The sequence below is a fragment of the Quercus lobata genome, chromosome 5 (genome assembly GCF_001633185.2).
Source record: "Quercus lobata isolate SW786 chromosome 5, ValleyOak3.0 Primary Assembly, whole genome shotgun sequence".
Lineage (NCBI taxonomy): Eukaryota > Viridiplantae > Streptophyta > Magnoliopsida > Fagales > Fagaceae > Quercus > Quercus lobata.
The window spans coordinates 41,330,807-41,402,895 of record NC_044908.1 but is presented as its reverse complement, the minus strand read 5'-3'; the positions used below and the strand labels follow the sequence as shown (position 1 = coordinate 41,402,895).

General features: G+C 37.6%; 3 protein-coding genes, 1 long non-coding RNA gene and 2 other non-coding genes across 10 annotated transcripts; all 6 read left to right on the top strand.

Moving 5' to 3' along the window:
* Positions 1 to 4,918: 4,918 nt before the first annotated feature.
* TRNAT-AGU lies at positions 4,919 to 4,992 on the top strand. The gene has a single exon. It is a non-coding gene; the product is annotated as a tRNA-Thr (tRNA).
* A 244-nt stretch (positions 4,993 to 5,236) lies between these two features.
* On the top strand, positions 5,237 to 5,310 carry TRNAT-AGU. The gene has a single exon. It is a non-coding gene; the product is annotated as a tRNA-Thr (tRNA).
* An 11,213-nt stretch (positions 5,311 to 16,523) lies between these two features.
* LOC115990484 lies at positions 16,524 to 17,075 on the top strand. Its single transcript, XM_031114311.1, has one exon. The coding sequence runs from the start codon at positions 16,524 to 16,526 to the stop codon at positions 17,073 to 17,075; it is 552 nt and encodes a 183-aa protein (XP_030970171.1).
* A 13,702-nt stretch (positions 17,076 to 30,777) lies between these two features.
* Positions 30,778 to 40,064, top strand: LOC115988437. Of its 5 annotated transcripts, none has more exons than XR_004091517.1 (6): positions 30,778 to 30,968; positions 31,351 to 31,459; positions 36,049 to 36,188; positions 36,863 to 37,233; positions 37,352 to 37,463; positions 39,475 to 40,064. It is a non-coding gene; the product is annotated as an uncharacterized LOC115988437 (long non-coding RNA). The 5 variants fall into 5 exon arrangements; XR_004091513.1 differs by having other exon boundaries at positions 31,346 to 31,459; XR_004091516.1 differs by lacking the exon at positions 31,351 to 31,459.
* A 7,194-nt stretch (positions 40,065 to 47,258) lies between these two features.
* LOC115993080 (B3 domain-containing transcription factor LEC2) lies at positions 47,259 to 51,724 on the top strand. The gene is made up of 6 exons (XM_031117360.1): positions 47,259 to 48,129; positions 48,272 to 48,346; positions 49,077 to 49,177; positions 49,708 to 49,754; positions 49,830 to 49,903; positions 51,389 to 51,724. The coding sequence occupies exons 1-6, from the start codon at positions 47,605 to 47,607 to the stop codon at positions 51,626 to 51,628; spliced, it is 1,062 nt and encodes a 353-aa protein (XP_030973220.1). The 5' UTR covers positions 47,259 to 47,604; the 3' UTR covers positions 51,629 to 51,724.
* A 15,565-nt stretch (positions 51,725 to 67,289) lies between these two features.
* On the top strand, positions 67,290 to 67,979 carry LOC115990483. The gene has a single exon (XM_031114310.1). The coding sequence runs from the start codon at positions 67,290 to 67,292 to the stop codon at positions 67,977 to 67,979; it is 690 nt and encodes a 229-aa protein (XP_030970170.1).
* Positions 67,980 to 72,089: the final 4,110 nt, after the last annotated feature.

The window sequence follows — 72,089 nt, the reverse complement described above, 5'->3', positions numbered from 1 at the left end:
GTCTCCCTCATTTATCTAACAGAGAAACTAATTGTACCTTTATTATTTACAGAAATGATTAATTGAATGGCTTAAATATGAATAACATGATAGATTTATTTATAGTGGAAAATTAAGTCCATGCTTCACATTGAGATCATATGTGCCAACTTTGTTCTTCCTCAAAAGTATTTTGAATCACTAGGTGGTAACCCTATAATCTTTGAGTTATAATGCTAGTGAATCAACTTTGATTGATGGCAATTTACTGGTGTCCATTGTTCTGTTTTCTACCATCTTTGGAATTGAATGGGGAAGATGAGAAAGTATGACATTTTTGGAAAATATTTAAAACATGCATTATGATCTTTGTTATCTTAATGAAGCATAGAGGGAAAACCTACCTCAGAAAATCAATCATTTTTTTTAATGAGTAATTTCATTTTATGTAATCACCATGCCTATAGGTGTGAATAAGTAGCCCCAAGTAAATGATGAGACATAGCAGTGGCTGCTAAGTAAATTCTGTAATTTATATGATAACATTCCACCAGAACAGAGTTTTCTAGTGGGGATAGTGTGTGGGTTCTGAATTTGAAATTTGTATGTGGGAATTGACAGCTTTACATGACCTTACAGCTATGCTCTCTAGCTTGTTGAAGACAATGATAAATTGGGTCATTTCTTGAAGCACAATGTGAAGTTATTTGTTCCAGTCTTGCACTTGATTAGTCTTCTTCTTTTTTTCTTCTTTTTTTCTTCTTTTTTTCTTTTTTTTTCTTCTTTTTTTTTTAAACATTGCCTATTTGGGACTTGGGAGTTAGAAGCTATTTCAAGGAGGAAAGACTCCTTTTTCAGATAACCGAGGAAGAAAGACTCCTAGTGGACTATCTCCATGTATAGAAACAATACGGTTATATCAAGGACCTAAACCAGCACATTCAACATGACATTATAGTATCTGAGCATCTAATTTACTTGGCTCTCTTGCTGAAATTCCCATTCAAGTTCCTCCCTAATTAGAGCACAGTGGGTTCTACATGTTTAAGTTTCTTCACAGTGAACATTTTGATTTCTAATCCTCTGTTTCCAATTAATGAGATTTCAATGTTAGATCTCCTGCAGGGGACATGTTATCTTGTAGGTTTGCAAAAATAAAATAGTCGCAGTTTATAATTAGCCATGACATTTAGTTTTAGCATCTTCTATAATGCATATAATTTGACTATTTTCATTATATATGACTGTTGTCCTTTGTTTCTGTGTATACCAAGTCATACTTCTTGACTTTGAAAGAGTTAAATGAAGAAACTTGTTTGATGCAGGATGGACGTGAGGGGGGCTTTGATCAACATGGTATTGCCAAAGAGGTGAGGTCCAAGCAAGAGATGGCATCACGGTGGCAATGTCCTAGAGTGAATGACCACCAGGTTCTAACCAGGATGAAAATCATTATTGGAGCACAAGATTCATCAATTTCGACAGCTCTTTTTAACTCAGATTCCAAACATTATTACAATCTTTTACTCAAATTCCAAACATTGCGTATACCTAATTTTAAAAGTAATAAACTATGAAATATATCATTTCACAACACACACAAAACCAAGGATGTCAATACCGTACCGGAGGCCGTACCGGTTTGGCCACCGGTACGATATATTTCGGATACCGGTCAATACCGGTGTACCGTTTCGGGTTTACCGCTATTTTTTATATTTATATATATATATGTATGTGTTTGTGTATATATATTATAATAAATATAAAATTTTACCATAAAACATTTCCTCAATTTAGAATTAGTTATTCATGTTTTTAGACTTTAGTATCAATTAAAAGGGAAAAAAAATAAAAAAAAAATAAAATAGAAAGCTTAAAAGTTATCATTGCATACTAAGAAAACAAATAATACTAATAAGTTAATACAAATAAGTTACCATTTTGTCTTAACAAAAATTCAAAAATTACAAAACTTAAAAAAAAAAAAAAAAACTTTTTTCTGTACCGCCCGGTACGCTCGGTACCGGCCGGTATTGCCCGAAATTGGCCGGTACGGCCGGTATTTTTTCCGGTACGAAACAGGAGGGTCAAGTGTACCGGATTGCTGGCCGGTACGGTATATTCCGGCCGGTACGGCCGGTACGGTACGGTATTAACATCCATGCACAATTGTCTTGAAATAAAACTAAACTAAAACAACAACAAAAGAGACTAGGTTCCAGTTTCAACCGAAAATCATCTGTGGAATTAGGTGCTCTAACCTTTTCTCTTACTTTTAAAATTAGAACCCAATCCTCCAACCATACATATAGTACCTGAGATGCTGGCTTGGAGACAGGAAGCACAAGTGAGTGAACAAGGTTTGAGGGCAAGAGAAAGGACACCGATAGGGGGCCTTGAATGCATCAATTAGCTGGGGCTGCTGCACATCTGCATGGTGTTCTTGCAACACCCGTTTGTTCACTCGAGCCCTTCTCTCCCTATGTCTCTCTTTCTTCACTCCTGCCGAACACCTCTGCACCTCTTGACATGTCTCTCACTTGTGCCACCCTTGTTCATTCTCCACTGGCAGCATCTCAATTACTTCCCCTAATGTTAGAAACAAACACACTCTATAAGCCACAGGCACACCTCTGATCACAACTACAACCCCAAACTCCAGCATCACAGCTCTTTGCATTCATTCTGATCATGAAGAACTTGAACACACACATTCCTTCCACCACCACCTCCAACATGATCAATATGAGGCAACCAAACATGGCTTATCCTCAGAATTCACAGTTCTGTTACGGATCATGGAGCCTCACTTCAAGTACATGCCACTTCATGCAGGCCTGCAATTATAATATGTATTCACTTTCTGTGTATTCAGCAACCACATATCATGGAACCAAGTGGAGGATTGTACTTCCAAAGGTGAGAGTTTCTATTTTTCTTATTAACTTTTGTACTCAGATTTGCACCCAATTATTTTCCTAGTGGCTCACGTTTTTCAACTTCAAATATTTTTAGGAGTTCACTAGTGACGTGCACTGACTCAAGTAACTAGGTTTATTAAGGAGCCATATAACATGTCGGCTGGAATATTTAACGTGTCTTGCTTCCAACAGTCCTCCATCTCACACGCATCAAGTAATTATAGGGAAAAATCTTTAAAAAAATAAATAAATAAAAAAAAGGAAATGACTTGTGCGCACAAAGTTGTGTAATAGTTTTTTAATTTACACACAACGTGGCAAGATATTGTCAAGCAACAACTCTTCATTGGTAAGATATTGTCCTCCTTCCTCAAGGTTTAAAAAGGTCTCTCGCCAATTAGAGTCTACGCTAAGAGGTCATTTGATCTTTTGGGTCCCCACACTTTGAATCTTTGTAGATTATGGGTTGGAATATGTAATATGGAACTTATGTGCCTGGGGATTTATGTATCTATGTAATTATTGAGCTAATAGTAACTGGAGGAAAAAAATTTCCTAACTGTTTTCTTAGTTAAGAAAACTGCACAGTTAAAGATTATTGATCAAAAAGATTATTAGGTATCAGGACTTTCTTACATTGTATCATGCTGCACGACTTTTTCTGGTTGAATCCACGTCTACTTTGTATTTTGAATTAATTTCTATTGCAGCAGGAGAGACCAGAGGAATTAGAAAGGATTAAAAAAGCTGGTGGCCAGATTGTTTATCGAGATGGCTTACGAGTTCATGGAATCCTCAATATGTCTCGCTCACTAGGTAATCTTTTAAATGCAAAATCTTAAATGCATGTGATGAACTTGTCATCTTCTTGTTGTAATATATGATAAGGGTCACAGTACTGTGTCAGTTTAAGGAGGATAAGAATCTCGTGAAATTTTTATTCCTTAATGATTTTGTTTTTAAAAATTTATGGACAATTGAAGTCTGACTTTAGAAATTGAATGGGAGAACACTTTAGTTTGAACTGCTTGAGGTTGAGGATGATACTCACGCCCTCCAGGTTTACTATGAACTTTTTATGGACAATTGAAGTCTGACTTTACTATGAACTTTTTCTTTAAATGCAGTATTTCTCCATAAAAAGGGTAATGGGACCGGCAACGGAGATGGAGTCCTCTCTCAAAGAACATACCACATACCACACCTATAATTACAACCATTACTATGAAGCTAGGGATGAGAATTAGGAAGCATCATCTTTAGCACTACTAATAGAACATCTTAAACACAAAGAAATAATGTCACAAACAAAGGAACCCTGACCCAACAAGCTATTGCAGCAATCGAGCCTTCATCATCATCAACTGGTGATGTGAAGGGGGTGGACAATCTTGTCCGGCTGCTATTGTTGATCCTGGATTGCTCCCCCAAGCTAACAAGAATTATTATTCTCTTATCGACATAAAGACAAGAGCTTAACCAATACCAATGAGATTTCAAGCATTGATTATGTTGTTTGAAAATTTTCCCCATATGCATAACTGATTTTAAAGTGTAAATATGGGAAAAGAACGATACATTCTTTGAATTTTTATTGTTTAGAACTTGAAAAGGTGGAGCAGAAAATTGGAAAAGAAAATCCATTTTATATACAAGCTGGTTTTGTGTTTCTGGTGATTAGATAAAATCGTTCCCTCCCTCGCAATACTAGAGAATAAAATTATGACTACAGTTTTTGCTTTTCCGAGAATGTATTTTCCTGGTTAGGGCATTATATTATCCTTTTTATTTATCAAAAAAGAAAAGGATTCTTTGTCAATTACCCTTCATTGGTTAAAAAATGAATCATTACTCTCACAATAACAACTTGACTCTTTTTTTTATTTGATAAGTAAAAAAAATAGAGGGGGCAACTAAAGTGTCTTCCCTACTTTAGTAGCATCCTACGAGAGCATTAGTTTTTGCTTCTTCGCGAATGTATTTTCTTGGTTAAGAAAAAGATTCATTGTTAAGAAGCTCTCATAGCTCAGTTGGTTAGAGCACCCGTTTAGTAAGCGGGAGGTCTTGAGTTCAACTCTCAATGAGAGCATTATATTATCCTTTTTATTTATCAAAAGAGAAAAGGATTCTTTGTTAATTACCCTTCATTGGTTAAAAAATGAATCATTACTCTCACAATAACAACTTGAATCTTTTTTTTTTTGATAAGTAAAAAGGATAGAAGGAGGCAACTAAAGTGTCTTCCCTACTTTAATAGCATCCTACGAGGGCATTAGTTTTTGCTTTTTCAAGAATGTATTTTCCTAGTTAAGAAAAAGATTCATTGTTAAGAAGCTCTCGTAGCTCAGTTGGTTAGAGCACCCGTTTAGTAAGCGGGAGGCCTTGAGTTCGACTCTCAATGAGAGCATTACATTATCTTTTTTATTTATCAAAAAAGAAAAGGATTCTTTGTCAATTACCCTTCATTGGTTAAAAAATGAATCATTACTCTCACAATAACAACTTGACTCTTTTTGTATTATTTGATAAGTAAAAAGGATAGAAGGGAGCAACTAAAGTGTCTTCCTTACTTTAGTAGCATCCTGCGAGGGCATTAGTGTGCATTGAGTTAGGGGTGTGGGGTTTTCCCCAAAGACTTCTCATTGCGAGATTCAAACTTGAGACCTTCACCCTCAAATCATTTGAAAGTAAGTCCATTGACCACTAAATCACCACCCTCAATGGTACACCGGTCTCTTTTAAAAAGAAAGTACTAAATGAATAATGAGAGTGGCATCTTGACCCATAAAGTATGACTTATTATAAGCAAACTGCAAAGCATAATTAAGTTGGTAAACAAATTTGAGTTTCCTTGTCAAATTTTGGAGGGGGGGGGGGGGGGGGGGAGTTGAGAAGTGCATCTATTATGAGATATGTATGTAATATTTTAATTAGATTTTCATTTTTCAAAAAAGAAAAGGATTCTTTGTCAATTACCCTTCATTGGTTAAAAAATGAATCATTACTCTCACAATAACAACTTGACTCTTTTTGTATTATTTGATAAGTAAAAAGGATAGAAGGGAGCAACTAAAGTGTCTTCCTTACTTTAGTAGCATCCTGCGAGGGCATTAGTGTGCATTGAGTTAGGGGTGTGGGGTTTTCCCCAAAGACTTCTCATTGCGAGATTCAAACTTGAGACCTTCACCCTCAAATCATTTGAAAGTAAGTCCATTGACCACTAAATCACCACCCTCAATGGTACACCGGTCTCTTTTAAAAAGAAAGTACTAAATGAATAATGAGAGTGGCATCTTGACCCATAAAGTATGACTTATTATAAGCAAACTGCAAAGCATAATTAAGTTGGTAAACAAGTATGAGTTTCCTTGTCCAATTTTGGAGGGGGGGGGGGGTGTGGAGTGGAGAAGTGCATCTATTATGAGATATGTATGTAATATTTTAATTAGATTTTTATTTTTCAAGAAGTGAATTGAAAGAAGGTTAGGTTAGGTATGTATTATATTAACTAGAATAACACTCATCATTTGAAAGGTCATTGGGTATTATACACTAAAGTGAGCATTTGGTCCAGTATAAGTGTGTGGCTACTTACAAGCTAGAACTTACAAAATGGTCTTTCCTTTGAACTCAACATCAAGTCTATTGAAACTAATTGAGAGTCCAAGTAAGATCCAAGAAAAAGATTTTTCTTTTATAAATGTCTTCATTCCTAGTATGATTTTCAATAAACACTATATTGGAGAGTTTTCTAATAGAATCAAGTCAAATGGAATTAGTAAATTATTATAAAAAAAAAAAAAAATGAATGTAATACTTTTCATTCACACTATATTGGAGAGTTTTTTTTTTTTTTTTTTTTTTTTTTTTTTTTTTTTTTTTTTTTTTTTTTTTTTTTTTTTTTTTTCAATAGAATCAAGTTGAATGGAATTAGTAAATCATAAAAGAATTGAATATAACACTTAGCATTCACATTAACCTTTGCAAAATTTAGCAAATAGCTAAAGACCACTTTTTTTTTTTTTGGGCACTGTATTTCTTTTAGGTAGCATACTTTACATGTACGTACATCCAACATTTTTTTTTTCCTACTCCCATTTAAATATATATATATATATATATTTTTCTCTCCTAAAAATTTCTCCATCTTCATTCTCCTCTCTCTTAGCTCTCCTCTCTTCCTCCTTCATCAAAACCTTAGAGTAAACCCATCATCAATTGTTGGTGTAAACTCACACATGGCTAGAAACCACTAAAGCAATTGACCCCATTTCCCGAACCTATCATTGCCACCAAAACCACCAAAGCCACCAAATTATCCAAATCAAAACCTATAATCAAAGCCTCCCAAATCATTTCCAAAATTGCCAAATAAACCCAAGCCAATCACCACAGATCAAGATGTTGACCCATTATGCAACCCGAGGACCTCAACTCCAAGCCATTGATAGCAATGCAAAGTGATTACAAGACTCAAGGGTTTAAGGTTTTGGAGAGCTTATAGGGAGATGGATTTCGGTATTAATGAAACTAGCTTAGAACTCATGCTTATGCACGGGCACAATACACATACACATTATATACTTATATAAGTTTTTATCTAATAAGTAACGAACTATTCATAGTATTATGTGAGAGGTTAATAAATTTAAATTATTTTCAGTTAGATAACAAATATCATCCTCCAATTTGTGGTTGGAGCCAAACCTTTTTCTATTTTTTCAAGAAAATATGTTTGATATTTATCAAAATGCGGTTGTCTTAAATATTTTTAAAAACAAAAGCATAACATACCCATCATTCAAAAGAGATCCAATATTACTATAATAAAGAAAGAATTTGGCAAATTTGGATATATGGGAGAATCACTAATTGGATAGAGAAAATCTATGACGCATTAGATACAAGTGTGGGGTCCACCTTCGCGTGAGAGGGTAGATACATTTATTCGATGCATGTAATACCACCTCATTTCGATGGGTAAACTAATAGGTTTGGCAAGCTTAGAGTGTGAGACTGTGACAAAAGAGCTCACATGTGGCGAAAGTAGGATTTGAGTACAATCAAACTGAGTTTTACTCAATTAGCTAGCTAAATTATGTCATCTCACATAAGCACAGAGGATATAGGCTTATATCATCTTGGGTTGTTGTACTCTAAATGGGCTTATACATGAAAAGGAACTAGAGCACTAAATGGGCTATCTTTAGAGTCCAAACATGAACTGAAAAAATAATAGTTGTTGTTATGCTTGGTTAAACTGAAAATATTTTTTGATCGTTAAATATTTGCAAATGTTTAGCTATATTCTTGAAAATGGTATGGAAAACCGGTAGTTGGCAAAGATCAATGGTGAATGACGGCCAATGGTGGGGGCGACAAGTGGCTAGTGGTGGTCGGTGAACCACTTTGGCAATGGCAATGGTGGTTGTAATTTGTAAACCGAGGATGTTATTGTGGTAGTTAGGTATAATGAGGGGTGGAGGGTCGGTTGATAAGTTTTGGGTGAGGTGGAAAATGATTTATGGAAAATGAAAGCGTAAACCAATTTCCGCCACAAGTGCCTTTGTTTTTTGGTCAATCGGAAGAAAATTTTGGTTGAGCAATATTTTCAATCATCACAAACACTCACATATGAGGAAAATATTTTTCATCAAACCATACACAGTTGTGTAAATGACAAATGTTTCCGGTTGACAGGCCAAAAAATGGAATATATATAGAGGAATAAATATATTGTTATATAATTACCACTTACCAAATTACCGTTAGATTAAGTGTCAGAACTTGGGCTTGCAGGGTGGTTGGATCACCACTTCTACATTTTTAATGGGAATGTATCTCTCAATTAGTAGTGATTTTTTTTTCATGCCATGATGACCTAAATCTACATCATATGATAAAATAAATAAATAATAATTTATAATATTTGAACTATTATGGAAACACCTAGAGTGTCAACAATTAAATTTATATGAGTTAAATGATACAAATAAAGAAGTGAGTCGCTTTGGGATGATTGCAAATTAAGTGCATTAATACAAGACTATTTTGGATATACACCACTGTAAGTTTCTTTAAAAAAATTTATCCTCTCTCCCCGTGTATGTATTAAAAATACTTAGTATTCTAAAAAAAAAAAGTGCATCAATACAGAAATTCCAATTATTAATCCCATTTGGCATGATACCATTTAGGTTAGCCACAATAAATTCGAAATTACTCGTCTCATAATTCATGTCAAGATAGTTTGACTTTGGCACAAACACTAAACATGGGAAAATTATTGTACACTCCGGAAGTACCATAAATGCATACTTCTCACTCTCATATGAATTGTGGGTCTTACTATGAATTTAATTAGTGGGACTCACAATTTCGTGAGAATGAGGAGTATGCATTTATAGTACTCCTAGAGTGTTATATAATTACCCTAAACATGGTATTGTGTCTTAATTGTATTGATGAGTTGTAATTCTAGCATTTTTCGAAAATTCAATTAGATTTCAAATTGGAATTTAATTAGAGTTTAATTTTGCGTCATGTGTCTCATCTGATCTAAGCTTTTAAATTTTTGTGCAAAGTGAATTAATTTAATGTAAAAATTAGATTTCAATTAGAGTTTAATTTTGTGTCACATGTCTTATCTAATTTAATTTTTTTTTTAATTTTTGTGCCAAATAAATTAATTTAGTGTAGAAAACGAGGACTCCAATATATACATACATACATACATACATATATATATATATATATATATATTAATAGCCAAAATTAAGAGAAAATTCTATTAGATTTCAAATTGGAATTCAATTAGAGTCTAATTTTATGTCATGTGTTTTATCTAATCCAAGCTTTTAAATTATTGTGCCAAGTAATTTAGTGTAAAAAATGAATTTCAATTAAAGTTTAATTTTACCCCACATGTCTTATTTAATTTATTTATTTTTAATTTTTGTACCAAGTGAGTTAAATTAATGTAGAAAATCAGGAGTCCAATATAAATAAACTTAGGTAATATATATATATATATATATATATATGTATGTATGTATGTATATTTTAAAACCAAAGCTTAGAGCAAATTTGAATAGAATCAAAATTAGATTTTGTTTTTATTAGCTTTCATATAAATTAAATTTTTTAGATTTTTTCTATTATTTTTTTTCCCCTAAACTAATGAGTATTTTTTTTTTTTTATTGTTTCTATTTAAATATTTTGTATGTGAAAATCTTGAACATAACAAACTGTAATTTAGCTAAATGATTCCATGCACCTATGTCCCTATTCAATTTAGGAGATACTATTGAACCAATTTATTCTTTTATTTTTTGTTGAATTTAGTAGAATTTCACGGACAATGATAGTGAGTTAATATTGTATATGTAGTGTCTAATAGTGATTTTCACAATTATATACATAATAGCAATATAATAAGAAACTTGGCGTAACCAATATTATTAAAATTGCAAGGAAAAAATCATTTTAGTAACTCCAAATGTTCTGATCAAACTAATGTCTTATATATTTAATAATTCAAACTAATATCAATAGTATCATTACAATTCATAATTCTTGTGCGTAAGCACGTTTACATACTAGTATATTATAAAAGTTGGATTCTAAAACTAATGGATACATAAAATAATGACACATGTACCTTTACTAAAGCACATAAACTTAACACGTAACGAAATCCTCAATAAATGTAGAGTGATATGAACTAATACTCCCTCTATCCCAGTTTGTTTGTCCTCTATTCTATTTTGGGATGTCCCAAAATATTATCCTATTTCTAAAAATAAAAGTTATTAATTTACTAATATTCCTAGTATACCCCTAATTTATTTTCAAAACTATTTGAAAAGAAAACTAACAAATATTTAAAAAATCAATCTAATTGGAGCACATTTTTAGTTGCCTCATTAAGAATAACTCTTTTTTTGAAAAGGCTGATAAATTTATTTAAGAGTAATTTTGTAAACTTATATATTTTTATAAGGCAGACAAGATAATAAATGATGTTCTCTTAAAAAATTTAATTTTTCAAACAGGGCAAACAAATTGGGATGGAAGGAGTAATACTTTGCGGCAAGTTTTCAACCTGTTTAAGTGATACACATCAACCAATTATGCCACATGTCATGTTATTCAATGGCACAATCATTTTAGAAACTTAATGACTAATAATTAAAAAGGAATAAAATACTCGTAAAGATATTTTATTACAAATGAATCCGAATGACCATTCATTTATTATTAAATCCTTTCATTTTCTTTTTTATATATATAAAATCAAAATTTACCACTTTACATATAATTCTCTGTTCACAAATAATACATATACAATTTAATCAAAATTTTACGAATGGTTCTTTTGTAATGAATTTAAAAAGTGTTACTATAAATCTTCTTGGCCTAGTAATATATTTTGTGGAAAGAGCAGGCGTGAATTTAAGCAAAGAGTCTAGACTCAAGAATCTAGTCGAAATGTTACATGCCTATTACATTTTCATTGTATATTGAGTTCTAGTTTGAATTACAATGGAAAAGCAAATACAGATCCCATGGGTCAAAATTTAATTCAGTTTTGCCCTCTCTCCTTCAACCAAGATTTGCCATTTCAATTTGGGAAGTAGGTCTAGCGAAAGAAGTCCTATCTTGTGCCATAAGGGCAATTAGTAAAGTTGGAAGTTCATGAGTAGCAAAAAAAGCACTTGAATGACCTTAGGTTATTATTCCCCTAAGTCTGTGTTATGTGCTGTTGAAATTAAATTAATGCTACCAAGCTAAGTTCAAGAAACAAACAACAAAAAATTCAATATATTTGTATTTCATGCATTCTAAAGAATCTAAACTACCATCTGAAATTGCAGTTTTAAGGGAATGGGATCATTTGTTCTCAGGATGACCAATTGACCATAAAAGCCGGTTTTTATTATTATTTTTTTATTATATAAAAAAGCTGCTAATTCATGAAAAGAAAAGAAAAGAAAATTTCAGAAAGTGTACTAATAGACCACCTTGTACCCCATCTATCTATGTTGCAGCCACTTGATTTAGGAAAATTAGAAGAGAATTATGATGAATCAAATAATTATGTTAGGACCATAAAAAATTGCATAATTTTGTGCCATAATTCACCTTGTGGCGAGTTGTGATTGATGAAGGTGTGCCTGTGGGCTATGTGGGGACATACCTTCATCAATCACAACTCGCCACGTAACGAATTATGATATAAAGTTGTGCCATTTTCGATTTTCCCAGCATTTTCCAGAATGAAAACATAGCTCTTTTTTTTTTTTTTTTTAATTTTATTTGAGAAACAATGAAAACAGAGCTTGACTGGACTTATAGCCTAGCCTATCTCAATCAGGAAAATATTCTCCGTAAGTGTAACGCTGATGCACATCACAAATATCCACTGCCTTTTTTGCCTTTCTCAAGTTTAACCACCAACAAGAAGAGTGAATGGGCCGACCAAAGTTAAACCCATTTAGAAAAATTTTCCAACTCCTTTTATGCACTTAAAATCCTCACTTCAAAATAAATAAATAATATATATCCCTTAAGGAAAAAAATACTTTTTTTTGGGTAAAGAATTATGAACTCCTTCCTCTCAAAATATTTTTTTTTGAAAAGTGTAAAAAATTTTAAATTCTAATACTCAAGAAGACCACACTTTAAGAAAGCCAAAAATTATCTAAGAAAATTAATATTTTTTTCCCAGAATTTTGGTCCCTAAAAATTATGAGCCCCTTGCCCCCCTTCCTCTCAAAGAAACAAAAAATGTGTCGAATTTTTCAAATTCTAATATTCAAGAGGTTCACACTTAAAAAAAAAAAAAAAAAAAAAAATCCCCAATAATCTCATTAATGAGAACAAAGGCATATAAGTATATTATAGAGAAAATATAAACGTCTTATTTTAATTCATTCTTGTAGTATTAAAATCAAGCCTTTGAATTTCTCAATTTTGTGTCACAATTTCCTATCAGTTGAGCTTAGCTTTATAGAATCGTAAATGAAAGAATGAAATCTAATCAAAACTCATAAAGTTAAGAAATTACTTATAAAAAAACAGGAATATAAAATTAAGAACTTCAATTGTTCAAACACATTGAATCAAGAATCTTCGCATGATTTTCGTTCATATAAGTATAATATTTTTCATTAACACTTTTTAAGCAAACACAAATATATTAAAATCTGGGCCCCCAAAACAAGAATTTCTGACTAATTGGTTTGATCCAACTCTTTTTTCTAAAGATGTTGGACAGCGGCTAAGAGGATCAAAGGTTTTTTTCTTTCTTTCTTTAGAAGAAGAATGAATGAGGCCCAGATATTGGTCAAGTACTGTAAAAATTGGAGGTAAGATATTGGAGGAAATTAAACTCATTGGGCAGAAGAATAAATTAAGCCGATGAATTTAATATCCTCCAATTCTCACTTACAACTTATACACTATATACATAAGCTCTGAATGTTTGTGTAATTTGACTGGAGGTAAGATATTGGAGGAAACTAAACCCAATATGATAAACTATGCCAATGGGATTAATTTCATCCAATTCTCACATACAGCTTGTGCACTGCCACTATTCTATTACTTCCAAATTCCAATCACTCTGAAAATTTATTCCAACTCTTCTGGGCTCTGCTGTTTATAACAAGAAGAAACACAAAATTCACATGATATCAAACAAATCTTCACCAATGGAAAAGTGGGGATGGAAAAAAATATTGTGACACTTTTGCTGTTGGTTATTTACTAGAACAATGCCCTCCTTGTTGGCCAGATAACAACAGTTTGTTGCGATTTGAGCAGCATTTGTTGCATGAGTTGAGTTTAAAGTTTAAAGGAGAGAGAATAAACAATTGATGATTAAAAATTAGTACATGAAAAAAAGTCTAATTGGCTAATTGTGCAAGATCGAAATTTTTGTTAAGACTAAAGATTATTATATGATTAAAATAGTTTAAAATAAACAATGAAATTTTTAAATTTTCCCAAACATTTAGTAATATTCAAAAACGTTAATGCAGTTATATTTTGGTGAGAAATTCTTTTCGTTAATATCTATTTACTATCTGGGAAACCCTAAACCCTAAATTGTGTGGATTTAATTGAATTATATTATTGTTTCAGAGTATGTTGTATGAGTCTGTGTTAAGTTTTACATAGTGTGCTTACTGGATGTGGAGGGCAAAGGATGATTCGACCAGGTCTGGAAATTTTGAGGAGGTGGATTGTTTAAAAAGGGAGTTGAATGTTCTATATGATAAGGAAGAGAAGATGCGGCAGCAACGGGCTAGGGTTTCATGGTTGCAACATGGCGATCGCAATACAAAATTTTTTCATGGTACAGCAACCCAAAGGAAGAGAAAGAATTTCATTAAGGGGGTGCATGATGGGAATGGGGTGTGGCAAGAAGGGGATGAGGTAGTTTTGGCCATGCTAGTGGACTTCTATTCTCACCTCTTCTCTTCTTCTAACCCTCATGATTTGGATCGAATTTTGAGTGGGGTTCAGCTTGTGGTATCTGATGAAATGAGAGCAGATCTTGATAAGCCTTTTTCTAGTGAGGAGGTCGGTCAGGCAATCAGGGAGATGGCCCCGCTAAAAGCTCCAGGATCGGATGGTATGCCACCTCTTTTCTTTCAAACCTACTGGACTGAAGTAAGTATGGATGTTACTCAGGCTGTGCTGTCTTGTTTAAATTCTGGGTCTATTCTCAAATCTATAAATCATACTTTTATTGCTTTGATCCCGAAAGTTAACAATCCTGAAAGAGTATTTGATTTTAGACCTATTAGCCTCTGTAATGTTATTTATAAGATTATTAGTAAGGTGATTGCTAACCGGAGCAAATCCTCCTCAAATTGGGTTTTCAAGAGTCATGGGTGGCTTTGATAATGGAATGTGTTACCACAATGTCTTATTCTATAATGGTGAATGGTGAACCGAAGGGTCTGATCAAACCTTCCAGAGGATTGCGTCAAGGGGATCCCTTTTCTCCTTATTTGTTCCTTTTTTGTGCGGAGGGGCTGAATGCTCTTCTGAGACAAGCAGCGGTAAATGGTGATATCCACGGGTTCTCTTTGTGTCGAAATGGGCCTAAACTTACCCATCTATTTTTTGCAGATGATTGCTTGATTTTTTGTAGGTCTACCTTAGAGGAATGTGCTAAAATCCAAGAGTTGCTTGCTGTGTATGAGGCTGTTTCGGGTCAGATGATTAACAGGGAGAAAACAACCTTATTTTTTAGCAAGAACACAGATGCACAAGCTCAAGAGGCTATTAAAGTGGCACTTAATGTTCCGGCCATCCAGCATTATGAGAAGTACTTAGGGCTGCCATCTTTTTTTGGTAGAAATAAAAGGGCCTGTTTTACACAGATTAAAGAAAGGGTCTGGGCTAAAATGCAAGGTTGGAAGGAAAAGCTTCTGTCTCAAGCTGGTAAGGAAGTGATGATCAAGGCGGTGGTTCAATCTATACCGGCCTACTCTATGGGTGTCTTCAAGCTTCCGGTTGGTCTATGTAAAGATATTGAAGCAATGATTCGTAAGTTTTGGTGGGGTAGTGGTGACTCGAAGAAAATCCATTGGGTAAAGTGGAGTTCTCTTTGCTCCTCAAAATCAATTAGAGGGATGGGGTTTCGGGATCTTCAGAAGTTTAATAATGCAATGTTAGCAAAAAAAGTGTGGCGACTTATTCACCAAAAGGAGACCCTTCTTTTTAAAGTATTTAGTGCAAAATATTTTCGAAATGGCTGTGTTCTTGATGCTCCTATTTCACCAAAATGTTCCTATGCATGGAGGAGTATTTTGCAAGCTCGTGATGTAATAAATAAAGAAGCAATTTGGCGAGTTGGGAATGGGGAATTGATTGATATTTGGAGACATAGGTGGCTACCTGACCTGCACCACAACAAAATTATTTCTCCTCGAGCCAATACCTCTGTAAATCAGGTTAGTGAGCTTTTTGTTCCCCACACAACAACCTGGGACCCGGGTAAATTGGCCCTTTGTTTTTTGCCTTGGGAAGCTGAGATAGTTAGCCAGATTCAGGTCTGTACGGTTAGGGAGGAGGATGTGCTCATTTGGCCGTTGACGGCAGATGGTGAATATAGTGTTCAGAGTGCCTATCACTTTCTTGTTGCTGTCAAGGACTGTCTTGTGCCTAGCTCATCCTCGTTGGCTAATGATCATGCTGTGTGGAAGAAGATTTGGAAGATGAAGGTGCCTAATAAAATCCGGCACTTTATCTGGCGTGCTGCAAAGGACTCGCTTCCTACAAAGGTGAATTTAAAGGCTCAACATGTACCTGTGGATGATGTCTGTGAGGGGTGTGGGGATTACACGGAGTCGACATTGCATTTCCTGTGGCTTTGTGATCAAGCTCAGGCTGTTTTGATGTCAAGTCCGGAGTTCCAGTTTCTGATTTGGAAAGGATGCAGGTCATTTGTTGAACTTTTAAAGCATTTGTTCAATGAAGGGACGGGCTTACAGGTGGCTATGTTTGCCACAATTTGCTGATGTTTGTGGGAGCGGAGAAATCGAATTAGAGTGCGACAAACCTCATGGCAAATTCACAAGATTGAAGACTATGCGTGAATGATGGTCCGTGAATTCTGGGATGCCAATGATCAGGAGCAGCAACAGTCTGTGCGTCGTCCTTCAGCTCGTTGGTCACCTCCACTTGCTGGCACCTACAAAGCTAATTTTGATGCTGCGTTATTTGAAGAGCTGCACTGTGCAGGACTTGGCGTCGTGTATCGAGATCATTCAGGCCAAGTTATTACTGCCTTAAGTCAGAGGATTAGTCTAACCAGTATAGTGGAGATGGCTGAAGCCTTGGCTGCCAGACGAGCTGTGGAGTTTGCCAGAGAACTAAGCCTTTTTGATGTCATATTGGAGGGTGATTGCCTGCAGGTTGTGAGAGCTTTAAATGCTTCTGGTGGGTGCAATACTTTGTATGGCCATGTAGTCAATGAAACTAAGAGGTTAGGGGCAACTTTGAGGCACTGTAGTTACCAGCATGTTGGTCGGCATGGGAATAAATTAGCTCATTGTTTAGCTAGGAGAGCAGTTTCAACTGCAGATATTGATGTTTGGGTAGAAGATCTACCTGGGGATTTGGACGATGTGTTCCAATCCGATTTGTCTTAATTTTTTTTCTATCTTTAATAAAACTACGCTTACATTCTTCTCAAAAAAAAAAAAAAAAAAAAAAAAAAAAAAAAAAAAAAAAAAAATAGTGTCCTTACTACAAAAATCTTGAATTTATAAGTGATTACGAGAAACTTCAATTATGACTTCTTCTTTTTTTTTTTAAGAAAAGCCCAAATTGCAACTTGGCTAGTTATTTAGGAGGTAAGCGGCTAAATTCAAATGTGGCTAATATAAACCATATCATCAAGAATTTTAAATTCATTACAGAAGAAAAATATTTAATTAATCCTTATATTCATTTAGATTTTGTTTTTGTTTATTAGTTATGATGACCGCTGGGATTCTCAAACAAATTCAACCGTTTCAACATTGCTAATTTATTTCTAGATCAAGCCTTTTCAATACCCAACTATTTATAAATTTCAAATTCAAGGGGTGCGCTTCAACATTGCTAATTTATTTGGGTTTGGCTTACCTCCAATACTTTTTTAATTGGATATGTCCTTTTGTTTTAAATATATAATGCCAAATGGTAGTGAGTTTTAATCGCCACATTTTATTTAGTTAGTAGGTGATATGACAGTCTCTCATTAAAACAAAAGGAGATTCCAGTTAAAAAAATACTAAAAATAAGCCAAACCCAATTTATTCTAGATCAAGCCTTTTCAATACCCAACTATTCATAAATTTCAAATTCCAATATCTAGGGGTGTTCGTAGTGTAATGCGGTGTGATTTTTGGTCATTTTTAGAATCACACTTTACGGTGTGGTTTTGCCAAAACCATAACTGTACCGCACCTCATTTTTATGGTCACATGTTCAGTGTGGTGCGATTTAAAATTTAGCCAAAACCATAACTGCAACACATCTCATTTTGCAGTTACATGTGCAGTGCGGGGCATAAGATGCAATTTGAAGCTTGTATATTTTTCAAATTTTGGGCTTTTCCTACCCAGCCTAAAGTTGATTTTTTCCTTTTGTTTTGGGCCAAGTTTTAAACTATTGAGCTAGTTTTTCTTTATTTTGGGCTGGCTTTTCTAATCAATACTTGTTAGGGTTATTAAACTTTTTTTTTTTTAAACTAGGGTTATTAAACTATTAATAATATATTTAATATTTAAAAAAATAAACATATTAATATATAACGAGGGTGTGGTATGGTGCGGTTTGTGTGGTTTTTTTTATTATAAAACCGCAAACTGCACTGCACTATGCGGTGCGATGCACTGTTAATTGCGGTGCAGTGCGGTTATGCCATTTTGTTGGTGGTTTTGATACAATTTTTGTGGTTTGTGCGGTTTTGCGGTTCAGTGAACACCCATCTATTGTTTGCTCTTTTCTTTTTCCCATTGTTTTTACCTTTTTTATGTACTTTTTAAAATTATGCAATAAGGAGAAGGAGGAAAATATGGAGACGATGATATAGATAAAATTAGTTTAGCTCATTCTTTTCAAATATTTGGAATTTTTTTTTATAGTTACTTATTAAGTTTTTATTGTTCTTGATCTGTTGCAATATAATATTTGTATGTTTTTTTTTTTTTTATTCTAAGGATTTATACTAACTTCTTATTGATGATTTTTTTTCAAGGATTTGTCTTTCATTTATAGATTTTAATATGATTTTTGTAATTTGATTTTGATCCAAGGAGATTTATACATTGGCATTTGTGGTCATGGCACAAATGAAATGGTGTTGAGCTTAAACTACTAATTAAGGTAAAACTCATCCATGTTCTTCATTTTTCTTCTTCATTTTATGTCTTTTTGTTCCTATGAGAGTCTTAGGTTGTTTCAAATGAGCAATGATCCTTCTTATGATTTTCTGTTTATTGGTTTTGCAATATGTGATTTGATCCTTGACCCAATAAAGCTTGGAATTGTCATGAAATGGACTTTTTTTCTTCAATAAAATGAATAAAACATCTCCCTATAGGCTCATGTATGTATTCACACTTGTATTTTGTGCAATACTCTATAGGTTGTTTGGTGAATGATTGTTAATCATTCATTTTCTGTATTTCTATTTAATTCATTTCTAAAAATGCTACTTTTTTTTTAAATTTTTTTAATACAAGATATAAATTCTACTCTAACTTAATTTAAGTATATATGTGTGTAAAACTCATTCTTGAAAACTTGAACCTAGGTCCTTACCCCCCACATCTCACAAGCATTTAATACTTGCAGAATGACTATCATGCCGAAGGTGCGCAGTGGTACATTTTTTTTTTTTTACATTGCCTGATTTATAAATTTAATAGATCATGTGAGTTAACTCTTACATAATAAAGAAATACAATTCATTTTTAGCTAAAAAACTAGCAAACACAATATCATTCAATTAATAATTGATATGAAAATTAAAACCCACATGAAATTTCATGAATAGAATTAAAGTAATTTACAAAATTTTTTTTTTCATATGATGTATAATAAAACAAATAACAATAAAGCAACACTCCTATATCAAGTGGTGCGCGTTGCGCCCACAGTAACATTTCAAGGTTTATGTCACTAGCAAGAGAAAGAAAAAAAGAAAAAAGAAAGAAGGTTGTTCATATATTTCAAGCAATGATATGAGATCTAATAAAACAAAAAATATATTATATTTAAGCCAGTTACAAGAATTATACCCTTATATGTATATCTCATATGTTCAATGCGTTCTATTTTTGACAATGATAAGGATAAAATTGTAATGTTAAAATGAAAAGGCATAAGGCAATGCCCCAAAACCCGTCAGTCTCACTTGTGCTCTTAGGCAAGCAATGGCAGTAGGAAGTCTACGGCTTTCCCTCGAGGCTGACGGGAGCACCCTGGGCAACTAAGATGGAAAGCTGACGACAATAAGCTGAAGGGGATACGCGAGGCTCTGACAGTTCTGATATGGCATTACTTGGTCTCCACACATGCGTGATTAAGGAAATATATTGTGCTCCATATTTAGTGCTAATCAAAATGACTCCTACAAGGAAAGAGCTCCGCAAAATATGCTCATGGAGACTCCTATAAGGAAAGATCTTTAAGCCAAGGAAGAGATGTCAATCCTCTACTACTATAAAAGCCCCAATACCCTCACTAACCAAGGTACGCCTAATTTATCCCAGCTCTGACGCTCTAGAGTTGTGAGAAATTCTAACTTAACCTTCGGAGGGTATTTTGCTGGCACCACACCGGTGCTCTCCGTTAGGTCTTCACTTTTTGTATTGTGCAGGTGTTGTTTCAAGCATGTGAGGACTATGTGACTTATTGTTGATTTTTCGACATCATCAGTTGGTGCCATCTGTGGGGAACCTTAGCTACTTATAAGCCATACTATCGCTTCCCGGACAAAGAGTTGCATGAACGCCCTCAGAGGACGAGTATCCAGGGACCTCGACGACTTGGTCCACCGAACCGATTCACCATTCACTATGTCTGTCAATTCATACCCCCTCCCACTGAAGTTTTGTATGCCCTAGGTAGAAAGCTATGACAGAGCTAAAGACCTTCTAGATCACGTAGAATCCTTCAAGACCCTAATGCAACTTTAAGGGGTCGTAGACGAAATTATGCATAGGGCCTTCCCTACTACGCTAAAGGGGTCGGCATGAATTTGATTTAGTAAGCTGACGCTTAACTCTATCAATACTTTTAAGGAGTTAAGCGCCCAGTTTGCCTCACACTTTATTGGGGGGCATAGGTATAAGAAATCCATTGCATGTTTAATGAGCATCAAGCAACAAGAGAATGAGACGTTGAGGTCTTACATAGCTCGCTTTAACAAAGAAGCACTTTTAATCGATAAGGCCGACGATAAGATACTTGTATCCGCATTCACCAATGGGTTGTGGAAGGGTAAGTTTCTATTTTCATTATATAGGAACGACCTAAAGACTATGTCAAATATGCTTTACAGGGTGACCAAATACATGAATGTTAAAGACGCGTTTCTGGCCCGAGAGTAGTGGCCTGAGAGGAGAAGCCCAAGAAGAGAGAAAGATAGGAGGACACATGGTAGGACAAAGGGTGGAAGATGGCGAGAATTAGAGAACGAAGGGATAACAAGCATTCCAAGCCCCTTGTGCAGAAGTTCACGAACTTCACCTCACTGACTACCCTGATCGACCAAGTCCTGATGCAAATCAAGGATGAGGGAGCCCTAACCTTCCCCGGCAAGCTGAAGGGAGATCCCAACAAGCAGTCTAGAGACAAATACTACCATTTCCACCATGACCATGGTTATGATACAGCCGACTGCTATGACTTGAAACAGCAAATCGAAGCCCTCATTAGGCAAGGGAAGTTACAAAAGTTCGTCAGTAGAGAGAGTGGATCCGCCCCAAGAGCAGGTTCCCCGACGGGACAATGAGGGCCCAAGGCCACCCTTGGGTGACATAAGGATGATTGTGGGAGGCACGGCGACTACTGGTTCGTCTAAAAAGGCTTAAAAGACTTACCTTAGAATAGTTCAAAACACTCAACTAACGAGCGCCGTCCCAAAGATGACGCAGATCAACAACCCCGTTGTTGGCTTCTCAGAAGAAAATGCTCGACGTCTTCACCACCGATATGATGATGCACTCGTCATTAGCATCCGGATAGGTGACTATAACACGCATCAGGTCTTGGTCGATAGCAGAAGCTCCGCAGACATTCTCTATTACCTAGCGTTCCAACAAATGCGGATTAATAGAGAAGATCTAGTCCCAACCAACGCTCTACTTGTTGGATTTGGAGGAACAAAAGTATACCCCCTCAGCGTAGTCACGTTACTTGTAACGGTTGGAGATTACCCTGAGCAAATCACTAAGGACATCACTTTCCTGGTAGTCAATTGCTCATCCGCTATAACGTCATCTTAGGATGACCTACCTTCAACTCGTGGAAGGCTATAACTTCAACCTACCACTTAATGATCAAATTCCCCATCGACTATAGGGTAGGGGAAGTGTGAGGAGATCAAATAGCTATGCGAGAATGTTATATCGCGATGTTAGAGATGGACGACCATCTATAGAACATGAACATAGAAGAGCAGCGGACGATGGTGGAACCAATAGAAAGACTAGAGGAGATACCCCTCGACGACTCTAGACTAAATCAGACCACAAGGATCGGCACCCTTGCCAGCCTGACGGTTCACCAAAAGCTCACAACTTTTCTCAAAGCGAACCAGGATGTATTCGCTTAGAGCCATGAATACATGCCAGGAATCAACCCCTCGGTCATGGTACACAGGCTGAATGTATCGCCTTCTTTTCCACCCATCCGTTAGAAGAAGCAGGTATTTGCACAGGAACGAGACTGAGCAATAGTAAAAGAAGTTGGCAAATTGCAAGAGGCAGGCTTCATCAGAGAAGTATACTACCCCAACTGGTTGGCAAAAGTAGTAATGGTCAAGAAAGCCAACGGGAAATGGAGGATGTGCGTAGACTTCATGGACCTGAACAAAGCATGCCTTAAGGATAGTTACCCTCTCCTTCGAGTCGACGTACTAGTAGACTCTACAGCTCAGCACCAGCTACTGAGGTTCATGGACGCCTTTTTGGGTTATAATCAGATCCGAATGGACGAGGCGGGCCAGGAGAAGACTTCGTTTGTTACCAGCCAAGGTCTCTTCTACTACAAAGTGATGCCATTCGGCCTCAAGAACGCAGGCGCGTCGTATCAAAGGCTCATGAACAAGTTGTTCGCAAACCAAATCGGGAGGAATGTCGAAGTCTACATTGACAACATGCTAATAAAAAGCCAAAGGGAGGATGACCATCTAGAGGATCTCAAGGAAACATTCAACACCCTTCGCTTTTGCAACATGAAACTCAACCCGAGTAAGTGTGCCTTCGGGGTAACAGTAGGAAAGTTCCTAGGATTCATGGTGTCTCAAAGGGGTATTGAAGCCAACCCTGACAAGATTCAGGCCATAGTAGAAATGGCACCCCTAAGGAACGTGAAAGAAGTGCAAAGCCTCAACGGCAAAGTAGCAGCATTGAATAGATTCGTATTGAGAGCAACGGATAAGTGTCTACCGTTCTTCCGCATGCTGAAAAAGTCTTTTGAGTGAATGGCCGAGTGTCAGCAAGCGTTCGAGGATCTAAAAGCCTACCTCTCTTCCCCACCGCTATTAAGTCTCTCACAACCTGGGGAAGAACTTTTCCTCTATTTGGTTGTCTCCCCGACAGTCGTCAGTGCAGCCCTAATTAGGGAAGAAGACAAGGTTTAAAAGCCTGTGTACTACGCCAACCGAGCACTTCATGGTGTAGAGGAAAGATGCCCACCCATGGAAAGCTCACCTTAACCTTAGTTACAGTAGCCTGAAAACTCAAACCATACTTTCAAACCCATATGGTGATCGTCCTAATCGATAAGCCTTTACGATGGGCAGTGAGCAACCTGAAAGTTGCTGGTCAATTAGCACTATGAGCAATAGAGCTGAGTGAGTTTAACATCCAGTACCGCCCACGCACTGCCATCAAGGGATAGATCGTCGCTGACTTCATAGAAAAGTTCACCAATGGGGAAGACAAGGAGGTAGATAAGTGTTTTCAATGGAGTATTCATACAGACGGGTCGTCCAACAGGCAGGCCGGCAAAGCAGGTATCGTGCTTCTTTCTCTTGGAGGAGATAAGATTAAATGTATGGTCTGCCTTGACTTCCCTACCACCAATAATGAAGCAAAGTATGAAACTCTAGTGGCGGGACTCAACCTCGCCAAAGTGATAAGGGCCGTAAGCGTGGTTCTTTATTGCGACTCTTAGGTCGTCACCAACCAAGTGAACGGGGATTACAAATGTAAGGGCGAAAGGATGAAGAAGTACCTGGAGCAAGTAAGGAGAAGGGTGGACGACCTACAGGCCAAGATCATCCAAATCCTCAGAGGAGAGAATGAGTAAGCCGACCGCCTTGCCAAGGCCGCTTCAGCGGAACATATGATCACCCTTAATAATGTACTTTCTTTTGTTCAGCTTGCTCCACTAATAGATTCCATTGATGTGCAGGAGATAGGTTCTGTAGACGACTAGACCACACCATTAGTCTCCTACTTGAAAAATGGCGTCTTACGAGACGGGAAGGAGATCGCAAGAAAGTTAAAGTTCCAAACAACGCGATTCATTTTAATAAAGGACGTCTTATACAAAAGAGGTTTCTCCCACCCATACCTAAGGTGTTTGTGTCCTGAAGAAGCAGATTATGTTATGAGAGAAGTCTACGAAAGGATCTGTGGGAACCACTCAGGGTCGCGGTCATTAGTACACAAACTTGTTTGAGGGGGGTACTACTAGCCCACCATGCAGAAGGATACTCAGACTTATGTCAAAGCCTGCGATAAGTGTCAAAGGTTTAGCAATGTCATCAGATAGCCGCCCGAAGAGTTGACCCCAATGATAGCCCCATGGCCGTTCACTCAGTGGGGATTAGACATCATGGGGCCATTCCCGATAGCAATATAGCAGTTAAAGTTCCTCATAGTGAGCATAGACTACTTCACAAAATGGGTGGAAGTTGAAGCCTTGTCCACCATTACGAAGAAGAACATGGAAAATTTCATCTAGAGATACATCGTATGTAGATTTGGGATCCCTAGAGTCTTAGTCTCAGACAACGAGAAACAATTCGACAACAACTCTTTCCGGGATTTTCGTTCGTAGTTGGGGATCAGAAATCACTACTCCTCCTCCGCCCACCCTCAAGCTAACGGACAGGTGGAAGTCATGAACCAATCCTTGCTCAAAATTATCAAGACTCGGCTCGAGGGGGCAAAGGGTATATGGCCCGAAGAGCTGCTAAGCATACTGTGGGCATACATGACAACAACAAAGACACCTACAATAGAGACACCATTTCGACTAACATACCGGAGCGAAGCAATCATCCCAGTCGAGGTCGAACTCACAAGCTATAGGGTGGACAATCATGATGAAAGCAAGAACGACAAGGCTATGCATCTACAGCTCGATCTAATTGACGAAGTCAGGGTGACAGCCAATCAAAGACTTGCATGGTACCAGGACCGCATGGCCAAGCACTACAATTCCCGAGTCCAACACAGAGACTTTCAGGTTGGAGATCTTATTCTAAGAAAAGTCATGGGCACTGCTAGAGACCCTACCCATGGGAAGCTCGGCCCCAACTGGGAAGGACCCTACCGAATCACGTCATGGCAGAGGAAAGGCACCTACCACTTGGAGGCATTGGACGGACGGAAACTGCACCATCCATGGAATGGCGAGCACCTGTAGAAGTACTACTAGTAGAGAGGATGGCATAGAAAGCAACACACTTTTACTTCTAGTTTACCTTAGTTAATTCTAGTTATGCTCCTCAGTTATTCCATTTACTTTACTTTTTGCTACAATGCTCTTTTAAAACCCAAAGGGCAGGTCTTTTTCCTTTAAAGAACTACTTTTCCTATGAATGCATGGCTTATCATAATAAGAGTAGTTTATTCAAGTATGTAAAAGGTGTCTACCTACAAAAAATCATTAAGTCCATAGAGTGGAAGAGTTTATCATCAAGTCCACAAAGTGGACGAGTTTATCATTAACGTCCATAAAGTGGACTACTTTATTAAGTCCATAAAGTGGACAACTTCATCCCAGAAGGATGAAAAATCATTGAGTCCATAGAATGGACGAGTTTATCATCAAGGCCACAAAGTGGACGAGTTTATTATTAACATCCACAAAGTGGATGACTTTATTAAGTCTATAAAGTGGACGACTTCATCCCAAGAGGATGAAAAATCATTAAGTCCATAGAGTGAACGAGTTTCTCATTAAGCCCACAAAGTGGACGAGTTTATTATTAATGTCCAGAAAGTGGACAACTTTGTTAAAGTCCATAAAGTGGACGACCTCATCCCAAAAGGATGAAAAATCATTAAGTCCATAGAATGAACGAGTTTATCATTAAAGTCCACAAAGTGGACGAGTTTATTATCAATGTCCACAAAGTGGACGACTTTGTTAAAGTCCATAAAGTGGACGACCTCATCCCAGGAGGATGAAAAATCATTATCCATAAAGTGGACGACTTCGTCCCAAGAGGATGAAAAATTATCGTCCATAAAATGGACGAGCTTATCATTGAGTCCACAAAGTGGACAAGCTTATTAGTAATACCCATAAAATAGACGACTGTGTTAAGTCCTCAAGGTGGACGAGTTCGTAAAATTGATGAGTTTATCCACCAAAGGACATGACTAGTATTATTAAAAGGTTTCCAAGGCGACAGTTTTAATATAAAGTTCCTGAATGAATAATTCTACTGAAAAGGGAGATTGAGATTGTTTAAATCCATTAAACAAAGGGACAAACAAATTCAAATATGTCCATGAAATATACGAATACAGGACATAAGGATGTCTCAAGGCTATAAAGTTCATAGGGTGACGAGTTTACTACAGGACAAGTTTGTCCTAGTTCACCAAAAACAAACATATCCTTGCATACAAGCATGAGAAATAAAGATACAAGTGCCAACTAGTAGAAAACTAGACAATGTTAAAGACAACGGGCATAAGATATCGTATATAAAATGAAGTCATTACAAATAGAGCCCAAAAAACACTAGGGCATTTAAACATTGTTTGAAAATTAAATGAAATATACAAGTTACAAAAAAAATAAGGCTAGGGCTAAACAACAGGAGCGTCATTCAGAGTCTCGTCATCTTTATCTTGAGTAGGAGGGTTCTCCACGTTTAAGAGCTTAATGGACGGGTTGGAAGTGGTGACGGGAGGATTCACAGCAAGTTGAGCAAGGACGACGCCATCATCCTTGGGAGGGAGATCTGACTCAGTAGAGTCGTCACTCTTACCAATGACAGCATCGCTAGCAGGTGTTGACGGCATGGGTCATCCATGGTAATCCCGGATAGATCCAAGTCTGGGAAGGAGGATGCGACTTGTTTAAGGCAGTCTTTAAACCCAGTACCATAATATTCAACACAGGAGTCGATGAATGATTGCGATGCCTTGAATTCTATAACGGCGTCAGCCCCAACCTTCTCCACCTACCGGCGCAAGGTCAACAGCTATCCCTACAGCGTCTCCTTCTAACGACCTGCCTCCTCCAACTTCTCCTTTGTCTCCTTCAGCTTACCATTTAGAGTACGGAGGGCATCCTTTTATTGCTCCTGCTTATTCAATAAGTTTGTATTATACTTCCTAACTTGGGTGACGACCCTTTCCTTGGCAACACATCGGTCCTGAAGTGCCTTAACACGCACCAAGGCCTAAAAAGGATATAGTTGTCAGTTAATGAACAAAAAGAAACGGGATAAAATTAACCAAGAAAGTAAGCTTACCCAAGTAAGGTCAAAAAGAGCTGACGCCCCCAGCTCCTTCGTCCTTAGCTCAGCACAGAGCTCCACATCCGTCGGCTTCATAAGGGATCCCACTTCCTTGATGGCGTAGTCCTTGTGGGTGAGAAGGCGACGGGGTCCCTCAACGACGGGACCAGTCGAAATCATCATTCCCTTACCCGCGCCGCAACTTGACTTGAGGGGTGATTTCTTCTTGGGGTGTGCATCCCCAGGAATGACGGCTGCCTTTTTAAGAGGATGATCGTCCTTCCCGTCAGCCTTACTTTTGGTCGAACCCTTAGAGACGGCCTTGGGGGCTGACGAGGACGCCCCCTCCTTTCCCTTGGCTCTCCTTTCCTCCTCTTTATTACGGGCAGCAGTTGCCTTCACCCTTTGCCTAGCTGCCTCCATTTCTGCAAAAGACAACAAACGTGCATTAGAAAAACAGACGACAAGAATAAAACTGACGGGGATGGTAGAAAATCTACTTACAACGACGAGAGTATTCATCCAATCTACGAGCTTTAGGCGTTGGTTTCGGGCCCCCGCAGTATGAATAAAGAGTGTCAAGGGTGACTAAGTCCCTACACTTTCGTTGCTTAAATGGGATATCGAGAACTCGATGGATGAATTCCTTCTGCTCGTCAATTATGTGAGGACAAGCACTGGCTAAAAAGAGAAACAAAATGATGACATTAAAGCACTTCGAAAATAAATGAAATAATAGAAGCAAAGGCTAATGGGCTAAAAACAAATAAAAGCCATTGAAGCTAAAACCTGAGTCTTTAACTATTCCCCAGGTATTGTTAAAACCATAGGGCATTGTAACCCATTCTTCTGGACAGCATACCCAATCTGTCTCCTAAATAAAAAAGGTATCTACTTTTCTATCTCCTATTAGAGTCTAGCATATCAGACACAAGTCTTAAGTCCTTCTTTCGGATAGCGAAATGATATATCCCCTAGGAAGAGACGATGTGCTAGGTTTTGTAGCAGTAGAAGAACTTGTCTAATGAAAGCTGATGGTTCCCACCACTTAGACGACTCCAAAGGATCTCAGCACTTATGAAGATCCTTCAAGCGTTTGGAGCGATTTGGCTGACCAACAATCCCATGAAATCAACCAGCTGACGGTGCAAGGTCGTCAGTGGTAGTCTTAGTCCCGTAGCAAACATAACGTCATACATGCCGACGTTTGCGGTCCTCCCTGAGTAGCATCTTTCGTTTTTTCCAAGGAGACAGATTGGGATATGGTTTGAGATCTGGTAACGAGTACGTAACTCCTTAAAGACCCTATTACTCATCTTTGGTAGAAATTTATTGTGGTCCAATTTTCGGGAAGGATGAAGGGACGGTTGCCTCCAAGACTTCCTGAGGTTCCCTCATAGGATTCCTCATCACCTTCATCTCCATCTCCGTCACTCTCTCTCTCCTCAACTTCACCTTCCCCATTTACCACTTCTTCCTCACTTACTATTTCTTCCTCACCTTCCTCTCCATAACTTCCAACTTCTTCGTCAGGAGATTGGGCTGATGTTTCCCTCTTTGACGACTAGGAGAAGCTTTCAGGCCCATGACTTGAACCAAAGACCTCGTCGTAGCCTGCTCCTTTGCAGACTGACGACTGCTTACTCGATGCTTCTTTAGACATTTGACTACCTGCAAGCGATGGATTCATTCTAAGAACCTAAGTTGATGGCCTCACTACTGAATCAATTAACCAGAATGAAAAATACAAGGCAAAAGAAAAGTAAAAAAGAGAAAAATTACAAGTAAAAGTCTCCTCGGAAAAAAGGGACAGCGTTATAGTAATGATCGTAGCAAGAGTGACGCGATCAGCAGGCTGACGGAGGTGAAAATCACAAGGTGACGAGCTCTTTCTCAAAGATTAGCAAGGTTGAAATGAGAGAAATGAGGGAAGGAAACGAAGTATATATAAGGGAAAATATGCACGGAAGATGAAGCGACGCCCTCATCTAGAAGCGAAGTCAATTAAGATACGCCACGTGTTCAGGCATTTAATAATGGCTGCTCAAGGAGTCCCCCATAAATGATTTTCTCTCTCTTGTCTAAACAAAAGAAAATTAACAATAAAACTCAACTCCGTAACCCGTCAGCTCAAGCTAACGAGGCTATGGAGTATGGGACAGCTGATAAGGATAAAATTGTAATGTTGAAATGAAAAGGCATAAGGCAACGCCCCAAAACCCGTCGGTCTCACTTATGCTCATAGGCAAGCAATGGTAGGAAGTCTACGACTTTCCCTCAAGGTTGACGGTAGCACCCTGGGCGACTAAGAGGGAAGGCTGACGACAATAAGCTGAAGGGGATACGCGTTTAGTGCTTGAATAAGGAAATATCTTAGTTGAAGGGGATGTGGCATTACTTGGTCCCCACACATGCTTGAATAAGGAAATATCTTGTACTCCACATTTAGTGCTAATTAAAAGGACTCCTACAAGGAAAGGGCTCCGCAAAATGCACTCATGGAGACTCTTATAAGGAAAAGATCTCTAAGCCAAGGAAGAGATGTCAATCCTCTACTACTATAAAAGCCATAATACCCTCACTAACCAAGGTACGCATAATTTACCCCGACTCTGACACTCAAGAGTTGTGAGAAATTCTAACTTGACCTTCGGAGGGTATTTGGCTGGCATCACACTGGTATTCTCCGTTAGGCCTTCACTTTTTGTGATGCGCAAGTGTTGTTTCGAGCACATGAGGACCATGTGACTTACTGTTAGTTTTTTGGAATCATCAGACAAAATATGTTACATACCTTGCATGGTAATCCATTAAAGATTGTAAAATTAATTTGCATTTAATTAATTTATTTTCTAAGTAATTTTTAAATCACAACATGTGTAATGAAAAAGATTTTTCCATTCTTCTCAAAAAAAAAAAAAAAAGATTTTTCCCTCCCTCCCTAGTGTGTATATATATCCCCACGAACAAAATTAAGGTATAATACCTTAAGTACTGTTCTTTAAGTTCTTCTCTTAAGTTTTAATTATGTGGTTACTTAATTAAAAAATACACTTCTATCTCAAAAAAGAGTTTCACGTACCAAAAAAAATCTAAAAATGAGAACATAAAGTGCCCGTTTGGGTAGAGCTGAAACTTGCGTTTCAGCTCTACGTTTTCCTACCTTTTTTTTTTTTTTTTTTTCCTCTGCACGTGAACAGTAAAAGCACTGTGCAGGGGACAAAAATTACTATTCATGCACTGTTTACGCACTGTTCACACACTATTCATGGGTCCCACGACACTTTTTACACATTTAAAAATTATTTTACTACAGTGTTTTCAGTTTTCAGTTTTCAGTTTTCAGTTTCAGCAACAATAAGCTCAATCCAAACGGACCCAAAGAACCGCACTAATTACTGTACTTTTTGAGTCTTCCCATATATCCACCACCCCTTTTATTCAGTGATATCATGGGTAGTGCGACGGTTTGGTTTGGTTTACGCAAAATGGGAAAGGTGAGGGGAAGGGGATGATGTTCCAGTTCCACAATGCTGTTGCTAGTTGCTAGTTGCTACTGACTGAGAAAGGGTTTAATCAAACGAATTGCTGCTGCTATTGGTGATCATTTCAGGTAACAAACGCTCAGCAGTCAAATAAATTTGCTTATCTATACGTTTGGGCTTAGGCATCGATTATAGGCAGTAGGCTGTTTAACCTTGGCTTGTTAGTTACTGATCCACATTTTTTCTTGAAAAAATTTCTGTCACATAGCCCTTTATTTCCATTATGATTATGTATACCCAACACATCGCTGTGATTGGAATGGTATTGGTATCTTCTCATTTAATGTGAGAAGAAAAAGTTGATAGGCACTAATAGAATAAGGGCTGTACTGTACACAAATAGGATTTGAGTTTGTATCTCATCAGATCAGATACCTGGAATTGGAATTGGATTTGGTGAGTAGAAATACTAATAATAAAATGACTCTTGAGGCTTGTTTGCCAGGTTAGGCTTAAGAGGACAAAAAGGAAGACCAAGAAGTGTGTGATGCCCCCAATCCTCACGAGGGTTCCCTCATTAGGGCAATAGTCATTTTTAGTTGGTATCAATCATGAAAAGGTATCAGGCTTTGCCTCTTCTAGTCTTCTAAGATATCTTGACAGTAATTGGGCTCGGTTGGGATGTATCGTCATATTTCTTTTTCTTAAAAGTGACAAGGAAATATATGCCAGTAAAGGATCTTGAAATTTAAGTGTAAAATCATCTTTAAACTAGTACATGATTTAATTTTTTCTGGATTAGAGCTTGGAAAAGGAGTAAGTAAGGGTGGTAGATTAGCCTTAAAGCTTGTAAAATAGTCTGTCATGACATAAGAAGTATATTCTTTGTATGGTCACTGTGTATCAGTGGGTTTCATTTGCTGTATTGTTTCTGGAGCCTTTGATGCCTAATCTCATAGCAGGTTGAAGAGTAAAAGCACAACACTAGTACATTGTTGATAATTTATAGTTGAATATGAGTTCTTCTTAAGTCATATCTGATTCCTTTCTTTCTTTTATCAATTAATATTGAAATCCAAAATCCTGTTCCTTCCTATTTGACCCCAAGTATTATCACTCACCTAAGTCATTGTGAAATTTAATATACATTTTCAGGCTTGAATTGATCTCTAATGGATTATTTGAGAAGTCTGTCATTTCCATTGATCCTGCTTTGTTAGTGATTATAAATGCATACATTAATTCTGGGAATTTGTAAGTGTTGCTTTCTCTTTCCCATATAAATTAATAACTAGAAGAAGAAATATAATGAGTTATATATATATATATATATATATATTCTAGCCTCATCAAACATGTTCTTTGAGCATGTGATGAGGCTCTTTATTTTTTAAGATTTAAATTCTGTTCTAGCTATGTATGTTGTAGACTATAATACTTATCTATAGTTAGGTCTTGTGCTTTTGTAGGACCAGGTCCCTATTATGAACAATAAACTAATACCCTTGCATTTATCTGTGATCTGTAATCATTCATTGGTTACTTTCATATGTTATGATAAATTTTTTTATTATAGACAGAAGTGGATTATACAGGGCAACCTTCCTCATCCTCTTTGGACAAGTTATAGTTTGATCAGGTTTTGTGTTCCAAATTTGGGTGTCACAAATTATGAATACAATTATGAGTTGAATGAATTTGTTCAGAAAAAATAGTATGCGTTTTTTCTCAAGTGAATATAACATTGAATGGATCAAAACTGCTAGTCTGTGAGCTTGAATATTTACTTGAGGAAGTATGTGCTTAGGTTTCTTTCTTCTTCTTCAACCATCTCATTACCAACACATTACTATCATCTTCTTGTTGTTCTCTTTAATATCAACACTGTTAATCTTCTTAATATTCTTAAGTTAAACAAGATTCAAGATTGATAGCCCTAGCAAACCCATAATAAAATCCTAAGTACTCATTAACTAGAATTTAATAACCCTTGGACCCTTCATCATTAATCCTTTAAAAGTATGCATGATTAATTGTACTTTTGGAACAAGTAACCAAAAAAATAAATAAATAAATAAATAAAGAAGTACTAAATAATCAATTCCTTATAAAAGGACTTAGGTGTCACTAGTCCTTTTTTTTTTTTTTTTTTTTTTTTTCCTTCTGAGGAGCAATTGATTATTTTTTTCTGTTCTTTTTGCCCTCCATACAAAAGCATTAGAATTTTTTGGTTTAACTATGAACCAGGAAGACTTGAAAAAGAACTACAAGTTCCTATATAGTTTTGAACCTAATTTAAAAATCCTGTTCTTTTGACTGACGTACAAACCGCTTCTAAATATTGATAAAAATTGCTCAAAGCACCCCTAAGTACTTTGGTTGTTGGACTTGGTCATAACTCAGACAAAGCACCAATGTTATAGACTTTAGATGCTTTAAGTTGTTGCAGAATCTGGTTTTTGGAGATTGATGAGATGCTAATTCACATACTACCATTCTTGATCATACATGTCTTCACTGATGCATTTTAATGCTCCATTATTGTTAGCATATCCAGAGCCATTGGTTAAGATATGATTCCTTACCTTTACCATTAAGATTATTACAAAAGTGGCAATCTCTCTGTCTCTCTATCTGGTTGAGGCATTAAGGTTTATCTTTCTTTAGCCAATGATGGCCAAGTGGATGGTTAGACATCATTTGGTTTCTAAGACTAGGATATACTTGTTAATATGCATTTTTGCAGGTGATTATAATGTAATTTCATCTTTACATGTTTTAATAAAAGAAACGAGCAAAATGGAGATTAGTGAAGAATCGATTCCACCTTACCTACTTTGTCGTTTTACAGAAAACGTTTTGGCCATGTTGCAAAACAGATTTAGCGTTACATACAGCATTACATTTTCGCTGATTGACAGCTATAGAAACCACCTATGGCAGGTGTTAGCACATAAGCCCTTCGGTTACATGCAGCTTTTTGGATCACCTCTATATAAAGTAAAGTTGCCCCAGAGTCTATTCAGAAATCCATCCATTACAACTCAATTTTGAAGTTTTTAATTCCCATTAGAGTTATCAAATTCTATTTTCTTCTTAGAAGATCCTAGAAATAGTTGAAGTTTCATAATAGAACATGATTTTATCATGGTAGCTTGTTGACACGAATGGAGACTGTTACTTATCAGGATGCTGTAAAGATAGAATCCCCACCTTACTCTGTAAGTTTTTGACATCAGTGCTACCTGATACCATACCACATCTTTTGATAAATTTTTTACTCAGATTAGTATTATACAGCAAATATAGTTGCTTTCTTGATTTTCATCAAATTATATACTTGATTTCTCCACTGATGTTTAAATATTGCGCAGAGGTCTCATGTTATCATTTTTTTATAAAAAAAATTGGACCACAAGTTAATCTCATGTGTTTGTTCAAACCATTTTTATCGGTAGATTGTATCTCTAATTTTACCTGTGGAGCTGAATTTCCTGTGAAACTCATGTTCTTATTACCTTTAAGGCTTTCTTTTTATGATGTAGTTTATTAAAAGTTATTTACTAATATGAGCGGTGTTGTGGTTGTGTGAGATGAAAGTTCTAAATGAAAAAAGGAAGATAAGGAAAAAAGGTAAAATAGAAAATCTCATGCTCTTATGGAATATTTGGTTTTCATTAACCTAATAGGAATGATATAATTCAAGTTGCTGTTGCATAATGACAATTGACAATGATCATGATTGTGATAGATTATCGTAATTGCCATTGTTCTTGTCAATTGTCATGTAAAATTATACCCAGCCAATATCATGGTTGGTTTATAATAACCTTTACTTTTGTTTTCTTGGTTGGAGTCTATGATTGTTTCAGTCTTTCAGAAGTGGAGATGTAGGGGCTGTTCAGATTTGTGGGTTTCCATCACTCATCACCCTATTTCCATCACTCTTCACCCAAAATAAGCGGGTCCCACGGAGAAGGTGCTTGTTTGGATGGGTTTTGGGGTTTTGTTTCCATCACTCAATTCTCACCAAACCGGATAATGAGTGACTAAAAACAAAAACAAGTTTTAAGTGTTTTTGAGTTACAAAAACAAAGTAACGGATGGCAATTTCATAAATACTCTCACATCAGCAGGCCCCACGGTGATGAGTGAGTTATAGGGTGATGAGTGATGATATTCGAGTGATGATATTTTTCCACCCAAACAAGGCCTTAGTCTCTATTTTTGGTAAAGACTATATCTAGCTTTGCATACAGAGGATGTTTTGGAAATACAGTGATTTCACCAACCATACACATTTTATTCCTTTTCTTGTTTCCATTTTTACTTAATCTTGTTTCATATATAGGTAATCTATGGACAGAAGTACAAATTACCAACAGTGTACTTAGGAATAGATTGTGAAGTGCAGAATTGGCATGGCCTTTAGCCCTCTTAATTCTATGGGCTCTTGCCATGGTCTTTTATTCTAACATAAGGGCTTGGTATGGACTTGTATGTTGTCTCATATTAGTTCTTTAATAACCTTGTCAAAATGTGATTCATTTTTTTCTCTTTAGTGGCTTTGTTCCTAATTGACCTTCTTTAAAAGCTGATATTGTTTTAAATATAATTAGGAAAATGATTCTGCTATCTCCACAAAATTCTTTTCTACCTTTTATGGTATTTATGTTGATTCTGTGGTAGAAATGACATTTTCTGTATTAAGCAACATTAAATTTTTGTGAGGGAGGAAAATATCTCTAGAAGATTGAAATTTAGCATTGTCTCCCTCATTTATCTAACAGAGAAACAAATTGTACCTTAATTATTTCCAGAAATGATTAATTGAATGGCTTAAATATGAATAACATGATAGATTTATTTATAGTGGAAAATTAATTCCATGCTTCACATTGAGATCATATGTGCCAACTATGTTCTTCCTTTAAAGTATTTTGAATCACTAGGTGGTAACCCTATAATCTTTGAGTTATAATGCTAGTGAATCAACTTTGATTGATGGCAATTTACTGGTGTCCATTGTTCTGTTTTCAATCATCTTTGGAATTGAATGGGGAAGATGAAAAAGTATGACATTTCTGGAAAATATTTAAAACATGCATTATGATTTATGTTATCTTAATGAAGCATAGAGGGAAAACCTACCTCAGAATATCAATCATTTTTTTATGAGTAATTTCATTTTTTTTGTAATCACTACAGGTGTGAATAAGCAGCCCCCAATAAATGATGAGACATAGCAGTGGCTGCCAAGTGAATTCTGTAATTTATATGATAACATTCCACCGGAACAGAGTTTTCTAGTGGGGATAGTACTATGTGTGGATTCTGAATTCAAATTTGTATGTGGGAATTGACTGCTTTACATGATCATACTGCTATGCTCTCTAGCATTTTTGTCGCAATACAAATGATAAATTGGGTCATTTCCTGAAGCACAATATGACGTTATGTGTTCCTTTGTTGCACTTGATTAGTTTTTTCTTTTCGTTGCCTATTTGGGACTTGGGAGTTAGAAGCTATTATAAGGAATAGACTCCTTTTTTTGATAACCAAGGAAGAAAGACTTCTAGTGGACTGTTTCCATGTATAGAAACAATACGGTTATATCAAGAACCTAAACAAGCACATTCAACATGACATTATAGTATCTGAGCATGTAATTTACTTGGCTCTTTTGCTGAAATTCCCATTCAAGTTCCTTCCTAAATAGAGCACAGTGGGTTCTATATGTTTAAGTTTCTCCATGGTGAATATTTTGATTTCAAATCCTCTATTTCCTAATAATGATATTTCAATGTTAGATCTCCTGCAGTGCACATGTTATATTGTGGGTTTGCAAAAATAAAAATAGTCGTGGTTTATAATTAGCTATGACATTTAGTTTTACTATCTTCTATAATGAATATAATTTGACTATTTTCATTGTATATGACCGTAGCCCTTTGTTTCTGTGTGGACCAAGCCATACTTCTTCACTTTGAAAGAGTTAAATGAAGAAACTTGTTTGATGCAGGATGGACGTGAGGGGGGCTTTGATCAACATGGTATTGCCAAAGAGGTGAGGTCCAAGCAAGAGATGGCATCACGGTGGCAATGTCCTAGAGTGAATGACCACCAGGTTCTAGCCAGGATGAAAATCATTATTGGAGCACAAGATTCATCAATTTCAACAGCTCTTTTTTACTCAGATTCCCAACATTATTACAATCTTTTACTCAAATCCCAAACATCACATATACCTAATTTTAAAAGTAATAAACTATAAAATATATCATTTCACAACCCAAACAAAACGCCACAAACCCCCCAACAACAAATATTTTACTTTCTATGTATTCACCAACCACATATCATGGAACTAAGTGGAGGATTGTACTTCCAAAGGTGAGGGTTCCTACTTTTCTTTTTAAATTTTGTACTCAGATTTGCACCCAATTCTTTTCCTAGTGGCTCACATTTTTTAACTTCAAATATTTGTGTTTTGAAATAATTTCTATTGCAGCCTGTGAGTGTGAGACCAGAGGAGTTAGAAAGGATTAAAAAAGCTGGTGGCCATATTGTTTATTGAGATGGCTTACGAGTTCATGGAATCCTCCATATGTCTCGCTCACTAGGTAATCTTTAAATGCAAAATCTTAAATGCATGTGATGAACTCGTCATCTTCTTGTTGTAATTTATGATAAGGGTCAGAGTACTGTGTACAATATTACATTATATGTTCTAACATTATTACAGCAATCTCTTGCCTTATTTTGGCTTAAAAATAAAATAAAATAAAATCTTGTTTGTAAGGTGACTGGGAAAAGAAAAGGCTAGAATCCAATGTCATATAAAGTTTTCCAAGAGCTTGATCGCAGTTAGTCCTAGAATGCTAGTTGTTAACTTCCAAGTTCCAAGATGGAGATTTGTCATTTGGCTTAACAGAACCTTCTTAAATAAAGTTTAACTGGTTTTGTGGTTTTGATCTTTTTTTTTTTTTTTTTTAATTTTCTATTTCAGTATATCACATTTCATATAATTTGGTAGAGATGATATTGGATATGGATTGGTGATATTATGTGATTGAGATAAAAGCTACATGCAATTTTTTTTTTTTTTTTAAAAACTAATTTGCTTGTGTAAAGCCTCACCCTTTTTTTTTTTCTTGCTTGGTTTTATGCTCTCTTCATTCTTTTTTCTTCTGAAAAAGTGAAACAAGTAAAACAGCCAACCAATATCTACTTTCACTTGTATGGTCGGACCATGCAATTTGATTGTGATCTAAACTGCCCAATACCAATGCCCAAATCTACACAAAATGAATGTAATTAGTGTCACATCAATAATATAATAAATATTTTTCAATTAACTTTTTGTCTTGTATTTAAAAGTTGACATGTTTATAATAATATTAAAATTTGTAATATTCCTAACACCACTCTATTCTTTTAGAATTATCCTTTTTGCAAGAAGACTTAGCCAAATAATTATGATTATCTAACAAATGAAATAAAAAGAAAAATCTCATTGGGGTTTGATTCAGAACTGTACAAGTGAGTCTATGGGTGTTGCAATTGCTTTGCACTTTCCTTATCAAAAAAAAAAAAAAATTGCTTTGCACTTTCTCTTCTGGTTGGGGTAATTTGTATTTTTGTTTCCTCAAATATGAGATTCTAGCTGGTACCCTTTATGAGGAAGTGGAGAAGAATCTTGTGATTTTTTTATTCCTTAATGATTTTTTTTTTAAAAATTTATGGATAATTGAAGTCTAACTTTAGAAATTGAATGAGATAATATTTTGGTTTGAGCTGCTTGAGGATGATACTCACGCCCTCCATGTTTTCTATTCCAATGGCAATATTCCTTTGGATTAAGTAGAAGGGAAAAGACAAAATGGGAGATGCTATTGAGGACAAAATAGGACAGTTCTTCATTGACACATAAAGATGATGTATTAGCAATAGAGTTGCCATTGAGCTGGTATTTTGTTTGCGTTTTTCAGTGGAACAAATAGGACTAAGCAAGTTTTTTATTTTATTTTATTGCAACCAATAGAGGATTATGCAAGTATGTGTTAGATAGCAAATTCATGTGAAGGTGATATTGCTTAACGATAGACCTGGCCTGACTCACTTATACAGGAGTTGATAGAAAAAACTTACTTTTGTTATAAAATTCTGAGAGAGAAACTTTTGTGGTGGAAAGTTTATACTTACATGTGAACTTGTGACACCCAATTAGACCTTACACTCCTAAAAACCTGATAAAGAATGTTAATTTAGGATGTTATTTTTATTTTTAACTTGCCTAGCCCACTGTGTCGAAACCACTACTAACATCAATTGACCCTTTGTGGTGGTTAATAAATTAGAGGTAGATTGAGAATTTTTACAACCATGAGACGTTGGTTGGGTTAAAAGTTTTCTTCCAATCTGCTCCAATCTGAATATCATAAAGTTATTTTACATTACTAGAATTAATAATTTACTTTAGGAGAGTAAAATTGTTAGCTTACTAGTTAGACAAATGTGTTTGAGGTTTTTATTAGTAGTAAGTTGTAGACTATTTAGTTCTTAAGTTTTATCTTCATCTTCTGCTCTCCTTATGTGGTCGTTTATTTACTTTGAACATTTTCTTTTATGCAGTATTTCTCCATAAAAAGTGTAATGGGACCAACGACTGAGGTGGAGTCCTCTCTCAAAGAACATAACGCATACCACACCTATAACTACAACCTTTACTATGAACTATGAAGCTAGGGATGAGGAGGCATCATCTTTAGCACTACTAATAGAACATCTTAAACACAAAGAAACAATGTCACAAACGAAGGAACCTCGACCCAACAAGCTATTGCAGCAATTGAGCCTTAATCATCATCAACTGGTAATGTGAAGGGGTTGGACAATAACGAAATGAACATGTCCGACTGCTATTGTTGATCCTGGATTGCTCCCCGAAGTTAACAAGAATTATTATTCTCTCATTGACATGAAGACGAGCTAAACCAACACCAATGAGATTTCAAGCATTGATTATTTTGTTTGAAAATTTTCCCCATATGCATAACTGATTTAAAAGTGTATATATGGGAAAAGAAAGATACATTCTTTGAATTTTTTATTGCTTAGAATTTGAAAAGGTGGGGTGGAAAATTGGAAAAGAAAATCCATTTTCTATACAAGCTGGTTTTGTGTTTCTGGTTATATAATATCGTTCCCGGACCCTTGCAATACTAGAAAATAAAATTATAAATACGGTTTTTGCCGTTTCGAGAATGTATTTTCTTAGTTAAGAAAAAGAGTCATGGTCAATTCCCCTTCATTGGTTAAAAAATGAATCATTAATCTCACAACAACACTTGACCTTTTTTTATTAATTTTTTTTTTATATTTTATTTTATAAGTAAGAAGGGTAGGAGGGTGCAAGTAAAGTGTCTTCCCTACGTTAGTAGCATCTTATCTACTAGGTTCTGGTCTGTAAGGAAGGAAATCGTTGAGTCATAGCTGTTATTTTAGCCCTATTGAGGGTACTAGTAAGTATTGAGCGGAGGGTGTGAGGTTTTTTCCAAGCGCTTTTTATTGCAGGATTTGACTTTGAGACTTCCATCCCAAATCATTTGGAAGTAAGCCCAATGACTTTTAATCACCATCCTCAATGGTACTAAGTACTAACACGGTAATATCTATCTCTTTTAAAGAAAAAAAAAATACCAAATGAATAATGCAAGTGGCATCTTGACCCATAAAGTACGACTTATTATAAGAAAATTTCAAGGGGCCGGGGGGGGGGGGGGGGGAAAGAGAGAGAAGTGCATCTATTATGAGATATGTATTTAATATTTTAATTAGATTTTCACTTTTCAAGAAGTGAATTGAGAGAAGGTTATGTTGGGTACATATGATCTCAACTGGAATAACACTCATCTATCATTTGGAAGGTCATCGAGTATTATACACTAAAATGAGCATTTGGTCTTATATATGGATGTGTAGCTACTTAGAAGTTAGAACTTATAAAATGGTCCTTCCTCTGAATTCAACATCAAGTCTATTGAAACTAATTGAGAGTCCAAGTATGATCCAAGAAAAGGATTTTTCTTTTATACAATGTCTTCATTCCTAATATGATTTTCAACAAATACTATATTGGAGAGTTTTTTTAATAGAATCAAGTTAAATGGAATTAGTAAATCATAAAAGAATTGACTATAATGCTTAGCATTCACATTAATCTTTGCAAAATTTAGCCAAATTATAGCTAAATGACCACTTGTTTTTGTTTTTGTTTTGTGCTGTTTTAGGTAGCATACTTTATATGTGCATCAAACTCTTTCTTCTTTTTCTATTCCCATTTTAATATTATTTAATTTTTTTTTTTTTTTTATATTTTCTCTCCTAAAAATTTCTCTATCCTCTTTCTTCTCTCTTATAGCTCTCCTCTCTTCCTCCTTCATTGAAACCTTAGAGTAAACCCATCATTGATCATTTGAGTAAACTCACACATGGCTTGAAAACCACTAAAGCAATTGCCCCCATTTCTCGGAACTATAATTGCCACAAAAACCGTTGAAGCCACCAAATTCTTCATTGCAAATCAAAACCTATAATCGAATCCTCTCAAATCATTTCCAAAACTGCCAAATAAACCCAAGCCAATCACCACTGATCAAGATGTTGACCCATTATGCAACTTGAGGACCTCAACTCCAAGCCATTGATAGCAATGCAAAGCAATTACAAGACTTGAGGGTTTAAGGTTTTGGACAGCTTCAAGGGAGATGGATTTTGGTATTAAAGAAACTAGTTTAGAACTCTGTGTATATACACAGACATAATACACACACACATTATATACCTATATAAGTTTTTACCTAATGTTTAAGTAATGAATTTTTCTTAATATTATGTAAAAAGGCTAATAAATTTGAATTATTTTCAGCTTGATAACAAATGACATTGGAAAGCAAAATGTTTCTCAAAAAGACATTGGAAAGCAAAATCTTTCAGAACTATCTTTTCTTCTAATTTTAGATATAGAATTAGTAGATATATGATTGAGTTTTTTTATGGTTCTTTCATATTAGGCTCCTCATATTTTGCATTGAATTAACTCACTGAGCATAAAATTTTAAAAAATTAATTGAGACACGTGGCACAAAATTATAGCTCAATTTTATATTTAATTAGATTTCCTCCAATCTTTGGCTTTAAATATGTATAATATATGATGATAGGTGAAATCAAAGGGAAAGTTTGTGTTGGGATTTATGACCTAAAATTTAATTTGTATATGTTTTTTAATTTGTGAAGTGCTTTATCTTTTTGAAATTATGTATGAAGATTGGACCATATGCATTCATTTGATGAATAGTCTATGGGTTGCATTGAATGTAGTTTAAGTATGTTGATGAGATTAACATATGGAAAATCTAAACTATAAATCCTTGGAACTTATAAACTTTAGTTTGTAGTCAATGATGAAAATTGGGTATTTCATATGATAAGACATTGATATGTCTTGATCATGGAAGTGAAAATTCTAATTGGTATGTTGATGTATTTGGAATATGTTGAACTGACCATTGTGAGTTGTTATTCTATTAACTAATGTCAATCGAACCCACAACTAATAAATGATTTAGCACACAATTTTGAGGGAATGGTGGACTTGAATGTGAAATATAGGTTGCTTTGATGTATATAGGAGTGTGATCTTATCAATACCTCAATATATTGGGTAATCACATGTAGAGTTGTGGAAACACTGTTTCTCAAGATGAAATTCATAATCTAGATAGGAGATGAGAAATATCCCATTGAAATAAAATTTAATGAGAATTGATTATTTAGAGTATCAAACTTGATCATTTTAGTAAGGAGTTGCTAAAAATTTTATTCAATGAAATTAGATTCTAGGAAAATAAGAATAATCAAAAGATTAAATTGTGGACCTCGAGGACTTAAGCTATATTGTCAATAAAGTAACAGTGATTATTTGACTTTTATAGTAGAGTAAAATATAATTAATAATATATATATATATATATATATTTTTTTTTTGAGATATAATTAATGATAGCTTAAAACTGGTTATGAGTTAACTAGAGCCCATGCCCATTGAAACTAGGTTTTTATGTTTACCTTTGGTCCCACCTCAAGATATGCATATAAACTCGATGATATAATTTTTGTTCTCTATATACTGGAGATAATAGAATGTTTGCTACACAAAGAAAGAGAAAGAAAAAAAAAAAAAATCATATTTTCAGTCTCTTCTAAAGCTTTCCTTGGTACAAAAACTTTCGAGAATTTTGGTTAGGAATAGGCTAACCTTATGGAGCATGTGTTTTTCTATATGGCTAGATTGATGCTAAAAACACCCCAAATAATTACTCTCCATTTGTTTTGACATTGATGTTTTCTATTAAAAAAAAAAGTTATTTTTCAAAAATGATTTTTTGAAAAATTATCTCATTTTCCTATATTTAGTAATGACCTTAAAAAATGAGATAGAATTGTTTTAAATAGTTTCCATATTACCTCTTAACTTTGTTTACTTAGCATGGTGTGAAATAGAGTTGTTTTAATGAATATTTTAGTGGAAAATAATCTTTAAAAAGTCATATTTTTAATAGGGTTTTCCATTGATAAAAAATAATTTTCCTTTTAACTTATTTTTTCTAATACTATAAAATCCAGGGAAATGCGCAAAAAATTGTCTTTACAAGAATCATTGAAACAATGGAGCATTAGACTTATATTAATATTCTTAGAAGTGAATGGAATGTAACGAGAATTCCTTTTTATTTTTTATTTTTTTTTCAATAGTCAAATTATTTAGCAATAAAGTTTTTATCACACATTTAGTATTAAAAAAAATTTAGAAATAGAAATTAACAACTAAAATAAATTAAGTAAATCTACGAACTTCTTATGTACTCACCCAGTTTGACTTTTCAAATAACCTTTCATTAATGAGCACAGGAACCTTTTTTTATTCATGGTTAATATTTAATCTCATGGCTTTTGTTAATGGATTCTCTTGGGTTCATTTGGTTGGGGGATAAAAAAGTGAATGGTTAGAAGATAGAGAGTGAATGGAAAAGTAGAGGGTAGAAAACTTTATTGTTTGGTTTGAGAAGAAAAATGAGAGGATAGAAAATGTAAATTGTATAAATTTACTTTTATGCTTTTAGTACTAAGAATTTTTTTTTTAGTATATACAAGAACTAAAATGTTAAATAAAATAAAATAAAATAAAAAACAAACGTAACAAACATGAAAAAAGGAGAGGGAAAAAGGCTACAACGTTGAATAGGGGGAAAGCAGATGATGGGTAATTTCCCATCAAACCCACTCCCTCTCCCACTTTTCTCTCTAAATTAGGGAGAAAACCATTTCACCCCAAATGGTGGGCTCAGGAAGAAAACTCTTGGGACCCACCATTTTCCCTCTCCCCTCCAATCCCCAACTCTTCTCCTTGTTTTTCTCCCCATTCAAACAAACCCTTAAGGCGCATATTAAGGTACATTTAATGTTACATTAAATAATAGATTCATACACTTTTTAAAAGGAAAGTAAAATCATGAACAAATATCAAGAAAAGTACAAAAAAAAAAAAATACTATAAATTTTTTCAAATGAACCAATAAGTTATTGACAGTTGTGTTTTCATTTTTGAAAAACCTGCATGACAACTCAAAATTAAGTATTTGTTGCCCCACCCTCTTTTAAAAGTTACCATGATTTTTGAGTGGAGTTGTGGTATGCTTTTGAGTTAGAACCCCTTTCTCCTGTGTGTGTGTGTGTGTTTGTTTCTCCCAAAAAAAAAAAAAAAAACTTGTTCTTTTAGGATATTCCTTAAGAGGACATATTTTATTTATTTAATGATGTATATAATGTCATGTTATTATGGGTTCTAATAAACCCAACTAGTAAAATATGTTGTTGTCAAATACAGGATTTGGGTTCGAATTTCGCCTATACCAAAATTAATTGGTTTTTTTTTGGCTTGATGATACAAAGCTATCATCATAAAATGAATATCATTGATTTAATTTCTATCATATCTATAACAAAAAATGTCAATGTTATTTAAAATTTTAAATACTCTTTACTAAGAGTCTTGTGACTCAGTGTTATAGTCTGCTTTTATTTATAAAGAGAGCAAGTTCAAATCCCCAATTTTCTATTGTTCTAACTATCCAATTAAAAAAAAAAAAAAAGATTTTTAATGTCCTTACTCTATACATAGCCAAGATTAGGCCTAGGCCTAGGCCATTTAGGTGATGGCCTCCCCCCCCCCCACCCCCCTCCACATATATATATATATATATATATATGGGGGTAGTAAGGGTTTTTGATTTTTGATTTTTTAATTAAAAATATAAGTGAGTTGAGTTGTACATTTTTCTCCCACTTATAAGAAGGTCCAATAAATTAGAGTTACGCTAGTTATACTACAAGAGAGTTACTACATATGTCTCATAAATTGATATGTCATAAATTACAAGAAGTAATTCTACTTATTTTTCTTTTGTTGAAGTGTCACCTTATTACAATACTAGTTTGGAAGATTTTTGTAATAACTTTTGTTTTTCTCCACTAAAAAAATACAAATGAATAGAAACCTAACCCAATTTTCATTAAGTGAATGAAAAATGCTAAGACTACTATAAGTTTTACAACAAAAAATTTACAAACTAATATAACAAGAATATGATTGGTACAACTTAAATAATATAATAAATGAATATTTGAATAATTTTATTATTGTTATTATTGGTGACATGTCGGTTTGTAAAATCTATATAGTAAAATTTGTAGCATCAATAGCTTACTCTACTCCGAGTGAATGAGCCATAATATATAGTAAGCATTAATAATAGATTTAAAGTACCTCTCAAAAAAAAAAAATCTAAAGTAAAAAAAAAAAATATTATAATATAAAAAAAAAATTCAATATAATTTAAATATAAAAAATGCCCCTTAATACTTTTCCCCTTATGCCTCAAAGTAGGAATATATATACATTTTTTGGGAGAAACAATCAAAGTAGGAATATCATGTGTCCATATTTCGCCCATACTTTGTGAGTGGTGTGGAAGATAGGAGTGTAAGGCAATCATAGTGACATAGACATAGTCCTCTTATAATATAATAATAAAATTGATCTATTTAAAAATCATTTAACCCACGTATGGTCAATCCAAAAGTGCAGAGCCTCTAATACAATATTCTCCTACTGTACTCTCTACAACAATTTCTTCCCCAGCCAATTACACCAACACAGATGCCTCCTCTTTTGACAACATTTATAATTCTCTGAAGTTACCAGCTACAATATTGTTAGCGGCAAATGATACGCAATACGTAATGAAATTTTCGAACGAGGAAAATCCATTGCCGAGGAGCTATTGATAGCAATAGAAATGTCAACAATTGCTGTCGTTGTTTTCTCGAGAAACTACGCTTCTTCTTCTTGGTGCTTGACTGTACTAGCAAAGATGGTTAAATGTATAGAAAAGAAGAAGCTGATAGTTGCTAGTATTCCTGGATGGGTTTTAAACTACGGGTTAAGAATTCCTTTTCAAAAAATGTTACTTATCGTTGCTTTAATTTCTTCATAGTTCAAATTTGATATTGATGAGTTTATCGAATCACTCTCCAACCTCAGCGATCCAGAGTCGCAATTGATTGATGAGCTTATCGAATCACTCTGCAACCTCAGCAATCAGATGCCGGAAGATGGTTCCACCAATTGGGACTTACCACCAAGATTTGATGATTCTCCAGATGAAGCAGATGAGATGGTGCAGGATCATGTAGCTGATTTGCCACTGGTAAGAAACTTTAATTGAATTCAAACCTACATGGAATTTAATTATTGAATTCTAGATTTTTTATTTTTTATTTTTTTTAATAGTAAACACTGATGTGATTCTAACTTCTAAGTTTCTAAGGTGCACAAAACATGTGTTTGGGTCAACATTACAGTTGTGGCTTTTCAGTTTTCATGACAGTATGGCACCCCTTTTTTTCAAGTTACAACTCAATACTGTAAAACCAAGTAGCCAAATTAATTAGGCACCACGTATAGAGCTTTGATTGGGAAGGCTGGCTTTGAAGAAAGGGTGTGTATATGTGTGGGTGTGTGTGTGTGTTTTTTTTTTTTGACAAAGGGCTATGAATGCAAAGTGGTAAGTTCTTAGTCATGGTAGCATGGTGTTCTGTGCAAGATGAACCCAAGTCTGCCACATTTAAAGCAAAAGGCAACGCCAAGTTTGAAGCCAGCCTGCCTAGCTAAAACTAAATTAAACCTTCCTCTCGTTCCCTCTTTTTTAAAAAACCAAAAAAAAAAAAAAAAAAAAAAAAAAAGACTCTCTCACTGGTCAGATGGGTATCCCAAAACCACCACTCTCCGACCATTTGTCACTCACTCCACCCCATCAGCACGCTCTTCCTCTCCCCACCCAATCTGTATATACCCTATCTCTTTCCTCTTTCTCTTCACTCACCCCACTGCACCGTCTTGACGCGTTTCTCTTGCTTTTATCACACTTGTGCTCTCTCTACTGACACTTTTTTCAGGCTTTTCCTCACCCTCACAACACTCCCTTCTTATCTCTTCTTATAGTACTTACCATATTTTGTTTTCACCAAGAAACACACAAACAAACAATACATCTCTCTCTTCTTTCACAACCGTCTCTGATCACCACCCAGCACTATTCCATAGATCAAGTTCACCACTCCTTTCGTCTCCTTCTGATTATGGATACCTTTTTCACCTACACTCCCACCACCACCACCACCACCACCAACACAAACACCATGAACTTTCCTTCAACCACCACCAACACCACTACTGCTGCTGCTTCATCTACATCATCAATGCCGTCCTCTCAGTATTATTTTCCACCTCATGATGAAACTCAAACCCTGATGCAATTCCCATACGCATATCCTTTGGAGCTAGTGCAGGCCGGTCAGCAAGGCGAGGCATTCACATACCCTTCGTATCCTTTCGTAATTGGCACGAATTCTTCACAGCCGCATTTGGTACCCGATGAGCAACAGCAAGAGAGAAGGCTTGTGGATGCTTGGACCACCAAGGTTGCGAGATGTAAGCGCAAAATGGCACGCCAAAAGAGCCTTTGTTTGACCAAAGATCCTGCTTCTTGGGCTTCCTCGACTCAGATGAATACACAAGGACTAGCCGTGTATGATGCTGATCATGTGCAGAACGTCAACAACGTGAATGAAGATCCCTACACTTTCCGCACTCCAGATAATAAGGTGGGCTTGTGTTAATTCTCAATTTTTGGTTCCCTAAGAGTCTGAGACTGCTTTTTCTTGTTATATAATATGGGTTCTCCTAGTCCTATATTCTGGGCCTTTTTACATGGATAAGTTTTGTTCAATTTTTTATGGGGAACAGAGGCTGAGATTTTTGCTAAAAAAGGAGTTGAAGAATAGTGATGTTGGGTCTTTGGGCAGGATCGTTCTTCCAAAGGTAAGGTGTTCTTTGTCTTTATCAATTTGTGCTCAAGATTTTTTTTTTTTTTTTTTTTAAATTCAATTATTACAGTAAGTGAGAAGGGAATTAAAATCTTGATAATTTTTACTAAAAGGACCAGATAATGTAATGAACTTTTGTTATTTGTACTCAAATCTTGCTTGTTTGGTTTAATATTTTTTTTCATTCATGGTTTCTATTTTGTTAAAAAGTTGATCAGGGGTGAGGGAAATAAGTAAAAGGGCCAACCATGCACTACCTATTATTTGATTTGTTCATAAGGTCATGCCTGATACTAATGCAATATATGATTGTGATCTAGATTGCCCAATAACTAACTCTTTCTTGACTTTCTTGATTTTTCCCAAAAAGAAAAGGAAATAAAGAAAGGGAAATGGAAATAATAGTTCTCATTAGTGACAATTATCTTCAAAATGATACTTAGTAGGGATAGGACATGGTTTGTGTCTAGTGCATTACACACGGCTTGTGTTCAGTGCAGTAATGCACTAGACACATTGGGATTTGGACATATGTTTGAATCCCAACATGTCTAGTGCACTGATGCACTGGACACAAGTTTAAACCATAGGGATAAATACCATTATTAAGAAAATTAGATAGAATTATTTGTTCTTTTCCTCTCTTATTTATTAGTTTTAGTCTTTGATATCCAAGTTGATCTAATGTAGTCTTTGGTTATTCTTAATCATCAAATTAACGACAGAGAGAAGCAGAGGAAAACCTTCCAATCCTCTCTGATAAAGATGGAATCCAAATTGTAATCCAAGATGCGTATTCTAACCAAGCGTGGATTATGAAATACAAGTGAGTATATAGGGTACTATATTTGATTTCTCTATTTTTTTTTTTTTTTTTTTTTTGGTGGATTATGATCAAGTTATAATAAGTGCAACTTTTTGCAATATTACACAAGTCCATAACTTTTTATTATCTTAATATTTTGAGAATTCCACCACTAGATTACATATTCTCTTTGTTCTTAATATACACACCAAATTTCATGTTAATCGAATGTGAATTATTATTTGATCCATAAAGTACTCATTTTTCGTGTAAAATTTAAAAGTTAAAAATTCTTGACTTTTAAATATGTTATGATAAGATAGTTATTGATTTCTGATTATCATGAAATTTGTAAGCATGGAAAGTATAACAAGAAAATATAATCTAATTTTTGATATGTCAATATTTGTTCAATAAAAATTTATATAGCAGTGTAACATTACCAAAATTTATATTGTGCTCTTTTCCACTTTCTAAATTGCTATACATATTTAGACCAAAATGTTTGCTTACTGTTAAGGATGTTTAATTTTTGTTCACTGATAACACAGGTATTGGTTAAATAATAAGAGCAGAATGTATGTTCTTGAAAATACGGGTATGTTCATAAAACTTTGACTCAGTTATCTCTCTTTAATAAAAAGTATGTTCACAGCTCTTTTTCAAATTACAGTGGATTTTGTAAAACAAAATGGGCTGGCGATTGGAGATTCCATTACTCTCTATGAGGACGAACTCAAGAATCTCGTGAGTTTTTCTTCCTTCTTATACACACTTTGTTGAATATTTGAAGTTGGATTAGGATTTGGAAAAGCAAGTAATTTAAGTTTATTTAAGGACTATAATGCTTTGAACCTTTTTCTTTTGTGTGATATATCCTTAAGTGGAAATACTTAGATAGTTTTGAAGTAGTATTCTAGATCTCACATAGTGGTAAGCCCCACACATAGGTCTCACTCTTTGTGTGAGGGACGCTTGGAATATTACTCGGAATTATCTAAGAATTACTCATGCCTAGTAGGTAAAGGGAAAATGACAAAAAAAATAGGTGCTAATATGGACAAAATAGGTGAGCTTTAATGGACACGTGTGAGTTGATGTGTTGGTCATAGAATAGAGAAGATGGACTAAGCACGTGTGGCACGAGTACTACACCTTTTGGGTTATGGAAGGTTATTTGAAGTTGGTTGGATCTGCCATATATAAGCGTTGCCTAGTGTCTCAAACCATAAAAGTGGTGTATGTGCTTGTCTTATCTTAGCATTTTACCAAGTAGGTTACTAATACATTGAAATAATAATAGCCACTAAAGCACTTATTGTGAAACAAACTTTTAAGATGGACTACTCCTAACCTCTTTAAAGGGTGTAAAAATTGTACAGATTTAAAATTTACGAAATCATATATGATTTGGGTTTTCCTAATCTCACTATTTTGTATTTACCTTGGACAAGTTTAATTTTCTCACCATAATTGTTTAGTTTGTGATGTGTTTTAAAACATTATATCTTCTCATCTAATTTCATTATCATTTTACTATGATTTCACTATGAGTTTCTTGTGAAAGATAAAAAGATACAATTGAAATTAAATAGGATTAAAGGTTAGTAAGACTTTTTCTTTTTCTTTTTTAGTTAAAATATTATTTTCATACTTAAAATTTGCATGAAATTCGTTTTTTGTCTCTAAAATTTCAAAAGTTTTCTTTTTCATTCTTTAACTATTAAAACTTTTCACTTTATATTATTAAACTTTAAAAAATATTTTTTTTTATCCTTAAATTATTGAAAAATATTTTTTTCCTTGTCTATATTTTTGTCCCTAAATTATTAAAAATAACTCTTTAGAAAGTTTAGAAATGAAAAAAGAATTTTGGTAAATTTTAAGTACGAAAATAATTATCTAAACCTCGTTGTTTATTACGATCATCATTGATGTGATGGAAAATTGAGTTATTGAATTTTAGTCTTGCTATTTATTATATATTTTTTGGATGAATCTCACTATTTACCTATATCTGTTTTTTTTTTTTTTTTTTTTTTTTTTTTTTTTTTTTGAGAATCTACCTATATCTGTTTGAACTATATATTTGTTACTGATTTGTATTTTCCATGTGCCATGGAACTCAATTGTTATCTAATAATATATAATATGTGCATTTTGTAATACTTGAATTATTTACTGATCAAGTGAAAACGTTTATGTATATATCTTTTTCATGCTGAGGGGCAGTATTTCTCCATTAAAAAGGTTGACAAACCAGTAAATGAGCCCTTATACAAACAACAATATACGAACCTCGGCATCAACTGCAACAACTTTTCTGCACCTTTTATGCACGAGTCTAGGGATGAGGAAGAAGCATCTTTAGCATTGCTAATAGAGCAACTCAGGCACCAGGAAGAACAAGACGCTAACAGCCTTGCAACTTTGCCTATCGGAGGCACTTCTTCGCATAGTCGGCTCATTTAATCAATTAGTAGGCTGCTCAAAAAAATTGTCCCATTTATCTTATGAACAATCTCTAGCAAAGCCATTTTCAAACAAAAGTAAAACAACTTGATTTTCTTGATTATATGGATTATATATTATATGATAAACATATTTGTAAAAATGTCCCAATTTAATTTCAAGTTGATTTTTTTTTTTTTTGATGATTTCAAGTTGATTTTATGTCCCATTTCAATTAAATTTCAAGTTGATGATTCTAATTTCTATATAATGTTGTTCTTTGCATTATAACAAATAATGATCATATATGCCTTTAATGAATTTGGTTTGTCTTAGGTCACCATTTTATTTTTACCATATACATGTTCGATATGCTAATATGTAGCCATGAATGATTGTTTATAGTTTCTCAAAAAAAAAAGTTCGCAATGTTCTTAGAAAATTAATGTGTTTTCTATCTTTTCACTGAATTCCATTTCTCTACCCCTCTCACCATCAAATTCTTGCAAAAGATAAAACAGATAGTAGAGCACTTAATTATCAATAGGGTAAAAAGATTTTTTTTTTTTAATTTAAAAAAAAAAATCCATTTTGTTATGGTCATCATTGATGTGACGGCAAAATGGGTTTTTTATATATTTATTTAAAACTAGTGATAAACCCATGTGTTGCACTTTTTTTTTATAATATTTTTTTAATTAGTATTATTATTATAGTGATGCATAGAAACAAATAAGTATTATTATTTAAAATAGAAGGTAAAAGTAGCCATTTAACAAAAATATAATCATAATCCTGAAAAAAAAATATATTGATTTTGCTCCCCATTATTGCTATCAATAGACATTATCAATGAAATAATGAATAAAATTTATTTATATTATTTTAACTAATAATATTAACATTATTCATATAACACTTTAGAAAGATTAAAGTATTAAAGTAGATCAGAGAATAAGGTTAGAGATTAATAGCAAAATGTTTGAGAGAGAGAGAGAGAGAGAGAGAGAGAGATCAGTACCTCTAATAGTGGAGAACAAAATAAAAATGTAACTGTAAAACAAATTTGTTGCCAAAATTCCTAAGCTTGTTGGTTAGAAGAGGGATAAAGAGAGAACATATTTATATCCAAAAAAAGGGGGATGAGGAAGATGAAAGGTTGGAGAAACTGATGAAATATTATTCATGTAAATAATTGAAGTAAATGTTATTGTAATTTCTAAAATAATGATGTGATATAAAAGAAAAAAAAAAAAAATATATATATATATATATATATATTATAAGGGCGAGCTTTTAGTTCCTGAGCCCAAAGGATAGAAGGATTTAGGCCTAAAGAGCCCAATACAATAAATTTGTAGAGAGTGGGCTTAAAAGCTAGGCCTCAATGGATCAGGCCACGGGCACAATGGATCAAGGGTATTAAGAAAGGAAAGAAGACAAGTTTAAAGTAAGGAAATCCTTCCTCAGCGAAGTCCGAGGAGAATATTCTTGTATATAATTCTTTTGGACTTGGATATAATTTCAGTTCTTGTTGCTACAGTATGTTCTCTATAGATTTTCTCATCCCTTCGTCCTGGAGGGTCTCTTACATTATATATCTCTCTTTAGATGATCCTGACCCTCCATTTGTTGATCATCTTGGCCACTACTTGAGTATTTGTCCCATCAGACACCTTCCCAAATCCCTTGTAAGTTGGGGTAGCCAAGACAGAACTGTTTAGGGCCATTCTCCACATAAATGCAGCCAGGAGGTTTGGTGGGATGCATTAAATGTGGTGGTAGCTACCATCCCTTCGGTCATGTCAAGGCTAACCCCCTCCCAGAAGCTCTTTCTTTACAGTATGACTTCCTCTTATAACGTGCCATTGATGTGGCCTTACTGTCCGAGCATGTGGCCTCCTTGGCACGATAATGGACTTCTCTGCCATAGACATGGCATGTGGCACAAGTACCTTTGTTAAATTCCTGTGCCCCACAATACCCCCTCAAAACTTCGGTTTTTTCCCTCTTATCCGAGAAGAAAAATGGGGTTTTGACTTTGGAATATTAAGTCCACACGTTTCTTTGATTTCCACACTTGAAAGCGTCATTTCATATGTCCCACAACCATTCTGGCACTTCGAAGTACGCAATGTCGCATTAAATGCTCTAGGCGACGCATTGTTCCATACATCCTACGGTGAGTTGGAGATTCTACGGCTAGCATTTCTTCTCAAATTTTGGGTGGGATAACTCCCACCCAATTCCGCCCTCTATATAAGGTGCCTGGGGGGGGGGGGGGGGGTTCATTTTCTCCTACTTTACAAATCTTCGAACTCCCAAGACTTCCCAAACTCTTAAGCTTTTAAGACTTCCAAAATCTTCAGACCCTCAAGAAGCCCCTGAAGTAACCCTCGTCCTTATTTTCATAAGTTTTCACGTTCCTTGGCTCTTTTATTCTTGGCCAGTCTCCTCAGCCTTCTAACCTTTACTCCTTTTTCAAAAACATTTCCTTCACTTCCCTTTAGTTTGCTTAAATGGGTAGATTCGCTCACCTCGTAGATTCTCCCATTGGTATGGATGGATATAGGGTTAAGTACCACATTCCCTAGGGAGTTTCTCTGTGATACTGTGCTCCGGGTTAGTAGCTTACCCACAGAAAGGAAGGAGAGGTCGTCATTCCCATGATTGCCTTCATAGAAGGGGGAATGACGCTTCTCATGGGTAGGGTAACTAGGGACTACCTGATTGCACATAGGCTATGCTCCCACCAATGCGTGCCTAACCTCACCTGTTTAGGGTCTTGGGTAGTGTGGATGCTCTCAACAAGCAAATGGGGCTAAACCTCACCTGGCATGACGTCGTTTGGATGTACGAGTGCCACCTGCTCACAAACTCAGGGTATTACCTTAAGTCTAGATCCTTTGTTGTTAGGCTCGTCTCGTGTCTCCCCAAATCTAACGAGGGCATGAAGGATGACTTTCTAATAGTCTCAGGTGAATGGCACGACGATCTTTACTGCCCAGTCCGGGAAGGAGAGCCAGGTGGGGTACCCTAGGTTTAGGTTTTTTTATTTTTTTTATTTTTTTAACATAGGCATTAGCTCTGTAGTTTTGTTGCTTTCCCCTTTCCTTTAGCATTCCGCTTATTTCTGATGATGGCTTCATTATTCTAATCGTGGTTTTGCTTCTTGGATGTTTTTGCAAATAAAAGACATGTAACTCCCAACCTTAACCTTGTCAACGTCTCGGACCTTAACAAGGTGCTAAGATCCGAAGTATTTGTGAGCAAAGACAGGCAATTAAGAGCTGTCCACCTCATCCTCGACTTCGAGCCCTTGTCGGATAAGTTTCAGGACATGGGACATGCGATAAGAGTAGGCGATCCTCAGCTAGCCTGGATAGATGTCTTGGTGCCTAGTTTTCTAGCCTTAGAAGATATCATGCAAGTTGAGTTGCCCCACTGTTACTCTCCCCACAAAGTTGCAGTCTTAAGGGAAGAGACAACTTCATCGTGGCTGTCACTCGAGGCGAAGATTGACCAATTTCGTCTCGAGGAAGAAGGAGAGGAGCAAGAAGAGCCTATGATCTAGGTCTCAGACTCGGAGGGTGAGCTTGACAGGTCCTTCGTCATTCGTTCCCCCAAGCTTATAGTTGCCTGGGTGGACAACAGCTTAGAGGAGGAAAAGGAAATGGCCTTGAATAAGAGGAAAGGCCTGAAGGAGCTCCTTGTAGAAAGGAATAAGGGGTCGGCATCTAAGGACACCCTTGGGTCCCAACCCCTTCCTACTCTCTCCCCCCCTCTTCCTCCGGCAGTTAACCTATTTGCCATGGCTAACCTGAAAAAGAAAAGAAAGGAGAAGGAGGTGCTCGAGAAAGGGGAGGTGGTCCTCCAAAAGGAGCCTAAACAGTAGAAGATGACCAAAGGCTAGGAGAGGGCCTCCTCAAGTGAGAGTAAAGAGGCCGAGCACTCTACTGACGTGCGCCACCCAACTTAAAACCCCCGATTGGAGTTGGATGGCATGACGGTGCCCTAGAGTTCCTCCATCAGGGAGTTCCAAAGAGGTCATACCCATCACGTGGTCGAGCCTCTGGAGCGGCCTCTCTTACTGCCCAAGGATATGAACGCCTTGAAGAACATGAGGCAGCAGGATCTCTTTATGTCCTTGAAGACGGACTTAGCCTTGGTAAGCTTCTTAACTTGGTCCCACTGATCTCGTGCTAGTCCTTTTGCTTACTTATGTCACAGAATGTTTTTGTTGTCTTTGTGCAAGCCATCTAGGAGTATTTCACCATCGAGGAGTGGGTGAAGAATGCCCGCAATAAGGAAAGGCTCGCGAATAACCTCTGTGCGGAGGCAAGCAAGTCCCTCGCCGTTGCCGAGGGCAGGAACAAGAAGTTGGCTTTAAAACTAGCCACCATGGACAAGGACTGGAGGAGCGCAGAGGATGGCTTGAGGAATGTCGAGGTACAAACGAAGGAGCAGCACCAAAGGCTCCACTACACTGAGATAGAGCTGGCCATAGCTTAGCAGCAGGTGTTGGAGCTAAAGGCGGAGCTGTCTAAGGCCAAGAAGGCTGCCCAGGTGGCCCAAGCAGCTGCAGACACTGCAGGGCAGAAATTTTATAACCTCAGAGTATAGGAAACTGAGGCTCGATTGACTAAAGAGTTGGATGGGGTCTGTAGGGAGTACTGCCTCAAGGTTTGGACTGAGGCCCTGAATGTGGCTGGAGGTCTTACGGACTCAAAGTGGAGGAAAGCTGAGAACGTCTACTATCTTGAGGACCTCCAAGAAGTCTCTGAGACAGCCCTCGAGGAAGCCGTCACTACTCTTACTGCTGCTAAGCAGCCTCCTCCCACCCAAGTCCTTCTTCCCCCTCCCGAGGCCACTAAAGAGCTTGGCAAGGCTGGTGACCAAGGTAGGGGGTGGAGGTGGCCAAGGGTAAGGAGGCTGGGTAGAACAGAGCTCGGTCAGAGGACAAAGGCAAGGGTAAGAAAGCCACTCTCAAGGCGAAGGAGTCCGACTCGGCCAAGCCTCAGGCCGTGGCCTAAGAGAAGAAGGCAACTGATCCTCTCATTCCTCCACTAGTTAGCAAAGAAGACCCTCCCCCGACAAAGGCTTAGCTTAGGAGTTTTCTTTCTTTCTTTGTACTTTTTTTTTCTTTGGTTAAGGTAGTTTGCCTCGGTCCATGATGTACTTTTCCTTTTGTTGAATGAAAAGATATTACTTTTTGCCTTTGTGGACCTCTGTTTTTCTTGCAATGTTTGTCTCTGGTTGGCTATAATCATTTTTTTTCCCTTTGCTGAGACTTTTAGATTGAGGGTGCTTCCAAGGGTGAACACCCACACTTTAACAAAAGCGAGTAGTAATAATATGTTGTTAGCTTAAATAAACTAAGGGTCCGTTTGGATACAGCTGAAAATTGAAAACTGAAACTGAAAAATGAAAAACACTGTAGCAAAATAATTTTTAAATGTGTGAATAGTACCGTGGGACCCATTTTTAATGAAAAAGTTGCTGAAAAGTGAAATTTGTGGCTCCATAAATAGTAAAATTTGTGCTAAAAAGTGGAAAAAGTCAAACTTTGCGGCTATTGTTCATGAACAGTAGCCGTGTTGGTCTCTCAAACGCGTGCAAAAAAAAAAAAAGAACAGAAACGCAAAATGTGCGTTTGGGAAACGCAAATGCGCTTCCCAAACGCACACTAAATCTATGTAAACGGTGAGAAAAAATGACTATGTGCCGGTATTGAAAACTGTGTAATCAACAGGGAGGTCTAAGTCTTTAGAGATAAACAAAATACTTAGTAGGAAAAGGAATAAACAAGTGTTAATTTATCCAAGACGTGTGATCTAAGGAACTAGACATAGCCCAGGTTCTGCTCAACACTTAAACAAATAACCAGGAACATTAATTTACCTAAGGTATGTGGTCTGAGGAGCTAGACATAACCAAGGTTTTGTTTAATATTCACACAAGTAATAGAGAGTGTTAATTTACTTAAGGCATATGGTCTGAGGAGCCAAGCATAACTAAGGTTCTGTTTAACACTTAAGCAAATAACTAAGAATATTAATTTACCCAATGTATGTGATCCGAGGAGCCAAGCATAACCAAGATTCTATTTAATATTCAAACAAGTAATAGAGAGTGTTAATTTACCCAAGGCATGTGGTCTGAGGAGTTAGGCATAACCAATGTTCTGTTTAACACTTAAGCAAATAACTAAGAATATTAATTTACCCAAGGTATGTGGTCCCAAGAGCCAGGTATAACCAAGGTCCTGTTTAATATTCAAACAAGTAATAGAGAGTGTTAATTTACCCAAGGCATATGGTCTGAGGAGCCAGGCATAACCAAGATTCTGTTTAGCACTTACGCAAATAACCAAGAATACTAATTTACCCAAGGTATGTGGTTCGAGGAGCTAGGTATAACTAAGATTCTATTTAATATTCAAACAAGTAATAGAAAGTGTTAATTTACCCAAGACATGTGGTCTGAGGAGCTAGACATAATCAAGATTCTGTTTAACACTTAAACAAATAACCAAGAATACTAATTTACCCAAGGTATGTGGTTCGAGGAGCCAGGTATAACTAAGGTTCTATTTAATATTCAAACAAGTAATAGAAAGTGTTAATTTACCCAAGGCATGTGGTCTGAGGAGCTAGACATAATCAAGATTCTATTTAACACTTAAACAAATAACTAAGAATATTAATTTACCCAAGGTATGTGGTTCAAGGAGCTAGGCATAACCAAGGTTCTGTTTAATATTCAAACAAGTAATAGAGAGTGTTAATTTATCCAAGGCATGTGGTCTGAGGAGTCAGACATAACCAAGGTTTTGTTTAACACTTAAGCAAATAACCAAGAATATTAATTTACCCAAGATATGTGGTCCGAGGAGCCCGGCATAACCAAGGTTCTATTTAATATTCAAACAAGTAATAAAGAGTGTTAATTTACCCAAGGTATGTGGCCTGAGGAGCCAAGCATAATCAAGGTTCTGTTTAACACTTAAGCAAATAACCAAGAATATTAATTTACCCAGGTATGTGGTCCAAGGAGCCAAGCATAACTAAGGTTCTATTTAATATTGAAACAAGTAATAGAGAGTATTAATTTACTCAAGGCATGTGGTCTAAGGAGGCAGGCATAACCGTTGTTCTATTTAGCACTTAAGCAAATAACCAAGAATATTAATTTACCTAATATATGTGGTCCGAGGAGTTAGGCATAACCAAGGATCTGTTTAATATTCAAACAAGTGATTGACGTAACATATAATGCACTAAATAAAAACATGGCAAAGCTGCCTTTCATTAATAATAGTACATTCGCAGGTTATTTACATTCTAAGGTCGCGGTATAACTTTTTCATCTCGTTCTTCTAGGAAGTATGCTCCTATGCCTGCTACCGAGGTGATACAGTATGGCCCTTCCCAATTGGGCCCTAACTTCCCCTATGTTGGGTTTTTTGCTGTACCCACAAACTTTCTTAATACCAAGTCCCTAGGGCCAATGGTCTTAACTTTACATTTGAATCATACCAATGTTTAAGCCTTTGTTGATAGCATGCTAATTAAACTATGGCATTTTCTCTCCGCTCCTTGATTAGATCTAGGCTCTTTTCTAATAGGTGGTCATTGTTGTCTGGTAAGAATAAGCTAGCCCTCAGTGTTGGGAACTCGGTCTCCAGAGGAATCATAGCCTCGGCCCTGTAAGTCACTAAAAGAGTGTCTCCCCCGTCGACCTAAGAGGGGTAATCCGATATGTCCAGAAAACATGTGGAAGCTCGTCCACCCATTTTCTCTTTGTATCATCCGGCCTCTTCTTAAGTCCATTCGCTATAACTTTGCTGACAGTCTCAGCCTGCCCATTCCCCTGGAGTAAGTTGGAGTGGAATACCTATTCGTGATACCTAATTCACAATAGTACCCTCTGAAAGCCTGGCTATCAAACTGAAGTCCATTGTCCGAGATGAGGGTATAAGGGATCCCAAACCGAGTGACAATGTTCTTCCACACAAACCTTTTGGCAACCATATCCCTAATGTTTGCCAGTGACTCAGCTTTAACCCATTTGGTAAAGTAATCAATGCCGACCAAAAGCCATCTCCCGTTTCCTACTGCTTTGGGGAAAGGCCCTACAATGTCCAAGCCCCACTAAGCAAAAGGCCATAGGCTAGATAGAGGATTAAGAATGCCTTTTGGCTGATGAATATTAGGAGCAAATCTCTTACATTGGTCACACTTCTTCACGTACTCTTCTACTTCTCTTTGCATATTGGCTCACCAATATCCCTGAGTAAGGGCTCGGTGATACAAGGATTTGCCTCCTGTATGGCTCCCACAAATCCCTTTGTGCAACTCTTCTAGAAGTAGTTCCATTACTTCAAGATGTAGCTCCATTACTTCAAGATGGATGCACAACAAATATGGCCCCAAAAAAGAGTGCTTGTACAGCTTTTGGTCCTCGTACAGCCAAAATTGAGGAGTCTTTCTTCGTACTTTGTCAGCCTCCCCAATTGGGCAAGATGTCATCCCTAAGGAATAGGACAATAGGATCCATCCAACTAGGTCCCACCCTATGTTGATGAACCTAGACCATCTCCATCTTCTTCTCGATAAGGTTGCATAGATCCTCAACCAAGATGACCCGAGGTAGACTCTGCACTGAGGAGGTTGCAAGAGTGGCAAGGGAGCATGCCTATTTCTGCTTCTAGGGATTTGGTGTAAGGAAAAAGAATCAAATTCTGATTGTAGGTGCCTAGCCTGGTTCGGGTACTCTTGCATTCTCACAACCCTGGCTTCCAGTTCTCCCTTTACTTAACTTACAACCGACCTCAAATCTGAAAACATTTCCACTACTCTTCCTCCTATTTTCTGAACCATAGTCATTCCCACTAGCAAAGCCTCGTACTTGGCCTCATTATTCGTGGCCGAGAAGCCCAGCCTTAAGGATTTCTCAATGATGATCCTTTCAGGAGATACTACGACCAGCCCCACTCTTGATTCCCTTTGGTTTTCTGCGCCGTCAACATACACCTTCCAAGGTAGAGGCTCCTGTAAGGAGACCATCCCAACTGATTTTCCATTCATGCCCGGCCTTTCTCCGTTTTCTTCAAACGAAAGCTCAGCAAACTCAACCACTAAGTCTGCGAGGACCTGGCCCTTTATAGAGGTGCGAGGCATGTATTTAATATCAAAGGCTCCTAGGATCATTGTCCATTTTGCAACCCTCCCCGTGTAGTCAGCTTTCCAAAGCCGTGATCGAAGAGGGAGTTGGGTTAGAACCACAACAGTATGAGCCTATTAGTAATGTGAGAGCTTTTGCGTAGCATGCACTACTGCTAAGATGGCCCTCTCCAATGGTAAGTAGCGCACCTCTACCTTATGTATTGATTTGCTCACATAATAAACTGGTCTCTGCACCCCATTATCATCCTGCATTAGTACTAGGCTCACCACATGTGAGGCTACAGTAATGTAAGTGAACAAAACCTCATCCTCCTTAGGTTTGGACATAATAGGTGGCCAAGAAAGATATTCCTTCAGTTGTTGAAAGAGCGAGGAACACTCCTTCGTCCATTCAAATCTCTTCCACTTATGCAACAACTAGAAGAAGGGCGTACACCTGTCCGCTGACCGAGAAATGAATCGATTTAAAGCGACATTCATCCCTGTCAACTTCTGGACCTCTTTAGGATTTCGAGGAGGCTGCAGGTTGTTGATTGCTCTAATCTGATCAGGGTCGACTTCAATTCCGTAGTGGGTAACCATATAACCCAGAAACTTGCCCAAGCCTACCCCAAAAGAATATTTAGTGGCATTGAGGCGCAGTTTATGTTTCCTTAGTATCTCAAAAATATCTCCGAGATCGTTTATGTGCTCAGACTCCACTTTTCTCTTTACCACCATATCGTCTATGTAGATCTCAAATTTATTTACCTAGTTGTGGTTTGAACATCCTGGTCATCATCCTCTGATAAGTTGACTCCGCATTCTTCAGTCCAAAAGGCATCACCTTGTAATGATAATTCCCTGTGGGCTTAATGAAAGAAGTCTTCTTCTGATCACCCAGAGCCAATGGTATCTGGTGATATCCCTAGAAAGCATCCAAGAAGCTCATCCAAGGATGGCCCGCGGTTGCATCCACCAGTTGATCTATCTAAGGCAAAGGGAAAGGATCCTTGAGGCAAGAAGAAAGGATCCTTTGGGCAAGCCTTATTTAAATCTATGAAGTCTACACACACTCGCCATTTCTTACTTTTCTTCTTCACCACCAACGTGTTGGCTAACCACTCAGGGCAAAACACCTCCTTTATGGCCCAAGCTCTCTTAAGTTTGAGCACTTCTTGTTTGACAGCATCAGAATGTTCTTTGGATGAATGCCGAGGTGATTGCTTCTTGGGGACGACAAATGGATTGACATTTAAATGGTGGCAAATGAAGTCCGGATCCACCTGGGGGGCCTCGTAAGTGCTCCATGAAAATACATCAATATTTTTTCTAAGAATATCTATCAGTTCTTCCTTCTTCTAAGGAGGCAGCTGAACTCTGACCTAAAAGAATTTTTCCTCGTCGTTGCCAATAACAAATTTTTCCAGTTGCTCTCACTTAGCCCCTTCTGCCACGACCTCTATAGACAACACTAGCACCTTTGATTTCTATAACTTCTACTTGGCAGAAACCATGAAATCACCTCCAGCCTAATGTCTAATTGCGACCACTAAGCACTGCCTAGCCATAGATTGGTTTCCAATTAGCTCTTTGATCTGGTCCCCTAATGGGTACATCACTTTCAAGTGAAGGGTGGAAGACATGACTTCCATGGCATGAAGCCAAGGTCTTGCCACAATAGTAGTATAGGGGGAGTAGGCATTTACTATGATTAAGTTCACTTCCACGACTTCTGACCCTGCCTGAATAGGCAGCCTAATCTGGCCCCTTGGAAAGACAATTTTCCCATCAAACCCTATCAGAGGGGAGTCATAGCAGGTTAGGTCATTGGGCCTCAGCTTCAGTCCCCTAAATAGATCAAGATATATGATCTTTGTGTCGTTGCCTTGGTCTACCAGTACCCTCTTCACATCATACCCTCCTATCCTGAGAGTAACTACTAGGGCATCATCGTGTGGTTGTAAGGTCCCAGCCTTGTCCTCATCAGAAAAGCTCAAAACTGGTTGGACCCCCACTCTACTCCTCTTCGAATCAGGGGGCAAGTCTTCGATAAATGGTTGAACTATAAACAACATCCTAGATGGTTGAGAACCAGTCTTTCTTGGAGTAGCAAGAATGACGTTAATTGTACCTAAAGGTGGTCTTGTACAAGCGTCTCTATGAACTTCCGACCCTGCTTGACTGCCCTACCCGCTGGGCTGATATAAGAATTGCTTCAACTTTCCAATTTTAACCAATTGCTCCAAGTAACTCCACAACATCCTACAATCTTCAATAGTGTGCCCCCGCTCTTGGTGGTATTGGCAGTAAAGACTCTGGTTGCGCTTTGTGGGGTCTCCTTTCATCTTGTTTGACCATTGAAAGTATGGCTCATTTTTAATTTTCTCCAAGATTTGGTGTACTGGCTCTCGGAACACGGTGCTGACTACCTAAATAGTAGTAGATCTAAAGTGCCCCGTAAAATCTCTCCGAGGTCGGTTGTTATTGTACCTATCTGACCTGAAATTCATTCTATCCTGAAGGACCACTTTGGCTTTCCCCTTTCCCTGTTGTTCATCCTTCTCGACCCGCTTATACTCATCAATACGGTCCATGAGTTGACGCACACTTCTAACCGATTTCCTAATTAGAGACTTCTCCAAATCATGCTCGGCAGGTAAGCCGGCCTTGAAAGTCCTTATAGCCACGTCATCAAAGTCCCCATCTATCTCGTTGAACATCTCTCAATATCTGTCAGAATTCGTCTTTAGGGTCTCCCCCTCCCGCATGGTCATAGACAGCAGGGAATCCAAGGGCCGAGGAACCCTACTGCAAGTTACAAAATGAGCCCTAAAAGCCCTAGTAAGCCCCTTGAATGAGCTAATAGAACCTTCTTTCAGATCATCGAACTATCTCATCGCCACGGGCCCCAAGTTAGATGGGAACACTTTACACATCAAGGCTTCATTCTTGGAGTGGACGGCCATTAGTGGTTGACGTGCTCCACAAGGTCCATTCTACCATTATACATGGTGAATGCAGACTGAGTGAACCGCCGAGGAAGCTTTCCCCCGTCGATTTTACACGTAAATGGTGACTTAGAGATCTGGTTAAGAGCCCTACTCATTGCATCATTGCCTGTACCTTTGCGAGATGGACTCTTACTCCTACGCTTGTAATGATGGTCCTCATCACACAAAAAAGACTCACTAGGGGGACTCTTAGACTTGGGCTTGTAGCTACCATCTCCATCATCATCAAAGGAGGGGTCAGAGTCTGAGGGAGTCATTCTCCGCCGCTCGTGGCATAGCTTCCTGCGAAGACAATCAACCTCCAACTTCATGCTTCTGGTATTTTCCTCATGAGAGATGTAACTCCCGCCTTGAGACTGGCTCCTACTAATATGCGTGGTGTGCACACTCAAGGTTGAGGAACTGGTCTTGACGTTGGGAACCAATGGACTCCTCCCGGTCTTGCCCTGATCCTACCATGGTTGGACGTTGACCTTACTAAAGCTCAAGCCTCCCCACAAATGGCACCAATTGTAAAGGTGAGCTTTTAGTTCCTGAGCACAAAGGATAGAAGGATTCAAGCCCAAAGAGCTCAACACAATAAATTTGTAAAAAGTGGGCTTAAAAGCTAGGCCTCAATGGATCAGGCCACGCGCACAATGGATCAAGGGTATTAAGAAAGGAAAGAAGACAAGTTTAAAGTAAGGAAATCCTTCCTCAGCGAAGTCCGAGGAGAATATTCTTGTATGTAATTCTTTTGGACTTGGATACAATTTCAGTTCTTGTTACTACAGTGTGTTCTCTATAGATTTTCCCATCTCTTACATTATATATCTCTCTTTAGATGATCTTGGCCCTCCATTTGTTGATCGTCTAGGCCACTACTTGAGTGCTTATCCCATCAGACACCTTCCCAAGTCCCTTGTGAGTTGGGGCAGTCAAGACAACACTGTTCAGGGGTCTTTTCTGCATAAATGCAGTTAGGAGATTTGGTGGAATGCATTAAATGTAGTGGTAGCCACTATCCCTTCGGTCAAGTTAGGGCTAACCCCCTCCCCGAACCTCTTTCTCTACAATATGACTTCCTTTGGTAACGTGCCACTGACGTGGCATAAGTACCTTTTTTAAATTCCTGTGCCCTACATATATATATATATATATATACACACACACACACTTTTGTGTAAAAAAAAACATTAAAAGCTAAAAGTTAGGAGAATATTGTATACATTTTATTTCTATGTGTACAGTTTTAATTTCATATGTCGAAAAAGTGAAAAAATAAAAATAAAATGACTTCTAGGCTTTGTTTCTAATTGTGATGTATTTAACTATGGTTCCAAAATAATTTTTTTTTCTTTTTTATTTTTTTATTTTTATAAATCTTAATAGAGAATGTACGGCACCTAACGTCCAAGTTCATTTGGGCCTTGGGCCATGAATTAATGATATGGGCCGGGGGTCCAACCTTCTCACCAACAAGAGCCCCGGCCCAAGCCCACAATAACTACCAATCTAAACTGAGTGTTGTACGGATAATTAAATAGCGGGCTGCATACGCCACGCTTACATGCTGCTCGGGAAACCATTTTCGGGCTTTATATACATGCCCGATCACATCGCCCGGTCACATCGTCATTTAAGTGCTCGACAAAACCTTAGGAAACTCCGCTGCCGAACACATTTGCTGCAGTGGGAACCATTCCCAAAGCCACTCGTACCTAAAAATACACTTAAGTTCATCGACATTGGACCTTTCTTTGCACTAAGGAAGAAGATAATAATGATCACCCCATTAACGAAGGTTATAAATAGGAGAAACGAAGGAATTGGGAGGGGATGCAATTTTGTGAAAAGAGAGGAGAGAGATAGAGAGGATTTGAAAAGAAGAAAACATAGAGGAAGAGAGGGAAGTGCCCCCAATTGGGTCCCTAAGCCTAGAACAACCCAAGGTAGGATACCCAGACCCACCACACAAATAAATTGTGAGCCCAAACAGCGATTTGATCCAACAAGCTCGTCCTTGGAGCCTACAATTGGCGCCCACCGTAGGGCTCTCCTACGACGTCATGGTTCTAGAGGGACTCGAGCTCGGGGAAAATGTCTGAAAGACATTCGGGGGACCATGCGGAAACCGGATCCATAGGGTCTTCTCGGGGGTCAGGTTGGTGAGAGTGCAGACAGAAAAAACGAGAGGATAGGGAGTATGGCCAACGAGAAGAAATGTCCGGCACAGGAGAGGGGTCGTACTAAACCCAACGGACGGTTTTTGGTGCTACGGGATGTAAGCAGAGGGAGAAACGGGATGAAGAGCTTGAACGGCTGCGCAGACTAGTTAGGGATTTGGAGCTAGGGGTGAGAGGTAGGCGCCGGAGAGGAGACAGAAATGACCGGCAACAGGAGGTCGGAATTAGGGGAAATAGATACGGAGAGGGGTCTAATCAGTTCGAACCTCGTCTACGGCAAAGTAGTTCACATTCCCAAGAATCCCATCGATACCGAGACCGTTCGCATTCAGGAGGGTCTCAACGAAATAGGAATCGGTCTCCCTCCCGGGAATCGGGGCAACGCCGAGACCATTCATACTCTCAGGAAAATCAAATTAGGGACTCGCTCTCCTCGGAAGAAAGGCGACCCCGGAATGCTGCTATGGATGCCACGAGTCGCGCTCTGCGAAAAGCAGCTCGGTCCTCATTTTCGAACGAAATCAAGCGAGCCGAGATGCAAGACAGGTTTACCCGTCCACCGTTCAACTGCTATGATGGGAAGACTAATCCGGTAGAACACGTCAACCATTATATTCAGATGATGTCTTTGCATGCCCATAACGATGCGCTGATGTGCAAGGTATTCCCTTCAAGTTTGGGACCGACGGCCTTGAGGTGGTTTAATGGGTTACGGAAAGGATCCATACGTTGTATCTCCGAGCTGATTCAGGAGTTCGGTGTTTGGTTTGTGACGTGCAGTCGAGTACCTTAGCCAATAGATGCGCTTCTCTCAATGAAAATGAGGGTGGGAGAGACTCTCCGTAGTTACGCCAGTTGGTATTGGGAGCTATACAATGAGATAGGTGGGGATAACAAAAGGGTCACAACAAGCACTTTTAGGATGGGGTTGCCTGAGGATTCTGGCCTACGGGAGTCGTTGACCAAGAGATGCATCGAGGAATATAAACGATTAGAGGATGACCAGCTGCAAAGCAAAAGTAAAGCGTCGATGATGAATCGTCCTCGGCAGACTGGTTTCCCGTTCAGGCCTCGAGGGGGTCTGACGATTCAAGAGCCGGCCACACAAATGGGAGAAGTGAATGTAATGTTTAAGGAATGTGTACACAGGATTCTTGACTGGAACAAACATGAGCCGTATTTTCGATGGCCGAATAAGATGGGAGGGGACCCATCCAGGAGGAATTAGAATCTGTATTGCACTTATCATCGGGACAAGGGTCATACTACCGAACAATGCCGGGTATTAAAGGATCACCTCGGGCAATTAGTCAAGGACGAGCACTTAAAGGATTTCATGCTAGACTTAGGGGACAGAGTCGTAGGGCAAGATACTCGGCAAAGGGGGTACCCTCTCCCACCCCTTGTAGGGGTGATTGAAGTAATCCATGTTGCCCCGGAGAAGCTCATTGTAGGAAGGAGGAAAGGAGTGCTGACAGTAGTACCGGTAGAGGGTAGCCTGGATCTACAGTCGCCGGGTAAAAAGATGAAATTTGCACGGGAGCCCATCTCATTCGACGATGACGATTTAGAGGGGACGATCCAACCACATGATGATGCATTAGTGGTCACGGCCCGGATAAACGGCTTCTTAGTAAAAAGGGTGATGATAGACCAGGGAAGCGGGGCCGACGTAATGTACCCTGATCTGTTCAAGGAACTCGAGCTAAGGAAGGAGGACCTGATGAACCACACTTCACCTTTAGTTGGGTTCAACGGCAAAGTAGTGATTCCTGAGGGGCAAATTTCTCTTCCCGTGATTATGGGAGGGAAAGAGGTGGCAGTGACATTCACAATAGTAAGTTCATTTTCCCCGTATACTGCCATTTTGGGAAGACCGTGGATCCATTCAATGAGGGTTGTCCCATCAACACTACATGTAAAGATTAAGTTCCTAACTGAGCAAGGTCTCACCATGATAAGAGGAGACCAGCAAATGGCCAGACAGTGTCTTACCGCCGTAGTGAATTGGAAGCAAGGGAATTAGGTCAGTCAGGGAGAAATCATCGAACAACTAGTAAGAGACGAGGGGACTAGGCGGTCCGAACAAGAGCATGTTGAACGGGAAGATGAATCCCGGAAAAACCCTTTATAGCAATTAAAAAAGCCTCAAGAAGGAATGGGGGTTGGTTGCGCTGATGAGTTAGTAAAGGTAAAAATACTACCAGACACTAATAAATATTTTCAGGTTGGAGCAAGCATGAGTAATGAGGAAAGAGTCCAAGTATTGTTGTTTCTGATTCAAAACATGGATGTTTTCGCTTGGAACCCTTATGAAGTTCCCGAGGTTGATCCCGGGTTTATCGTCCACAAGCTTAACGTAGACCCCTCATATCCCCCAAAGAAGCAGAAGCCGAGAAGGTCAGCCAAAGACCATGTTGAGGTAGTAAGACAGAAGGTAGAGAAGCTGAAGGAGGCAAGAGCAATAAAGGAGACCTTTTTCCCGGAATGGCTGGCAAATACCGTGGTTGTCCGGAAGAAGAACGGCAAGTGGAGGGTTTGTGTGGATTTCACGGATTTGAACCAAGCATGCCCAAAGGACCCGTTCCCCATGCCAAAGATTGATCAATTAGTGGACGCCACTTACGGGCACCCAAGGATGAGTTTCCTGGATGCTTTTCAAAGGTACCATTAGATTGCCCTGGTCGGTGAAGACTAGGAGAAAACGATGTTCATATCCCCCGATGCTAATTATCATTACACCATGATGCCTTTTGGGCTAAAGAATGTTGGGACGACATACCAGCGGATGATGACAAGGATGTTTCGAGATAAAATTGGGCATACGGTCGAAGTGTATATCGACGACATGGTGGTAAAAAGCAAGCAAAAGGCACGACATGTAGAGGATCTTTAGGGGGTGTTCGAGGTGTTGCAGAAGCATAGATTGCGTCTTAATGTAGAAAAATGTGTCTTTGGAGTGGGGGCTAGCAAATTTTTGGGGTACTTGATCACCAGCCAGGGGATAGAAGTCAATCCTGGCCAGATAGAGGCCGTGAAGCATCTCCGGCTGCCGAGCAACCCAAAAGAAGTACAGGTGTTGACCGGAATGCTGGTCACTCTCAATCGGTTCATCTCAAAATTTTCAGATCGCTACCATCCATTTTATCAGCTTTTGAAGAAGTGGAAGGGATTTCGGTGGGATGATGAATGTGAAAAGGCTTTCCAGGACCTCAAGGAGTACTTAGTGCGGGCGTCGATGTTGAGTGCACCAGAGCCCAGAGAGGAACTATTCATGTACCTCTCGGTATCCGACCATGCTGTAAGTGCTGTGCTTTTAAGGGACCGAGGAGTACAACAACTCGTGTATTACATTAGCAAGACCCTAGTCGATGCCGAGACTAGGTATTTGCCCTTGGAGAAATTGGTGCTGGCCCTAGTGTATACCACCAGGAAATTGCCTCAGTACTTTCAGGCTCATACCGTATATATGCTGATCAAACATCCCCTACAGTTATTATTGAAGAGATCTGATCTCACGGGGCGAATAGCTAAATGGGGGACATGGCTCGGGGCATTTGATGTGAGGTATAAGTCGAGAAGTGCAGTAAAGGGGCAGGTATTAATTGATTTTGTAGCAGAATTCTCTCCTAAAGGGGAGATGGTCTGTCAGGTGGAGCACCGCCCGTGGAAGGTACATGTGGATGGGGCTTCTAGCGACAAAAGGGCCAGAGACGGGATAGTCATAATCACCCCGGAGGGAATTCTCTTGGAGCATTCCTTCAAGTTGGGATTTAATGCCTCCAACAACGAAGCAGAGTATGAAGCTTTGCTTGCCGAACTGAGGGCAGTTTCAAGGTTAGAATCTCGGGATGTAGAAGTTTATTCGGATTCAAGGCTCATAATTAAGCAAGTGCAGGGGATTTTTGAGGCTCGAGATCCTCGGATGAAAGCATACTTAAACTTGGTGAAGCAGGTCATGGATGGCTTTTGTACGATGAAGGTGATTCAAGTGGCCCGAGCACAGAACAGACATGCCGACTCTCTCACCACTCTGGCATCGTTAATTGCCAAGGATATTCCCTAACTTATCAGAGTGTAACTTGTCCCCGAGCCCAGCATTAAAGTGGCAGGAAATGAGGGGGCTGTGAGAGTCGAAGTCACAGCAGTCGCAACACTTAGACCGAGTTGGATGGACCCCATCATAGATTTCTTAGCCGATGATCGAATTCCGGGCGATGAGAATGAGGCCAACAAGGTCCGTAGGGTAGCTGCTCGGTATTGGTTGTCCAGAGACTGGAAACTCCATCATAGGTCATTCGAAGGGCCATATCTTTTGTGCTTACATCCAAAGAAAGTAGGCCAACTGCTGGTCGAGTTGCATGAAGGGGTATGTAGCAGCCATGTAGGGGGACAGTCATTGGCAGATCGGGCAATGACTCAGGGATTCTGGTGGCCCCAGATGTAGAAGGACTCCGCGAAATACGTTCAGAAGTGTGAGCAGTGTCAGAAGCACGCCCCTCTGATACACCATCCTGCCGGGCATTTGAACCCGATTAGCAGTCCTTGGCCTTTCGCACAATGAGGGCTGGACATACTTGGGCCTTTTCCTCGAGTAACGAGCAATCGAAGATTCATGTTGGTAGCCGTTGATTACTTCACCAAATGGGTAGAGGCAGAGGCTTTGGCCAATATCCGGGACGTAGATGTGAAGAAGTTCGTATGGAAGAATATAATCACCAGGTTCGAGGTCCCGGGCTCCCTTATATCGGATAATGGGCTACAGTTTGACAGTCAAGGTTTTCGCGAATTTTACAACAATCTCGATATCAGGAACAGGTATTCTACTCCAGCGTATTCCCAGGGCAATGGCCAGGCTGAGGCCGTGAACAAGGTAATCGTGAACGACTTGAAGCGAAGGCTGGAAAGAGCGAAGGGCAACTGGGCTGAGGAACTACCCAATGTTTTGCGGGCATACCAGACAACTCCTCGGAGGTCCACTAGTGAAACCCCATTCTCTCTCACATATGGGGCTGAAGCCATGATACCAGCCGAGGTCAACTTATGTAGCGCACGAGTTTCAGAATTCAATACAAAATAGAATGAAGGTCAGCTGATGGAGCGCCTAGATTTACTTGAAGAATATCGAGAAGCAGCGGCTATAAGACTAGCGGAGTATCAACAAAAGCTTGCCCGGCGCTACAACCGAGGTGTAAGGGTGAGAGAATTCAGCGCCGGAGGCCTGGTACTGAGAAGGGCAGTAGGAAGCATGTGAGATACAAATGCTAGAAAGCTAGCCCAAACTTGGGAAGGACCATACAGAATTACAGCCATTGCAGGTATAGGGGCATATTATCTGGAAGACATGAACGAAATACCATTGCCCCAACCTTGGAATGCTTATAATCTTAAGAAGTTTTATCATTGACCGTCCATGCATGGAAAAATGTACATTGTACTAACTCATATGATAACGATGCAACTAGTTCATACCTGCCCAGCCAATTCGTTTTATTCACTATGTCCGGTTGATAGACACGGGGGAAGCTAAGGAAATTCAAGCAGCTAAAAAACTTTTCTAAGGACAGAAACCTGCTTCTCGGTTCGATCCCTATCACTGAGCAGATGGAAACATTACTAAAACTTTTCTAAGGACAAAAGCCTGCTTCTCGGTTCGATCTCTATCTCCGAGCAGGTGGAAACCTTACTCAATTTTCTAAGGACAGAAGCCTGCTTCTCGGTTCAATTCCTATCACCGAGCAGGTGGAAACCTTACTCAAAATTTTCCAAGGACAGAAGCCTGCTTCTCGGTTCGATCCCTATCACCGAGTAGGTGGAAACCTTACTAAAACTTTTCTAAGGATAGAAGCCTGCTTTTCGGTTCGATCCCTATCACCGAGCAGGTGAAAACCTTACTCAATTTTCTAAGGACAGAAGTCTGCTTCTCAGTTCAGTCCCTATCACCAAGCAGGTGGAAACCTTACTCAAAACTTTTCTAAGGACAGAAGTTTGCTTCTCAGTTCGATCCCTATCACCGAGCAGGTGGAAACCTTACTAAAACTTTTCTAAGGATAGAAGCCTGCTTCTCGATTCGATCCTTATCATCGAGCAGGTGGAAACCATACTCAATTTTCTAAGGACAAAAGCCTGCTTCTCG

Coding starts and splice junctions, on each gene's coding strand:
- LOC115990484 (XM_031114311.1), top strand. CDS start 16,524: ATGGTCCGTGAATTCTGGGATGCCAATGATCAGGAGCAGCAACAGTCT.
- LOC115990483 (XM_031114310.1), top strand. CDS start 67,290: ATGCTAGACTTAGGGGACAGAGTCGTAGGGCAAGATACTCGGCAAAGG.
- LOC115993080 (XM_031117360.1), top strand. CDS start 47,605: ATGGATACCTTTTTCACCTACACTCCCACCACCACCACCACCACCACC. Junction 48,347..49,076: donor GCAGGATCGTTCTTCCAAAG/GTAAGGTGTTCT, acceptor AATTAACGACAG/AGAGAAGCAGAGGAAAACCT. Junction 49,178..49,707: donor GCGTGGATTATGAAATACAA/GTGAGTATATAG, acceptor CTGATAACACAG/GTATTGGTTAAATAATAAGA.